This window comes from Prionailurus bengalensis, chromosome E4, assembly GCF_016509475.1.
Source record: "Prionailurus bengalensis isolate Pbe53 chromosome E4, Fcat_Pben_1.1_paternal_pri, whole genome shotgun sequence".
NCBI classification, from domain to species: Eukaryota; Metazoa; Chordata; class Mammalia; order Carnivora; family Felidae; genus Prionailurus; species Prionailurus bengalensis.
In genome coordinates, this window is record NC_057360.1 from 41,554,399 (window position 1) to 41,624,511 (window position 70,113).

Genomic DNA, 70,113 nt, shown 5'->3' on the forward strand with positions numbered 1-70,113 from the left:
TGCTCTGGGAAGGCCCTTTGACCCTGTTGAAAAGTCTAAGTTTTGTAAACAGAGTCACCTGTGTTTTCCCTGGATCCCGAGGCTGTGAACGGCTGTTTGGGGTGTCTGGTTAGTAAGCAAGTGGTGAGTGAGCTTGCTTGAGATGACCCTTCCGGTTAAACCGGGGAGGGAAACCAGCATTGCCAAAAGCCAGCAGGCCAGCCGTCCTCGTGTGAATGCCTCGCACGGTACTGGATGGGCCTGTCTGACCTCCAAATACAGCTCAGGTGCAGGATTCCCAGGCTCAACATGCTGTTTCCTGCTGGACACCGGCCGACTGCTAGCAACTCCGCTCCAGCCCCTTCCGTTAATTTCAGACTGTGTTTGCGCAATGCTCATCGGCCCACATTTCTCTGTCCACTGGCTGCTTGGCATACGGTGCCTTCCGTGGGCACGCTTCCTCCTCCTTGGCAACTTGAAGTTCCCTGAGGGCAGGGGCCATTTCTCCCCAAGCCAGACCGAAGAGCCCCCACTCTCCAGCCCTGAGAATGGGCACCAAGTCTCCTTCCTTTGATCGCTGGCTCTAAGACAAAAAGGACAAAAGGTGTTCAGATCCGGGGGTCAAGTGGTTGATTTATGAGCCATATGTAAATGGCAGTGAGTCATGGTGAGAACCAGACAGGGCGAATGAATCTCTATAGGGCTTACTCTCCCTCTCTTCCTCCCCAGCCCCTGACTTCAGTGATCCCCATGGAACAGCCTCACTGCCAAGTAGATTGCATGGCGTGCAGGGAGGAACCCTCCTTTGGAGGTGGTTGTCCTCATTAAGGTCAAGGCACTGGGGGGCAACACCCACAGCCATGCTCCCGATGGGTGAACTGCGTTAGCCGAGGTCAGCTGCACTTTAGGTGCTGGCTAAGAGTTGTTCAAAGACGCATTCCAAGATGTATGGGAGATCCAATGCTCTTCCTCACACTTTTCCAGATTCCTCCAGGAGTGGGGCTGGAGAGCGGGGAAGATTTACCTTCTCATCACTGTCTCTGGCTTTGAGCTCCTGTTTTTCTCCAGGCGGACCAGATTGGGAATCGTCTTGCCGATCCCTGGGTGTTCTCGCTATTGTGAGCTGTGGATTTCAGTCCTTTTCCTTGGCGATTCCTCCTGTTTCTTTCGCAGAGTAAGTCAGCGTTTTCTACCCCCCACCCACACTTCTGAGCCTCCTTACGAATTCGGTGAAATAGTGAAAAGCCTTTGTGTATTTCAGCTCTTAAGCAGAGTCCTTCCTCCTAAGCCGGGCCAGGCTGGACAGGCGTGGTGGCCTTCCTGGACTTCTACGTATTTTTACATAAGGATGCTTACTTACTATAGATTCTTCTTTGAATTCAGAACGTGGGGGGCAGGGAGTTGTTACCTGGCTAGGAGCTTACCCATTCCCACTGAGATCATCATCCTGCTCAAATCTGGGGGCTCCCCCTTCTCAAAACCCTCTTAGTCCTATCTCCTAGCATTCCTCTCTCCACTCACCTCAGGAGCTTCTGCCAGGGGACCCGCCTCCCTGCCTACAACTCCAGCGCTGGAGGGAGGCAGCAAAAACCACCTGCAGCCATTTGTATGACTCAGAGGACTCAACCCCTGACCCCAAGGGAGTTGTTTGAGCCAAGAGGGAGGGAGGGTAGGAAACTGTCAGCTGAGCACAGAAGGAAAGATGGGAAGGCTGTTGCTTGCTATTTTCCCAGCCATTTATCCCTGACTCTGATTACTCCCACTGTCATCGTGGGCTCTCATTAAAGCCCAGTTGGGGATGGTACCAACTGGCAACTGAGAATAACTTCAGATCCCTTGGCTCCAATATTCCAGCATAGGGATTCACACCGTAAATTTCTTCTTGAGTTCAGTGTGCGCACGTGTGTGTGTGTGTGTGTGTGTGTGTGTGTGTGTTGGGGGGCGTTAATTTAACAGGCTAACCTGAATGCTTTCTTACGTTTCACAATGGAAACTATATAATGCATGTATTCCTTTTTTGCCTTGGTTTCCTGGAATCTCAAAGATAATTAAGGGGTCACTAAAGGAACTAATTCAAACACATGAGCGAATACCTAACGTTATCTCTCTCCCTCATACTAGCAATTGGTTTCTGATCTTTAACATAATATAAATATATACGTATAATTGTCTTCTTTTATATGTGGTTCCATATTTTAAGCTGTCTCAAATTCTTCTTGGAAGGAAGCAAAATATAAATTATAAGTGATAATAGTTAATATGTACTGGCCACTATTATGTGCCAGGCACTAATCTAAGTACTGTAAACTCATTTAATGCAACAGCTCTATGAAGTAAGAGCCACTGTTAGCCTCATATTATAGATAAAGAAATTAAATAAGAAAAAGGAGAAGGAGAAGGAGGAGGAGGAGGAGGAGGAGAAGAAGAAGAAGAAAAAGAAAAAGAAACAACTAAGCACAGAGAGGTTTAATAACTTGCTTAAGATTGCACAGCTAGAATTTGAGTCCGGGAAGCGTGGATCCAAGGTACGTGCTCTAACCACCACACTTGAATACATAAATTACAAGCTAGTTCGGAAGTTTAATTATGAACATCGGGGTCAGTCATCGGAACAAGGCTGATCTACTAAGCAGCTAAGACCACCCGTTCTTAATCTGCAGAGAGACTCCTCCCCACCAATTTATTCTTAGTGCTGAGGGTGGATACAGTAAGATTTAGAATCCTTTCCCATCCTTCCCCAGGCCCACCTCCGCCTTTTAGTGCCTTTTCTGACATGTCCATCACTCTATCTGTGCTTACGTTTTCCTTCACTAATATGGGAAGAATAACGTTTTCTCTCTTTGTACATCACTTGCATGGAGATATGAATTCAACCAGATTCACTGAGTCCCTACTATGTGCTGAGGACCAAGGTGTGTGCAGGCGCTGAAGTACAAAGGTAGAAGCCAGACCCCGCCTTCAAGGGGCCCCAGTGGCACAGGGCTACGCAATGAACCTCAACACCAGCATATGAGCTATGGAGTCATAGACAGAGAAGGAAGTGACTAATTGCAATGGAGAGTTGGAGGTTGTGGTGAATCCAGGAAAGCTTCACAAAGGAGGTAACGTAGAAACCAGGCCTTGAAGGAGTGAGTGGCCTTTTTGATGGGCAAAGAAGTGGACAAAGAGAATTCTAGGCTGAGCGCATAATATGAACAAAGACACGGTGGTTTCCAAGGACAAGTGTATGTTTAAGAAACAGAGAATCAGGTTAGTTGAGCTTAGAGACTGGCCCAGATTATAAAGGCCTTGAAGGCCCAACAATGAATTTGAACTTCCTGTAAAGAGCCTTCAAAGGTTTCCAAGCAGGAGAGAGAGAAGATAAACCTGTGGTTAGAAGGAGCTCTTACAACAGAGGATAGACTGAGGAAAGGGCGTGAAGGGGCGTACTCCAGGCAAGAGAGACCGCGTAGGAAATCGTGATTGTTTAGGTGAGATCCGATAGCAGGGAGTGTTAGTGGTGCTGAGTACAAGATATTTCAAAAGGATGATTGGCAGGGCTTGGCCCCTAACTGGATGTAGGGCATCAGCTCAGGAAGGAGGCCTCCTGGATATCTGTCATCGAATCAGGAGATCTGCAATGTGGCTGGTGATCACATAATCTCCCGGGCCCCCAGGAGTCATCAATGCCGAGCATAGATCACAGATTAGGGAAGACAGAGGGTGGATCTCCGGGCCACACTCTCTTGTTACAGATATGCAAACTAAGGCTCAGGGCCCGGACTCCCAGTCTGGCCATCAGCCCTCTTCCCCTGAACCATATGGATCAAACGCTCAGCCTCCCCTGGGTCTGAGCCACAGTGCGCTTCACAAACACCTTGGGCCTGGAGCCAGGGGGCTGGAGGAGGGAAGCTCTCCTTCAGATTCTTCTGTGTGTCCCTCTTTCCCGAGTCTGTCTTTCTCCACATTTGAGGCCCCACCCCAGGGAGGGTGGGGGGCTGTCTCTGGCTGTCCCAGCTGTGATGCCAGCTTCCTGCCTGCCCCAGACACTCCCGGGCAGCCCCGGGAGGCCCAGCCCCATTATGGTTCTGCCCAAACACCATCTGCGAAAGCTCTAGCAGTCTCGGGGCCTCTCCTCTTGTTTGCTGTCTGGAGATGAAGGAGGTTGATCCTGGGCCCCCAGGAGTGAGGATGAGGAGGGTTTACAACGTGTCTGCCCTCTAAGTTTGGGAAAGAGGCAATAAATTCAGCTTCAGATCTGCGGCTGCCTCCAAGTCCGTGTGTTCCCCTGATGAGTTTCCGGCACTTTCAGTCACACCTTCTAGTACCATCGGAGAAGACCCAGAGGGTGGAGGTGTGGGAGGTCACATTCTTGGGCGGGGGGGGAGGCTCCAGGATAATAGACTTTTAACAGATAGTTCCCATCCTTTTGCTCTGGTGATACGCTTAGGGAGTCACAGAAGCAAACACACACCACTGGGGACCTTTCCAGGCAAATACTGGTCTGGCCATCTGTCCGCAGCTCCCCTTCACCCCCCCCCCCTCCCCAGCTCCCGCCTCACCTCTTCTTTGCCCCCTCGATCTCATACACCCTCAGCCATCCGGCCTTGCCTTGCCTTTCCCCTACCACAGGCCAGGCTGGCAAAGGAGGGAAGGAAACCAGAGCATCCCTTTGCCCGTGGATGTTAGTGGGTCAGTAGGGCGCAGCAGCTGGGAAGCAACCCTCAAGGGGATAGCTGTCTTTGGGGGAGCAGATTCCCTCCCTCCACGGGGCCTGGCATACCATCAGCATCAGTTGCGAGTCTGATGAATTAATCACGCTTTCCAGCTCTCTCCCGGAGGGAGAGTGAGAGCGAGTCTGCAAGAGCCAGCATGATGCAGAATGATGGAGGGGTGGGGAAGAGGTGAGTTTGGGGAGCGCAAAGCGGGCCCTAGGGGCCCGGGCCCAAGGACCTGAGGCTTCACCCAGAGGTCACCCTGCAGTCTCCCAGTTGACCCCACCCCCACCCCACGCCCAGAGCAGAAGTGGCAGTTCCCTGCCCTGCCCAGCACTCTGGGTCTCCGGCCTCCTGGCTGAGCCTGGCTCTCCTGGGGCCCTCGGTTCGCTTTTCTCCCAAGGCCCTGTCAGGATTACATTTTCACTCCTCTCCTTGCACCGGTCGCTGTCCGGAAGGCAGACACTGTCATCCACACCCCGCTACGCACGTGCTCTCCCTCTCCGACAATCTGCCTCCCGCAGCCTCCCCTCCAGACCCCTTCATCAGGCCCTCTTCCGTCCAGCAGGTTCCCCCATCGCCTCAACCCCTCCGAGCACTTTCCCTACCTCCTGACCTTAACCGAAGCCGGCTATACCTCGAAGGCCCCCTCGGGGGAGTTTATCTCTGCGTCACACCCCACACCCCTCAGGCTCATGCAATGGGGCAGAGTCCTCCCCACTCGGGGCCACTGCTCCCCATGCCCTTCTCTGAGGTCTGCTCTGTCCCCCTGGAACATCAACTTTGCCTTCCTGCTCACGCCTCATTGACCTAAGATCTTGCCCCTGCAAGCCTCCCAGCTTTTCTCTTTACCCCAAACCCCTGCTATGCACCCCCCCCCCCCTCCCAGGAAGCTTCAGCATCTGCTTGAGCAGCTGAACTCACTCTGGGCCTGGGCTCTCACTCTCCAAACTCCGTGTTGCCTAGTGACCATGTCCTGCTGTCAGCCTCCAACACTCCCCTGAATCTCCAGAGCCTAGCGCCCAGGGGGTACCTGGCGAATACTCCCTGAGTGAGTGAATAAATGAATGCCTGAATGAAGGAAGCGTGTGTCACAAGACGGGAGTCTGGACAGTGGAAAGAGCACAGACTGCGTGGGACATTCAGGGTCTGGTCCATGAAGTTACTTCGAGACTTTGGGCATCTTTCCCCATCTTGTGGCCTCCTTTTCTCCATCTGAAGGATGAAATATTTTGTGTAGATGATTTTTTGGAAACCCTGCTTCTGACCATAACAGGAACTACAGTTTCCTGAGTATCTGGGATACGTAGGCACGGGGCGAAGCGCCCAGTAACTCCGTGAAGAACTATGTCCCCATTTTAAAGATGAGAAAGTTGGGGATAAGAGAGATCAAATATTTGCCTTGTCATAAGCTAGTGGGTGGCAGATACGGGATTAGAGTGCAGGCTGGCCAACAAAAGCGAGTATGTCTAAGGGCGCCTGGCTGGCTCACTTGGTGTATGCCACTCTTGATCTCAGGGTCGTGAGTTCAAGCCCCATGTGGAGCATAGAGCTTACTTAAAAACAAAAGCAGAAACAAAACAAAACGAAAAAACCAAGTACGTCCCAATGAGTTTCATATCTTGAGATCAAAGAAGTCTCATGTTCAGAAGGGACCACTGTTTGCGCCTCTAAGCAAGGCCTCTGGTTATTGAAGTCTCTCTGAGGTGGCAGGGGGCGGCCTTCAGAAATCTGGCTGGGGATAAAGGCCTGGCTTTCAGCCTTTGCAAGGGGCCTGCTCCCCACCCATTCAGCTCAGCCAACAATTGTGAAGCAGGTGCTGGGGAGGCTGGTTGGGGAGGGGGTCATTGCCGGGGATACACAGGGATAAAGCAGCTCCTTGGTGTCTGGGCAGATACATCGGAGAAGTGTGGGCTTGTGCTCTGCGACAGGGCCACAAGCCACTGCATCATTGCCACTGAGTTCTCGTGACCGGATGCCCGGACCCCTCATCGAACCACTGAATCGGAATCTGAGGGAGAGGCTGCTTCATCTGAATTTTTACCAAGTTCCCCGGGTGATTTGAATGACGGTCCTAGGAAGTCTCATGGTCTAGGGACTTGAATGCCTGATGAGAGGTTTCTAATTAATTCTGTAGGGATTGGGAAACCATCGAAGGTTTTTAAAGCCCCCAAATGACATGATATTATTCAAGGAAAATTAGTTTGGCAAGCAGTCTTCAGCAAGGGTTGAAGTGAGTGGAGACTGGAAGGCAGGCAAAATACCAGCACTAAGCTATGGCAATGGTCTGGGCGGGGGGGGGGGGGGGGGGACAGAAGGACTGGGGGAGGGAGGGCAATGACCACAGCAAGGGGTGAAAACAGGAAAGACATTGCTGATGGAGACTTTCTAAGCCTTGGCAACTGATTCTCAGGGGTAGGGGTAAAGAGGTCTGCTGACTAGGGAGAAATAGTAATGCCATTGAGAGAAAAAAAGAAGGGGGGGGAGAAAAGAGAGAAGTTTCTTGATTTGTTACATGCTGAGATTAAAATACCAGAGGGGCGCCTGGGTGGCGCAGTCGGTTAAGCGTCCGACTTCAGCCAGGTCACGATCTCGCGGTCCGGGAGTTCGAGCCCCGCGTCGGGCTCTGGGCTGATGGCTCAGAGCCTGGAGCCTGTTTCCGATTCTGTGTCTCCCTCTCTCTCTCTGCCCCTCCCCCGTTCATGCTCTGTCTCTCTGTGTCCCAAAAATAAATAAACGTTGAAAAAAAAAAATTAAAAAAAAAAATCACCTAAAGTAGATTAGATTAGGTGATTTCTTAAAAAAAAAAAGAAAAAGAAAAAAATAAAATAAAATAAAATACCAGAAAAATATTTCAAAGATGCCGGGTTCTCAACCGGAAAAAAACAGTTGTTGGGAGTTCCGTTGTAAAGTTGGGGTTAGAGATGACGGTTTGGGGTTTCTTCTGTATCAGGAGGCGGTATCATTTTTAAAATTGTATCTCCTCGATAAACGGTCACCACCGTGCGGCCTCTGCAGGGACGCGGCACAGAGCGGTAGGGGCCCTGGGAACCCAGGGGACACGCTCCCTAGCTTAGATGCCAAGTCGGCGCTGAGCAGGAACGTGGGACTAGTGTTCACATATTCAGGTTTTTAAAATTTTTTTTTTCAACGTTTATCTATTTTTGGGACAGAGAGAGACAGAGCATGGACGGGGTAGGGGCAGAGAGAGAGGGAGACACAGAATCGGAAACAGGCTCCAAGCCATCAGCCCAGAGCCTGACGCGGGGCTCGAACTCAACAGGCCACGAGATCGTGACCTGGCTGAAGTCGGACGCTTAACCGACTGCGCCACCCAGGCGCCCCCACATATTCAGGTTTTTAAAGAGAAATCATAATTCGAGGGTTTTAAAAAATAGGACGCTTCCAACCAGTTAAATGTTGGCAATTAATTTTTTTAACTTTTTAAAACATTTTTACTTATTTCTGAGAGATGGAGCACGAGGGAGGGAGCGGCAGAGAGAGAGAGAGAGGGAGACACAGAATCCGAAGCAGGCTCCAGGCTCCGAGCTGTCAGCACAGAGCCCGACGCAGGGCTTGAACCCGCGGACCGCGAGATCACGACCTGAGCTGAAGTCGGACGCTTAACCGCCTGAGCCCCCCAGGCGCCCCAACACCTAATTTTTAAAATACTTAAACGCTATGCAGGCCAGACAATATATCTGTGGTCAGCTCCACCTCAGGGGCTTCCAGGTTGTGGCTTTTAAGCTATATAGGTGGCATTTTGGAGAGAGAGTTGAGCAAATGGGGAAGAAACCCGGGACTGTGCTGTGGGGAACATGAGCCTCCCCAGCTCCCCAGCTCACCTGTGGGTGTGCTCAGGGCTTAGAGAGGCCCTGGGTGTTTTTGCCACTGCAAGTCTAGTGGGCTCCCAGCTTCGTGGCAGCAAATGGAACCCGCACCTGCCATGGCTATTTCTGTTCATCACCTGGAAGTCATGAAGCAGCCGCTGAGGTTCTGATACTTTCCAGATGCCACTTGGGGAAGGAGCCTGCGGCCTTCACCCCACCACCTCCGGTGGCCAGCCCCGCCCTCCCTGTAAAGATGTCCCGCACCTCAGAATGTCTGAGTCCTGACCGGAGCAGGCATCTTGTTGGCATGTCCTAGATGCTTACCTTCCTATCAGGAAGTTACTCGGTTGCCTAATTTAGGTGGGTGCCTTTTGTACAATCAAATCTTTTTGCTCGGAGCTTCAGAGCAAGTGGAGGAAGGGTTACTTTTTTAGCTTTCCGACTCTTCTCCATCCCTCCAGGGGTTCTCAGAAACTGTCCTCAGGGACTTGGAAATTGTCCAGGCCCGGAGATTAGGAAGCCCTTCGCATACTTATATCTTACCAAGACTTCCTTCAGTCCAGGTGGGTAGTTTTCCACTTAACCCTCAACCCTGATCACCTTTGCATTATCTATTTCCATTCCTGTTCTCGGTTCACGTTGGGCTGGGGGAATGGGTTTCAAGGCAGACCATTTGAAAAGGGCTGACACCCTCGCTTTCACGCAGGCTTTGTTAACAGGTTTGAAGGACAATGTCATTTTCTTCTGTCTTTGTCGCCCGCTTCTCATTGTAAAGAATAACCCCCAGACTGGCCGGCCTTGAGCTGCTCTTGAGAGATAACTTCGTGAGAAGCTGGCAGGGGACCCTAAAAGACGTCTGGACATTACCCAGCGACATTGCAGACGGTTGTGAATATGTTTGGCAGTATTTGCGCCCTGATTAGGAAGTGAGGAAGAGGTGTCTCGTCCTCCCTGGGTGGTGTTTCTTATCGGCTCTGGGCAGCAGAGCGGGGCTGTCACCAATGAAGCCTGAAAAGAGGAAAGATCAAATTAGCATCTGTACCAGCCACGCTCAGACCTACCCCGCCAAATACACTCTCCCCGCCAAAACACACACTCCACCAAAACATCCACACTTCACGAAGGGACGTTCCTCAATATATATATTATCATAAGTGCATTTGAACATCTACGAACACGTATCTGTATTCCCTCCTACCCTCAAGCATCAGAGCACACGACACACTGAAGTATATACTCATTCAAATAGTTATGCTGCCCTCCCTATCCACACTGACACGCACACACACACACACACACACACACACACACACACACACACCTATAAGAACTACACGCTGCACGGGGTGGGAGTGAGCTGATGTCATCCCCCTAGAATACCTCAGCCCAGCCTCTGCCAGCAGATCGGCTTTGCTCAACCTCAGAATTCCACGTGGGGTCAGGAAACTGAGAGGTAACCTTGGCAATCAAGCCAAGGCCTTGAAGGCCTAACAGGACACTGGGAAAGACAAGAGTCCTCAACAACGATCTGGCTGTTCCTGACTGGGGAATTAGCGGAGAGCAAGGCCTGTGTCAGGACCCCCCCCAGACAAGCTGAGGCCTGAGGAGAGGGACCCCGTCCTGGGTGGGGGGTGGGGGGAGGGTGGGATTTGATCTGAGCAGGGTGGGGTGGGATGCTGTGTGTCACTCTACAGTAAGTCACATAGGTGCCCCCTGCAAGTGGGCATCCAGGACCAGGGGAGTCAGTGGGTCGGGATCACATGGCACCGAAGCTTCTGGTTCAGATGAGGCATAGACTGAGGTCTGCCCCCACCCCCACCACTACCTGCCCACTTGGCAATGGGTGGCGTCACAGGTTAGCACAGTGTATCAGGACATTTCATGTTCAAAATTCAACCCGAGGCCCTTGGGCGGAGAGGAAAGAAATGAATGAAGACGAAGAGGAGGAAGAAGAGGAGAGGGGGGAGGGAGGGACCCGCTGCCTTTATCCTGATGCTCAAATTACACCTGGACCATGCCAAGGAAAGAGAGGCAGCAGGCAACATGCAAAGGGAAGAAGTGAAATCTGGACTCTTGAGCTCGTAAGGATCCTGATCCTAGCAACTGAAGGGAAGCTTTGGAAATTTCAAAAAAAAAAATTGGACTACTGTAATGTATTTGCCCTGATAAGAAGCTGATCGAGGGGGTGCCTGGGTGGCTGAGTGGCTCAGTTGTTAAGCATCCAACTCTTGGTTTCGGCTCAGGTCATGATCCCGTGGTTTATGGGAGCAAACCCCTCCTCGGGTTCCTCGCTGAGCGTGAAGCCTTCTTGGGATTCTCTCTCTCTCTCTCTCTCTCTCTCTCTCTCTCTCTCTGCCCCTCTCTCCCTCTTACCCCCTCTCTCTCAAAATAAATAAATACACTGGGAAAAAAAAAAGGAAACTGAGTGAGAATCCAAATCCTCAGTTGGTCACAAGTACACTGCACAGTGACTCGGAAACTTTGAATGTGGGATACCTCAGCCTCCTCTCCCTAGGCTTGTGAGTAGAAAGAAAAGAGACTAGAAAAGTCAGGGGAGTGTCTTCTGGTTCTTACCGATGCCCTACACGAGCTACGTCATCACCAACGAGGAGGCGAAGACCCATCCTGAGCAACGCAGAACAGTTCGCCTCATGTTGTCGCACCGTCCTCTGGAATGACAGCACTAGAGAGATCAGGTGTCGCCCAGGCCAGAACTGTCCAAGGTCCACCACCAAGGCAGTCAGGGGAACGGGGCAGGGAAGTCAGGGGAACTGACCACGGAACTGGGGACCATTCCCCTGTAACAACCGCCCAGGGACTCCATGGGCCAATGAAAAGGGCACCATATTTGAAGTCAACAGATCTGGTCCTGGCTCTGTTGCGAACTAACTGTGTGACTTGGTGAGTGATACAAAGATCTACATAAGGACAGAGTTCTACTTCCTAAGGCAAAAACAAAAAAACAAAAAAAAAAAAGCCAAAAAAAACCCCAAAACAACAAAACAAAACAAAACAAAACAAAAACAGGCGGTCTGTCAAAATACTTTTTTTTTTTTGCACCAGTTCTAGATAAAAGCAAGGCCCAGAACACCCAGCCCCTGTCGAAGACACACCCAGGAAGATGTTAAGTATTTTCAGATTCAGGTGCCGAACCAGCCTGTCTATACTTTGACCCGTTCCCCTGCCTTCCTTGGCGGTGGACCTTGGACAGTTCTGGCCTGGGCGACACCTGGTCTGTCTAGATGTTGCAGCAGAGGTGATCCTGTTTCCATTCCCAGCCCTGTTTTCTGTAACACAGCGTTTTCCTCTCAGCGAGCAGAGGTGAGGGTTTCATTGGGCCCCATCCAGCTTCGGGGAGGAGCTGGCGAGGGGGCCATCTAAAGAGATGTGTTCCAGTGCGTCTTCACGGGCCATATGAAGCATTGGAGTAGACTATTTGACATCTAAACTGCCCTGGACAAATGTAGGACAAATGAGTATAGTAACCTGTTTTCAAGCGGCCTGCAGACGGTTGTTGAGATAAGATGTCAACCTCTAAAAATACCCCTAATAACACCAAACCACAGATTATGAGTGCCACATAAATGGTATGGATAACATTAATTCTGTAGTGGGAGAATGGTCGGTGCAGGTTTTGAGAGTGGAAGACCAAGCTTCAACTGGGCCTTCGGGAGTGTGGGGGTTTGGGAGAGGTGAGAAGGAGGCAGCGAGGTGTCCAGGGCAGAATGGCATGAGCCACAGTGCAGCACAGCCCGGCACAGCCCGGCACATTCAGGCACACCTGGAAGGGGGGCTATGTTACAGGGCAGGGCTGGGGATCACGGGCAAAATGCTGGGGGCTCTGGGCTGCAGAGCCTGATGCTTAGAGAACAGCAAGGAGGATGAGCCTAGAGCACAAAGTGGCAGAAACCTAAAAAGGTAGATGGGGCCAAATTCCGAAAGATCTTAATATTAGGCAAAGGAGTCCAGATGAATGGGGGTGGAGGGTGCCTCAGAGCGATCTGAGCTAAAGAGCAAGTGAATGCAGACCTGTTGGAATGCAGCCCTACTAACAGCAGGAAGGGTCATTTGGGGATGGCGTTGGACAAGTCTACTGCAGTCATCTAGATATGAAGAAGCAACGGGTCTTGGGGCCAGATCTGAGGAGCCAAGGACAAGAAGTCAGAAGTGAGTGTGAGTTTTCAGGGCAGAGTGCCTGGGGAAGGGAAGGCATCTCTGACAGCCATGGACATCAGGAAGGGAGCTGGAAAAGACCAGGGGCTTAGACTGACACTGAGCTGGTGGCTGGACACCCACGGGGCAGGAGAGAGCAGGTGGGGGGAGCAGCAGGATGAAAGGACACCAGGACAGACTATGCAGATTCGAAAGTCGGTTGCGAAAAAGTAAGCAGAGTGGACGACATGAATAGGGTTTCTGTGAGGAAGGCAAGTGGAGAGAACAGGGAGAGGAGGGAAGGGCCACAGAGAGGGAACAGGGGCAAGAAGGGGTCCAGGCGGACACAGCAGGGGAAGGAGGCTGAGAAGCCTGGTGCCAGGTGCCCCTGAAAAGGAGGAGAAACTGCTTCCTGAGGTGGTCAGCAGGGCCCAGAGTCCAAGGAAAGTGAGAATTTAGAGAGGCCACTGGGTTTGACTCATTTAACAAATATATATGGGGCACCCACGTATGCCAGACTCCGGGATGTGGGTTCGAAGTTCTCTGCCCATCCAGTGGACATCTGCCCAGCGCCTGTGACCAGGCCAGGTCCTGACGGTCCTGCATGTGGATCTCGGACACTGAGGCTGGGTTCTTTCCCGCAAGAGCCCATGTTTACAAAAGCTTCAATCCACAAGGAGGAAGGACATGAGGGAGGGCTGGGGGAAGAGGGGAGGAGGAGGAAAAGGGAGTGGCCAGGAAAATGTGTGCAGTTGAGAGCAGGCCACTTATTCAAAAATTTTGGCATTCAAAGGAAGGCGAGACTAGAAAAATAACTTGCGGGGACAGAAAAGTCTTGCAACACTGCTCCCACCCTTCCCCCTCAAACAGGTAAGACTTGGATGCTAGCAGGCAAGAGAAAAGGCATCGGTGCAGAGGAAGGGCAGAACATGTTTGGGGGAGACGGGATTATTGCCTAAGTAAATACAAGACTTGGTCCACATTTCCGAAGAGCCGAGAGAAACCTCTTTAACAAACAGGGCAAAGCGGTTAAAAGGTGACAAAGCGTCCGAGTGATTGGTTCTGACCGTGGGCGTTGGAAAATGTGGGAGCCAGAAAAGGGGCCGCGTGGGAGAGAGAGGTGTTCTCAGCGGAGGCTTCTTGGAGGAGGTGGCCGGTGACCTAAATCTGGAAGGACCGGCGGAGAGGAGAGGAGGTCCAGGCATTCTGGCCGCGAACTGGACGCAGCACTCCTCCGCCCAGAGGCTTCGGCCCCTCCCCGGCTCCCCTTTTCTCCCGGCGCCTCCCTCGGCCCGCAAGCCCGGCTCAGGTTCCCAGCACTGACGTCAGCGGGCGATGACCTCAGCGCAGGGGAGGCGGCGGGGGCGGAGGCGGGGGCGGGGGCAGGGGCTAGCGGCCTCGCGGCCCCGGGAGCGCGCGGGGCGGGGCCAGGCGGGCGTCAGACCACGCCCCCATCCGCTGGCAGTAGCCAATGGGCGCCGGCGCAGGCTTCCCCGCCTCTCGGAATAGTATGAAAGGCGCGTCCCGGGGTAAAGTCCCCGCAGAGCCCGAGCAGCGGCCGAGCGCACAGAGGAAGCTTGAGAAGCGGCACGTCCCACCGGACACTTCCCTCTCGCTGCTCCCCGTCGCTGCCACCGCCTCCTGAGCCGAGCAAGACATGAGCCAGGCCCGCTGGACCGGGAAGAGAACAGACATGCTTCCGGAGATCGCCGCCGCCGTGGGCTTCCTCTCCAGCCTCCTGAGGACCCGGGGCTGCGTGAGCGAGCAGAGACTAAAGGTTTTCAGCGGCGCTCTCCAGGAGGCACTAACAGGTGAGCACACGCCGAGGATCCTGGCGTCCGTCGACCCCTGCCGCTGGGGCTCGGCTCCCCTTCCTGCCTTGGTCGTTTTCCTCTGCTCCCAGAGCAGGGCTCCGCTCACGAGCAGCTCCGGGACTCGGTTTCCTCCAGCCCCCGGGGCAACCCGCAGTCCCCGCAGTCCCCTGGGTCTGCGCTCGGGTCTCGGTCCGTGTCCGCTCCGGTCGGGCGCGTTCGAAGGCGCGGACCCTGGCCCTGGAGTGTGAGCCGAGTCGCGGCTTTTGCCCCGGGAGAGGAGGCACCTGCGGGCCTGAGCGCGAGCTCGTTGCCCTTACTGAGACTCTCCAGGGCGCCACGGACGACCCAGCCTGGCCAGCCAAGGGGTCATTATGGGAGAAGAAGGCGCAATTGAGCCTTCTTAACAACTTGGGAGTCTCGGCCGTGGTTCTTCCGGCAGTGCGGCGCTGCGCTGTGCCCGGGCCGATCGTTGATTCGTTCGAAGTTGGAATCCCGGCCCCCTTTGTATGCTTGGCCCCCCTTAGCCATCTGCCACCCATTATGGTCCCGAGAAAGCCTTGTAGGTCGTAACTGCGCTCTGCTGGCTTGTGTGTTGGGGGCGGGGGCGGTGTGAAACGGGAGGTGGACAAGAGATAAGCAGCCGCTGCCAGACTTATCTCCCAGCTGTTTTCCAGCCGGTTGGCCGACCGTGTTGGGCAGCGATAGCCATCTCCAAACGTGCCCACACAGATCCTGCCTTCTGTGGAGCAACATATGTTTCATCAAAACCAACCCGATTTCGACTCCCTTAGCCGCTGCTCAGGGGCTCTGGCTTTTGAAGGAGGCAGAGGGAGCCTCTAGGGCCCAGAGTGGGGGACACAATGAGTCGCTATGGATCTGACAATGGTGGCAGCCTTCCTGGCCTCCAACTTCAGCCAGGAGGTCTCCAGAGGCCCTGTCTGGACATGCCCTCCCCAGTCTCACCCCTCCTCCTTAAACTGGGGTGTGCCAAAAGTACTGGCTACTTGGGACTGCCTCAGAGCTATGGGCCTCCCTCCCAACACACAGACACATCCTCCTCCTAGTGGGGGGGGGGGGGTTCCAGATTCCATACAATTATCTCTGCTACAGCGACAGGAGGGTCTCAGGAAGGTCCCGGAACTCATGAGAAACTACATTGCTTACTTAAAATCTCTGGGTTCCTGCCTCTCCTCCTGTCCCTTCATCCCCTTCCCCCACAGCCCAGCTGCTCTAACCAGGGCATCTCCCTCTTGTTCCGTCTCCACAGAGCACTACAAACACCACTGGTTTCCTGAGAAGCCGTCCAAGGGCTCCGGCTACCGCTGCATCCGAATCAACCACAAGATGGACCCCATCATCAGCAAGGTGGCCAGCCAGATCGGACTCAGCCAGCCCCAGCTGCACCAGCTGCTGCCCAGTGAGCTGACCCTGTGGGTGGACCCCTACGAGGTGTCCTACCGCATTGGGGAGGATGGCTCCATCTGCGTCCTGTACGAGGAGGCCCCGGTGGCAGCCTCCTATGGGCTCCTCACCTGCAAGAACCAAATGATGCTGGGCCGGAGCAGCCCCTCGAAGAACTACGTGATGACGGTCTCCAGTTAGATCCCCCGCCAGCCCCACCAGGCACTCTACTGTACCCATTCTGTCGTGACAACAGGCCGCTGCATACCTCAACCTGGGGAACTGTATTTTAAATGAAGAGCTATTTATATATATATATATATATTATTTTTTTTAAGAAAAGGGGAGAAAAAAAAAACCAAAAGATTTTTTTTAAAGAAAAATCCTTAAAGGGAGCTGCTTGGAAGTGGCCTCCCCAGGTGCCTTCGGAGAGAACTGTTGTGCGCTTGAGTCTGGGAACCAGCGTGTCTGCCTACGGGAGGGGGGAGTACGGAAGCGGGGGGGGGGGCGCTGGCTTGAGGTGAGGTGAGAAGCTTGGCTGGCACCCCAAGAAGATGGGGGAGGGAGCAAGCAAGGTTAGCAACTGTGAAAGAGAGGTCAGGATCTGCCTTGCGGGGAGAAGAGGGGCTGAGCTCAAACCTCTCCCTCTCCCGAACGGGACACCTGTATCCCCTGGCCCCTCTCTTACTCAGGGGCATTCAAGCCTGGACTTAAGTTATACTATGTTGCCTAATCGTCTTTCATGTTTCTGATGAGATCCAGGGCAGAGAGTGAAAAGTCCTCTCCTGATTGCTTCTGCCCTAAGCAGCTTTTCTTGAAATCATGACTTGTTTCTGATTCTATGCTCAGGGGCCTGGTAGATGTTGCTTCCCAGCCAGGAAACAAAAGCTTTTTGTTTTGTGGGGGTCGGGGGAGTAAGGCAGGAGTTAGAGGTGATCGGGGTTGGGGCTGAAGGGAACCCTGCACGAAACCTTTGCTTTGCTGTGTGCTGCTCTGTGTGTGAGTATACGTGGTGATTAAGTTGGGGGTGACTTGCAATGGAATTTTGGGACCCAAAGAGTATCCACTGGGGATGTGTTTTTTTGTTTTGTTTTTGTTTGTTTGTTTTTTGGGGTTTTTTGGCCAAAACCCTTCTTTCTGGAATCACAGGAACGTCCTGATGCTGCTGCTGCTGCCACTATCCCTTCAAGAGTTGGCTCAAAAGCTACAGGGAACTCTAGGTTCTTTACTACTGCCTTCTTTTTAAAAGCACAACACTCCTCCCTGACTCTCCCGTTCTTCTCCCCTTCTGGTTGGGTCACGGAGCTACCCAGTTTTCCAGAACAAGAGCTCTCGACTCATTGTGCAATATGGCCTCCTGGGTCCCAGGAGAGTCTGAAGGAGACCCAGCTCTCAGAACCTCCTGGTGCCCTGGAGGGCTTCGGGAACTATCCCTCCGTCCTCGGAACTCTGGCTGGCTGGTCGGCCTCGCAGGTATTCCTTGGCTGAATGGGAGAACTCCCCGAGTTCTGCAGGACTACTTGGTATTCTTGTAGGGCTGACACTAAAAGCCAAAATCCTGGGCATTATTTTCTCCCTGGTGCTCAGAGCACCTGTGGGGAAGTTGCTGTCTCTCAGTACAACCCAGATTTGTCTGTAGACTTGTGCAATATTTACCGTGCTGGGTCGGAGCCAGTGGAAATCTATACTGGGAAGAAATCGCCTTCCTCCGGTTTTTCAGTGACATTAGTGAGGGGGTCCTCCGAAGGCCCTGAGTTTCCCAAACTCAAAATCACTTTAGAAGGACGTAGCTAGAGCGTCCAGTCTACCTGGCTACCCTCCTGTCCAGCCCACCAGGCTGTCGCCCCTTAGTGAGGAAACTTTCTTCCCTGCCCGAGGGTCCCCCACTCCACAGCCAGTCCCCTTCCCTGAATTTCTTAACCACTCACTTCTGATTCAAAGGTGCTATTTACCAAACACTGTCCCTACCCAGTCCTGCCAGTCCTGCCTCCTTTTCAACTCTAGACTCCAAGCTGCCTTCCCAGACCCTGCTTCCAGCCTTTATTGCTTTAAAGCTAACTTCAGACCCACAGACCCAAGAGCTCATTTTCTGGCCTGTGGGTTGAGACAAAGCTGTGAATCACTGGACGTGGCATTGTTGCATCCTGTCTGCAAACAGATCCCTGCCTTTTTAAAAAAGAAGCAGCCTCATGGTCTCCTGCTTAATCTTTTCTCTCCTCTCTCTCTCTCTCTCTTTCTTATTTTTTTTTTTTTTAATGTTCACTTTAAAAAACAGCAAAACACCCAGAGCTGGACTGTTGAGCAGGCCTGTCTCTCCTATTAAGTAAAAAGAAATAATAGTAGCACGTTGGTAAGCTATTCGGACAGAAAAGACAAAGGTTACTAATTGTATAATAGTGTTTTTATATGGAAGGATGTACAGCTTTATGGACAAATGTGCGCGCTTCTTTTTTCCTTTTTTTTTTTTTTTTTGGTTACTTTAATAAAAATGTAGCAGGTGAAGCCGTGTGGTGTACAGAAGCCAACATCCTCAACTCACTAAGCGTTTTCTTCAGACGCAAATCCTTTTCTTGGTGTCTCATGGTATTTCTCTTCAGTTACACTCAGAAGACCTATAGCAGGTGGCTGGCGTAAAAGAAAAATCTCGTTATGTGACAGAGAGCCAAGAAGTATTCCTTACCTCATTCCTTAGTGCACGTTCTCACTTCCCCGTGAAAATGCTGGACGGGACGGGGTTCTAGACTGAGCACTCTTTAGCCAGGTCTCACGCATCCTGCCCTCCCTAGGCCTCAGCTGTGTTCCCTTGTTTGTTTGTTCAGCAAGCATGTACCGTCAGTCAGTGCGAGGCATTGAACACATGACCAATGATTAAGGCTCACAGCCTGAGTCTCAGACTGAGATGGTGAGAAGGGGGCATGGAACCCCTTGCCAGGCCGGGGCAGAATTGTTGGAAAGTTCCCGGCACAGACTCTCTTGTCATCTCTGGGACTGCCATTTGGTACCCACCATTTTTTTTTTTTTTTTAAGTTTATTTTTGAGAGAGAGACAGAGTGCGAGCAGGGGAGGGGTAGAGAGAGGGAGACACAGAATCCGAAGCAGGCTCCAGACTCTGAGCTGTCAGCCCAGAGCCCGACGCGGGGCTCCACCTCACCAGCTGCGAGATCATGACTTGAGCCCAAATCAAGAAATCGGACATTTGACGAAGCCACCCAGGTGCCCCAGGACCCACCGTTCTTATTAGACAAGAGCAGTTGGGCCTCAGGATCTGGGCCCTGGAACTGAATGTATAATGGACAGCCAAGGCTACCAGTCAGCTAAAGAGCAGCTACTCCCAACGGCAAAGATTTGAGAGCCAAAGGTTACCAATTTATTACTCCCTTTGTATGGATAGGATATATGTGAGGAAATGAGAACAGTCTTTATCATCCCCGACTCTTGGGTTCGGTCCATGAGGTTCTGACACAGGCTTCCGCACCCCACCCCCCACCTGCTGTCTCAGCAATCTCCGCTGAGGTCACAAGTACATCACTGACCTGGGCTAGTTTTCTTCTTGGCCAGAGGTGGGCTGCACTTAAACCACATTCTAAACACACTGATTCGTGAACAGAACCACCCCTCACCAACGTACACGCTTCATTTCATGCCTCCATGACCCTCGTGAACAAACATGCGATTTGACCTGGGCGTCCTAGGTGGTCGGTAGGCCAGAGAGGCTGTGTGTGGTGCGTTTGGGAGGGTAGCGGAGGCCGGAAATGGGGCTGCGGGAAGCCGGCTCATCTGTATCACAAACAGAATTAGTTACAGGGACACTTGTGTCAAGAGGTCATTTGAAGGAATGGCCCCGTTTTCACTTGTAGCTTCTAGCACAAATGTCCTAGGCACTCATTTGTAAGGACCCGCCTTTTGGGATGTAAGGATGGAGTTAGGGTTGAATTTTTGCCCTTCCTGGTGTGCTATTCTTACCAGCACCTACCTTCTTATTTCCTAAGAGGCTCCACTCATTGGTTTTCATATTGTTTAGTAAAAAGCCTGAAAAGGGAGGGTTATCGGAGGCCAAGGGGCCATCATCACCCACCTCTGTCCCCGAGCGGGGGGAGACGGCCGCATAGCAGATTGATTTGGGGATTGTTCTCGGCTCCTGGTAGAAAAACAGTCCCTCAATTTACACGGGAGTGTTCTGTGTTGCTTACTTTAGATCTGGCCAATTTCAGTAGTGGTGGGGACTACCCCTTGGCCAGCTGGGGGTACAGGGGCTGTAGGCAGGAACAGTTTGAGTAGCAGCTGGTGGTTTTCACGTGTCCCAGGACCGGGCATTGGGTGGTTGGTCCATTCTGCTCCCAGCTTCCCCACTTGGTACACTGCGCCAGCCGGGGAGACCTGGGCTCCGTCAGCTATTTCTGGATGATAACACGCTGTCCAGAGAGTGTAGACGTGGCCTGGGAGCTACAGATTAAGAGCCCATCCCAGTTCCTGATAAGGAGGTTTGGGTGGGGGAGACCTTGATGTTTCAACCAGCAAGCCCAGGGGGAAGAAACGCTCCTCTGTGAGTCTGACATCGGCCCCATAGTGGCCTTCCGGGAGCACAGATAGCGAGGACTCCTGGCTTCCAGGCCAGTACTGGCACTGAGGCCCAGCAGAGCAGGATGCAGTAGAAGAAGTTCTGGGCTGGGAGGGAGAATATATGGGTTGTAGCCCAGGTCCTTCCTAACCAGCTGTGGGAATTTGGCCAAGCCCCTCAATTTTCCTGTCTCAGAAATGAGAGAGTTGGATGAAATGACCTTTGTTCCTTTCTTCAGCTTTTGATTCTAAATCATCTCCATTATCCTGGCAGTCACTGGAGGGCAAATTAGGACAATTATTATCATTATCTTCAATTAGTTGAACTGGAAGGTCATTTGGGTTGGGAAGTGAAGTAAATAGTCTTCCCTTGCTTGAGTCCAACTCCTGCCATTTCCCAGCCCAGTGGGGCAGGGCTGCAAACAGGTTAGCAGCTCAGGCAGGCCCCGGAGTTAGGCTGCCCGGGGGTCTGATCTCCTCTCTCCCACCTACTTCCTGTGTGCACTCTGGAACAAGTTACTTCAACCAGGCCTCATTTCCCCATTTGTAAAATGGGACTAAGAATACAACCCATCTTGGAGCACCTGCGTGGCTCACTCAGTTAAGCTCTGACTCTTGATTTCAGCTCAGGTCAGGATCTCATGGTTTGTGAGATCACGCCCCGAACTGGGCTCTGCAGCTGACAGCATGGAGCCTGCTCGGGATTCATTGTCTCTCTCTCTCTCTCTCTCTCTCTCGCGCGCGCGCACAATAAATAAATTAATTAAAAAAAAAAGAATAGAACCCATCTGAAAATGTTAAGGAGGTTGAAATGAGATCTAAACCACTTGGCATAGCGCTTTGCATATTTAAGTATGCAACAGATGAAAATTGTAGTTTTAAGTAGAAGTTCATCTGAATTGGTCCTGAGCTGAATAAGGACACTGACATTCTGGTAACTGGGAGGAAACCATTATTTAAGTATTAGTCCCACTAGTGCCTCCGAGAATGGCCGCAGCGAAGAACATCCAAGCAGCCTTCGGCCTCCCCATTGAAAGATGATTTTCAATCCTTTGCTTGAAAGTCTTTACAGTCCAGGGGCACCTGGCTGGCTCAGTCAGTAGAGCATGTGACTCTTGATCTCAGAGTCATGAGTTCAAGCCCCGTGTTGGGTGTGGAGCCTACTCAAAATCAAATCAAAACAAAACCAAGAAAAATTCTTCACAGTCCAAAGAGCCCTTCCCGGCATCACCTAGCCTGTAGTAGGTACTCTGTAGGTACCTGCAGAATGAATGAATGCACTCATGTCTGATCTTGGCCGTTCTGGCTGAAATGTACCATGTGCCCGCCAGACATCCGATCTCATTGGCTGGAGGGGAGCTTTGACCTCTTGGCTCCATGGTCTGCTTGTAAATTAATACCAAACTGGGCTATGTGCCCATTCACAGGCAGAGTGGGTGGGGAACGGATTTTCCAATAACAACCTTGCTTACCTCCTTCCTGCCCACCTGTGGAATCATGCGGAATCACGTTCTCCCTTCCAGGAAGAGAGAGAAACGGGGAAGCTGGGAAGGGCAAGCCTGGTGAGTTCTGGAGAGTTCTGGCTTTTTCTCTGCACCACTTCTTTGCAGAGCTGGTATGAAAAACATTTGAACTCAGTTTAAGAGGCTACCAGGGCCCTGGATAATGATCTTGTACAAACAAGCCTTGCCCAGATGTGTTGCCTCTCCTTTCCCCGGCTTCGAGGGGGGCCCCGTTCCCTGGGCGCCCACCGGCTCCAAGTCATTTTGCTCCCAGCTGAAGTGGGTCTACTAGTCCCCACCCCTGTTCCCATAAGCAAGGGCAAGCCTTATTCACTCCTTGTCCAGCAGACCCGACAGGCTTCCCGGGGCACATCAGATAAGAGGAGGTTATAGCCAGGCAGGTTGGGGCTCCTTTATTTACCAGCACCAGCAGGTAAGGGGCCGTTTAGAGTTCGGTGAGCACCAGAGGAGCCAAGGCAGGGCCAGGCTGTCAGTGAAGAAGGACAGCCACACAGAGGCTGTAGTGAACTTGGGGAGTGAGCTCAGGCTTTGTCTGAAAAAGACCCTGTTCCTTAGCGCCAGTCCACTGTCCTCCAGGGAGACCAGTGATATCAGATACTATGATTTTTTCCAAGAGAAACCTGAAATATAGACTTTTATTTCACATCTCCCTAAATTCTAACGACGGCCACTAATTTTTTTTAAGGGGTAAACTGCTTTTAAGTACGTATTTGCATAGGCTTCCAGTTTGTGACTTATGATGCGCCTTGGACCACCTGGAAACAGGGGTGTAAGGTTTTCTGACCCCACCCCCATACTCGGAGTGAGGCTCTGCATTGAGGACATCAATGGCACACTGTCACCACGGCTGGAATCTCTCGAAGGCACATCACAGTATGTTCCCGACAGGACAGCGAGCACGCTTGGGGCCTGTGCTTCCCCTCCAAGGATTATACTAGAGGCAACTTGCCCACCCTCAACTGGTGCCCATTAACTCATGCCTGGGACTGCAGCCTCTGGGCCTTTGCTCAATGCTCTGCCCCCACCTGCCTACCCACTTTTGTCTGGTTAACTCTGGTCTCTCAAGATTCAGACCTTCTCTTCCAGCTTTGCAGTGACACTGTTCCTTCCCATGTTACTCAGTCTTTTCTTCTGTCCTAGTCCTTATAACCCCGATTTTTTTTTTTTTACACAAGGATTTTGTTTTTAAGTTTATTTTGAGAGTGAGGGCAGGGAGAGAATCCCAATCAGGCTCTGCACTGTCAGCACAGAGCCCGACGCAGGGCTCAAACCCACAAACCATGAGATCATGATGGGAGCTGAAATCAAGAGTCAGATGCTCAACTAACTGAGCCGCCCAGGCACCCCCTTATAACGCTGAATTTACAGTAGAATGTAAGCCAGGGACTTTACCTGAGCAGTGTTTGGTGTTGAATAGGTGTTAGTGAATATTGTCCGAACAGATGGGTCTCAAAGTTGCCAAGAGTAGAGGCTAATAGATGAAAGGAGTTTAGGTAAGGAGTAGAAGAAAAAAAAATCAAGTTCATTCAGGGTTTGCCAGTGAGGGGTCCCAGCTCAGAAGAGCTAACCTGTGACTGCACCTTTTTTTTTTTTCTTTTTAAAGCTACTAATTTATTTTGAGAGAGAGAGAGAGAGAGAGAGAGAGAGAACAAGCAGGGGAAGGGCAGAGAGAAAGGGAGCTGTCGGTGCGGAGCCTGACGGAGCCCGACACGGACTCGAACCCACAACCCGTGAGATCATGACCCATGAGATCATGACCTCAGCCAAAATCAAGAGTCTGACGTTTAACTGACTGAGCCACCCAGGTGCCTCTGTGATTGCACCTTCTTAAGAAAACAGTCCTTTGAATCTTACAGGCTCTTAGGTCTTTAAGCACCTGCTATTGAAACGTAAATGTTACTTAGAGAGGGGTGGACACATTTTAAATCATAATGTGGGGGAACTTTAGTTATCAATTAACTCCCTAAATGGGTTTACCCAGACGGTAATCACACCTGGAGAGAAGGCTGGGCTACGTGTGCGGAAGGAATTCTGACCAAGGTAGCTGGAGAGAGAAAATAGACTCTCTGTGATCCTGTCCACAGAAATCCTTCCCAATGTCTACTCTGGAGGTCAGCGGCCTGGTGGTAGAAACACCCATGGGCTTAGGAGTTGTAGGAGCCCTAGCTTCGGGTCTGACAATAACTAGTACCAGAGTCGTCTCTGACATCTTAGACTAGTCCCTCCTCCCTCCTGAACCTCAGTTTTCTCATCCATAAAATGAGTCACTTATGCTAAATCACCTCTCACCATTCTATTTCCATTTCCATACAGGACAGGGGAAATCCCTGATTCTTCTTTTCCATTTAGGCCAGTGCATAGCCCCGGTCCTGCTCCATCGTATGGAAATAGCACACAACAGCCTTCTATCTGCCTCCCTACCCAGGCTGGCCAGCAGCCTGGGCAACCACAAACTTCGTTTTCATCAGGCCATTCCTTTCCTGCTGCCTCTCCTGGCCATTCTGAACGTCTAAGATGGGAATATAAGGCGCTCCCGAACTTTCCAACCCCAGACTCCCTGGGCAATGGCCTCACCGCGCCAGGATACCCCACCTTCACAACTCTCTCCTGTTCACTTTTCCTTGCCGCCATGACCACATCTGCAAAACTCCCTACTCTGCCAATTATCATGGCCCCAAACCCCTTGTCAAAGTATTTTGACATGCTTTCTTCTAGGACACGAGCACCTACTGGGTGCCGAACACCAATGTGGCCAGGCACTCTGCCTGCTGCCTTACACACAGCCTCTCTCGCACAATCTCCATGAGCACACTCTGAGAGATGGTCGCCTCAAGCTCGTAGATGAAGGAAGCAAAGCACCAGTGACTGGAGGGGGAGGTGGTGGAAACAGATTTAAAATCTGGACGTGTCTGTCTCCAGAGTCCACGCTTTTTCCTTCCCCTGTTGCCTCCTCAGGATGCCTTCCCTGAATAATTCCACTTGTGTTCTTTAAAAACATTCTGACCTCAAGGCTTTTCAATGTTTGTACATATGGTTTAAAACTGCTTACCCCCTCATACGACATGCCTTATTCCAGCGCCTCTTAAATGATGTATACACATCATTTATCACTGTTTACATGTTCATAACAAACACAGTCAGCACATCTTCACGTGTCACTTTTGGTCGATGTCTGGAGGCTCTGCAAGCTCGCGTCCCCTCTCCCACGATTACCACACACGCCTCCATGGAAGGATCCCTTGCCTTCTGTTTTTTACACCCTCGTGTGCTGCCCACGACTTGGCGTGCGACAGTCTGATGCGAGTACGCTGGCTGTTGAATGAAAAGCTATGGTTGAGTAAACTGTGGTGTACCCGCAAGAGGCTGTGGGGCAAGTGCCCTCCTCTCATGGCCCCCTTCCAATCTTCCCCCTCCAGACCCAGAAAGGAAAGTGCCCTATCGGGGGGTTTCCTAAGAGGGGGTGAGGGAGCCCTGTGGGCTGCTGCTGCTACATACATACAAAGTTTCCAGCACATGGTTTATGCACCCCCAGACACGCTCTTGGGCAGATGCTGATGGTAGGGTGTCATTGACTCTCCTCAGTCAAGTCTGTTCCACCCAGAACCACAACCACTTGAAGTACTAAACGACAAGTAAGCAGATGTGGATGTAGATCTAGATAAATAAGTTTGGAAATAAATGGAGACTTCTCTTCGGAATAGACTTTGACATAACACGGGCGGCTACCTTGGTTAAGGATTCTGTCTTCACTCCTGGACATTGGGTTTAAATTTACAACGTCTAGGGGCGCCTGGGCGGCTCAGTCAGTTAAGCATCGGGTTCTTGATCTTGGCTCAGGTCATGATCTCCTGGTTTGTGAGATCGCCGTGAGATCTGACAGCGCAGAGCCTGCTTGGGATTCTGTCTCTCCCTCTCTCTGTCTGCCCCCGCCCCGCTCACAGGTGCAAGCTCTCTCTCTTGCTCTCTCTCAAAATAAATAAATAAACTTAAGTAAGTAAATAAATTAGTAAGTTTACTTGCTCCAAAGAGGATCAGACTCTCTGGCTGAGAATGAGGAGGGCCACAGAAGGGAGGAGAGGGGCAGAGGGAAAGCCCTCTGAGCAGTCTTTTCTTTACGGGTATTTGTGCCCTTGTGCTAGGAAAGCTGGCACAGGAAGGGATGATCCCTTTACTGGAGGCCCGGAGGGAGGGTGCAAGGGATGGTGCATTTGAGCAACTCAGCGACTAGGTCTCAGCAGCTGGCGGGGGGCCAAGAGAAATGCGATTAAGCCCCGGGCGCCCACCCACAGCTCCTCACCAGCCTAATTCCTCCTGCAAACCCTTTCTTCTTTCCTGCGGAGGTCCCCTTGCCAGCTGCCCTCTCCTCCAGGTGTTTCCTGTGCGTTCTTTGTTTGCTGGCTGGGTGGCTGCAGGCGGGAGAGGAGTCTGTTTTGGCCTCCTGTTAGCCAATGGCAGCCGGCCTAGGGGGGCCGGGCGCTCCTGTATCTGGGGAGAACCCAACCGCAAGCGGCAGCTTCCTCCCAACACCTGCCTTTCTGAGAGTCTGTAAACAGTGACAGGCCCAGGAAGGCTTCCTCGGCAGAGCAGGGCAGGGACTTCTGTTGGGTCAGAACAAAGGGGGTCATTGCACAAATGAAATGTCCAGAAGCTCTCCAGCCCAGAGGACGGGTCAAGGCCTACAATGTGGGTCACCCCAGGAACCTCAGGGCAAAGGCCCCGTTGCCCTGGACTCTAATTCCTACAGGTGAGAGGCAGAGTTGAGCTCAAACCCAGGACTGGCTGAATAAACAGAGGAGAAACAACAAGAAAAATGAAGGCAAAACTGGACCCAGGACTTCTAATTCTTCCTGTCACCCAGTGACACCCAGGTCACCAGTGTCCTGGTCTTCTGGATTCGAGGGACTTCTACACCAAGCCCCAGTTCACAGTGCAGATAGTCAAAAAATGTTCTTATACTTTTTGGAGTGGAATCTCACTCCTACACATTTTTTTTTTAATGTTTATTCATTTTTGAGAGAGAGACAGAGCATGAGCAGGGGAGGGGCAGAGAGAGAGGAAGACACAGAATCCAAAGGAGGCTGCAGGCTCCGAGCCATCAGCACAGAGCCCGACGTGGGGCTCGAACCCATGAGATCATGACCTGAGCAGAAGGGGGATGCTTAACCGGCAGAGCTCCCAGGCGCCCCATGTTTACGTATCACATTTCAAATGGAACATAAGGCCCTAGAGATCATCTGTGATATTGCTCACCATCTCCCAGAGCATCTGGAGGTGCCTGGGTATGAATTTGACAGCAAGAGAGCTGGGGGACCAGGTAGTGTAGGCTAGACGTGCCAGCGACCAACCCCTCCTCTGCCTTTTGTGTCTTTCCCGTTGGAGAGCTCTCGATCCAGTAGAGACAGACCAGCTAAATGCATTGCTTCACCCCTGCTGCAAAACACAGGAACTCCTTGTATCCATTGTGACCCACTTCCTCTCTCACCCGGCCCTGTCAGGGCGGAGGCCCAGGCCCCAGTGGCTTCTCTTGTTTGCACAAAAGGAAAATCATCTACCTGTCATCGTCACTGCTTGACCAACAGACTTCTCCCATGTCACCTCCCGGGGGTGGAGGGGAACGGAACACTGACGGTGTTGTGGGGTGAGATTCAAAGACACAAGGGCGGAACAGGATGTAGGAGCGCTTGTTAGAATTGTAGTGCTATCTGAATGTGGGGGATTAAAGTGGATCAATCGTGGCCTTGGAGTCCAGGGTCTGAAGTCTAGCACAGGGCCAGCTGCACACGACACCTTGCAAGACCTTTTTCTGGTCCAGTTTTCTGTCTGCCCTTTTATGCCTGGAGATGGGTCCTTGTGAGGAGCACAGGGTTGGGGGAAGGCAGAGATGAGGATATAGGGTTTTTGGCCTCAGGGCGTTGCCAGTCCAAAGGAGGTGATGGGATAATTGCACCTGAGAGAACAGAAAATACTGACGGCATGGATTAAATGCAAACAAATGGAAATTACACAGAAGGATACATTACACATAAGTTAGTGCCCAGCTGGTTGTTAGACAAATGGAAGTGATCAAAGATGGGTGAGGTTAGTTTGAGCAAGGGTTGGGAAAGAGAGATGTTTTGAGAAATGCCTTTACTATCTTATGCCAGAAAGAAAAAACCCAGACCAGCTGAGCAGAGTCACCTTGGCCAACACAAACAACAGGAGGTCAGGTGGGTGGATGGAAGAGAGGGCATGAAGCCAGGTAGGAGGGGAGTCCAGAGCTCTGCTCTCTACCTCCTGCCCCCCAACCCAGCCCCCTAGCACCACCAGCTCAGCCTTTCTGCAGAAAATGCAACTGGGGGGTGGAGGGCGTCAGGTTAGCCCAGAGGCAAGCCTATGGCCTTGGAATCATAACTTTGCATATGCTACACCTTTTTTATTGTTTTAAGACACAGGGGAGGGGCACCTGGGTGGCTCAGTCGGTTAAGTGTCCAACTTCAGCTCAGGTAATGATCTCGAGGTCCGTGAGTTCGAGCTCTGCATCGGGCTCTGTGCTGACTGCGCAGAGCCTGGAGCCCGCTTCGGATTCTGTGTCTCCCTCTCTCTCTGGCCCTCCCCCACTCATGCTCTCTCTCTCTCTCTCTCTCTCTGTCAAAAATAAATAAACATTAAAAAAATTAAAAAAAAAAAGACACAGGGGATCTTCCCTTTTATTCTGTGTTTATTGAGATCTCTTAGCCCCTTAACCTAGAGTTCCCAATCAGGCTGGGCTGAAATTGGAAGGCAGAGAGAGAAGGGAGACAATAATCGGAGATTCAGGAGACTGGTGGGGGGAGAGGGGAGGGGAAGCAGGGGGAACCTCCAACCTTATTGCATAAAAAAAGATCTTTCCCTGCCTTAGACCTCTCTGCTTTCAGTTGCCTCACAGAATAGATATGAAGTACTTTGAAAACGTTCAAAGTGCCAAGCCCACTCTACCTCTTGGGGGGCATGGGTGTGGGGAAATGCAGAGTAAAACCTCATATATGCCCAGCCTCTTCTGTTTGTAGAACGTGCGTGGGCTTGCATATCTGCTTATTCTCCACAGTGCTGGAGGCAGGGGCAGCCGGGCCAGTCCCTTTACCCCCAGTTGACAGAGAGGAAACTGGGATTCCGTCAGCCCAGAATTACCCACCAACCAGAGGGTGAGCTGAGACCAGAGCCGGGTCCCCTGATTCCTGGTCCACTCCTCTCCACTAGCCTCTGACGTTTGAAGGCACGTGTGGATTATTTTGATGGGATCCCATTCTAGAACAACTCAAACTTGATCATCAATGGCAGAGGACCCAGATCCCGCTGTTCTCCACCTCTCTCCAAAGCCTTGGATTTTCCTTTCAACTCTGTTTCTGAAGAGTCGAAACAATGCCCAGGCGGGGGATTTGGCCTAATGAAAGCCTCAAAGTGCAGAGCCCCAAACTACCATGGCATAGCATTGCTGCCCCAAAGTGACGTCTCCCTTCCCAGGGCCCCTGGTTCTGCACAGAATGGGCCAGAAGCTGAGGAGGAGCATGGGGGCAGAGCCTCCCCGAAGGAGGACAGATGGGCAGGCTGGCCCCAGCGCCAGGGCTTTGAACAACCTTTTTGTTTTCCAGCCAAACATCCAGTCTCAGTCCCCCCCACCTCCCGCTCCCCTGGCAGCCCCCGCCCCATCCCCCCCCCCAACTTGTGTATTTGGGCTGGAGCTGATGTGCTCTGGAGGGAGGAGGGCTGTTCTTTATGACTGGGAGCCGATGAAAGAAGGCTGGCAACTGTTGCCATCTGTCTCGTGGGGGACGTCACCAGGGAGGTTCTCGCCCATTCACTCCTTCACGCACCACTGGGCTTGGGCCTTTTGTTTGGTTGGCTGGCGGTGGGGGGGCTTCTGCTGGGCAGTGAAGGGAGGCAGCGGGGGAGAGAAGCAGCTTCTTTGTGTCTGGACCAAACTTTCAGTGACTCACTAAGATAATTTGCATGAGGACTATGCCCAAGCCCCAAACCACTCAAGTGATCGACAGCCTCCAGCCTGCTCCCCCTGCCACACCCCTCCCCCCCCCCATTTTCTGCCTACAGTTCCCCAGGGTGGGAGGGAGTGGCCCCAGCTCCTCTGCAGGGATGAGGAGCTTGAAAAGCCATTGGGGTCCTCTCTCTCCACTCTCTGTCCCCAACCCTTTCCCAGTTCAATGTGGGTCTGGTGTCTTCCTCCTTCCCCACCCCCAACGGATCCCTTAGAGCTCCGCGCTTTTTGTTTGGTTCCTGTGGCCTGGGCCTGGCAGGCGGAGGGGCCAAAGCAGGAGAAAAGGCCCATTAGCTGCCCGGCAGCTGAGAGCAGGACAAGAAAGGAGCTGAATAGAGGCGGTGGGGTTGGCAGCCCTCCAGCCCAGCTCCTGGTCTTTGAATAACACCCCAGGCCAGGGGCTGGGATCTGAGTGGGGGAGGCTTTGGGGCATTTAATTATTTAAAGGTCTCAATAAAAGGAGTTAAGTCCCTGGGGAAGGGGGAGGCTAGGCAGATGGTGTGCCCAAGGAGCTGGGAAGCGGGTGCGGGGTGGGTGAAGGTGGGGGTGGGGGAGGTGCGGAGTGCTGAGCAAGAGGTCAGGGCTAAGGGAGTAAAGAGAAGGAGGGACAGAAGGGGGTCAGGGATCGCTCTCCAGACACAAGTAGTGCCCAGCAAGTAGCCTTTCCCTACACCAGGTGGGAGCAGGGGCTCAGCCTCTCCTCCCTGAACTCTTGCCCGCCACTCCCCAGCCTCAGAGTTCATGTCTGCCCTAAGCGGGGTCCCTTCTGGAGACATACAACAAAACTGTGAAGTGTGGGGGATCACCCCTTCACCTCTCTTCTGGCACTCAGGGATGCTTCAGATTGACCCAACGGTGGTGATCAGGACTGGGCAGGTGGGTGGGAGGATTTCTCTCTGTCTCTCTTTCTTTGTTTTGTTCTGGCCTTTTTCTCTGACCACATTGCAGCAAGGGCAGCGTGGTGAAGGAGCAAGTTCAGATGGGGTCCCTCGGTGGAAACATACCAGCTAGGTTCAAATCTGGCTCTGCCATTTATTAGCTCTGTGACCACAGGCAAGGTACGCAACGTCTCAATGCCTCAGTTTTCTCACCTTTGAGATGAACATAAGATACAGTTCGCATTGAGTGTTGTTGAGGGAATTCACAGGCGTGAAGGGCTTAGACGAGGGTCTGGCTTAGTAAGTACACAGTGTTATTAAGTATTATTAACCACCCTCACCAGCCCAGGACGCATTTACACAGGCTGCACGTTGGGAACCGAGACGAATGGGGAGTCTGGGAATTGGGTACGAGGCCAAAGGAGAATTTGGCGTGGGCATCAATTTGCTTCCACCTTTTCTCCCATTAGTAATGAGCTATGGTTGGAAATGTGGTCTTCACTGTCCCTAAGATCACAGAGCTGCTCAGGTAACCCCCTTTCCCACCTGCACCCCGCTTCCACCTTCACCAGGCTGGGCCAACAGTTCGGGTCCTCAGGCTCTGAGACCCTGGGGTCCAGACCCTCGCTGTGTGCCAGTTTAGGCATTATTGGTAGCCTCATTTCACCCGTGGAATAACCAATCCAAAAGGTTAGGGCACTTCTGCCTCCTGGGTTCCCCCCCGCCCCGTGTCTCTCCTTAGCCCCTTACAGGCCGCAAGGTCACCAAGCATGAGGTGGTCACTTGGTCACTGTGGGGCACAGATTGCAAGACAATATCTTTGTTAGCCCGTCTTCAGGTCTCAGTCTGGCCCTAACCGTGTCAGGTGGGGTTTGTTTTCCGCATCTTCCAGCGGAGGCAGTTCTCTCGTCCTCAACTCCTTTGGGGGACAGTGGAGATGCCCTTGAAGCCGGGGACAGCGGAGGATTCCACCCCGGGCGGCCTGGAATCGGACCTGCCCAGCGAGGGTGGAGACGCCAGGAGGAGGGAGAGAGGGCAGGCCTCGGGTGTGAGGGCAGGCAGGTGTCTGGCTCCCTCCCTTCTCGATGTGGGTCGAGGGAGGAGCCCTGGGCCACCCACCCACGTCCCTCAATCCCCACGGAGCAGCTGGCTGAGACCTTGAAGCTCGACCAAACGCGCTCACTTCTGCTCTCTCCTCTCGGTTGGGGCGCCGCAGCCTCCTCCCGCTCGGGGAAGCCCCACCTTGGCAACAAGCTGCTGATTGGCTGGCCTGGGAGCAGAGCGGGCCAATCAAAGTCCTCCCTGACGCTAGAGGTGCGGCGAGAATTTTTTTTTTTTAAGTGGGGGTAGGGGCGGGGGCGCTAGGTAGTTGCGGAGCGCAGTTGCTCAGCAGGTTGGCTGCGGAGAATGAGGCCGTTCAGAAAGCGGGGGGTGGGGGGGGTGGGGGGGGGTGGGGGGGGGTGGGGGGGCGGGTGGAGGAGGCAGAGGGCGGGGCCCTGGCGTGGCGGCTGCTGTGCCGGGAGCCCCTCCCGCCCGCCACCTGCTGACCGAGTGCCTCGGGTCCCTAAAGGTTGGGTGATGTCCCCATTTCGCAGCCTGTCTGCGGGGCCGGCCCAGCCATTCTTGAGCAAGTCTAGAGATTCTGGGTTTGGGAACCTCTAGTCCTTCCCGGTTCTCTTTCCAAAGGCCCTGTGGATTTGGGCATTTATTTCCCCAACTTTGTTACTCGGGTCTTCTTCGTTTTCTTCCTGTATGTCTGTGCACGCTCACGCCTTCTTCCGCATTACTAATCGCCTACCCTCTAAAACTAAGTTGACCATCACTTTATTATACTGTACCTATTGGCACCAGCCTCAGATTCTCTGATCCAATATATATTTTCTGAGGACACATTGTAAGTTTTGTAAGAGAAAAGTATCTTGAATAACGGTTCCCACACCCCAACACACGCCAACATACACAAATATATAGACGCAAGGGACCTAGCGTGGTAGGTAGCATAGAGATTAAGGCTAAAGACTGGTGGACCAGGGTTCGACTTCAGCCTCTTCCACTTACTGGCTGGGTGATCTTGAGCAGTTACTCAACCTCTCTGAATCTCAGTTCCTTCTATGAAAAATACTACTAATAAAAGCACCTGCCTCCTAGCATTATTGTGACACAATACCTGGGACACAAATGCTTACTAAATGATGCTATATCAGGTATTGATAACAAAGGAATGAGTTTTCCTTTCCCACATTGAATCTCAGCCCTCCATTATTTGTTTGGCTGCTATGGAGAACTCCAGATTCTAGAGAAATTTAAGATTCCTATCCATCAAGCAATATAAGACACAGACTAAAACTTAGTATAGGCTCAAAGCCCCCAACCTAGCATGGGTCCTGCTTTTAGCTCGTGGATTTTTACCAAGGGAGAGATGTTTTGGGACGATGGGATTCCTCTTTTCCTCAAGGATTTTTCTTCCAAGTCCCCTCTCCCAAAAAATGTTTACAAAAGCAGCATCTTAGGATTTACAATGTCATTTTAATACATTTTTTTTCAACGTTTATTTATTTTTGGGACAGAGAGAGACAGAGCATGAACGGGCGAGGGGCAGAGAGAGAGGGAGACACAGAATCGGAAACAGGCTCCAGGCTCCGAGCCATCAGCCCAGAGCCCGACGTGGGGCTCGAACTCACGGACCGCGAGATGGTGACCTGGCTGAAGTCGGACGCTCAACCGACTGCGCCACCCAGGCACCCCTGCAATGTCATTTTAATAGGATTTGACATTGTCTTTTTTTTTTTTTTTTTTTTTTTTGCATGGACTCATGGAGTGACCTACCTCATCTCTCCATATACCTACCTTAGCACCAAATCGTGATTGTTTTTCTCACACCTCTCTCCTGGAGCCACCCAGAGACCCAGGTCTTCCTCAGACTTGGCCTCCCCCCACAATATTACACACTGGCACATGGATTTTCTTCGGTGAACACAGAGACTAGGATTCGGTGCTCACAGACCCCTGGCAACCATCTAGTTCTATCACCTGCTGGGCCCTGTTGATATCTGAAGTGGGCCTTTGTTGATGCTTTGTATTGTTAAAAAGAAAAACAATGGTGTGTGGGAGGCACCTCAGTGGCCCAGGGTGATGGGGACAGGAGGAGGGCAAGGGGCACACAGCACCTGACAGACAGTTCAATGGAAGGTAATAGACCTGGGTTTCAGTGTTGGGTCTATGCCACCAGGGGCAAAGCAATCAAAGGGGGTAGGTCTCAATTACCCTGTCTGTAAAATGGAGTGAATCATACGTGTCTCCTTACCGGGGAGATATTTTAGGAAAAGAACTGAAGTCATACAATTGAAAGCACTTTATATTTTTAGCAAAGAAAAACAGGTGTGTGTGTATGTAGGTGGGTGGGTGGGTAATGGGCAATTAAATCCATTTCATGCCACTGTTTTCACCCCCAAAAGAATATAATCCAACAGGTGTTATTTAAAAAGTTTGAGGGGCGCCTCAAAGTCGGTTAGGTGTCCGACTTCAGCTCAGGTCATGATCTCGCGGTTCACGAGTTCGAGCCCCGCGTCGGGCTCTGTGCTGCCAGCTCAGAGCCTGGAGCCTGCTTCCGATTCTGTGTCTCCCTCTCTCTCTGACCCTCCCCCCCGTTCATGCTCTGTCTCTCTCGGTCTCAAAAATAAATAAAAACCGTTAAAAAAAATTAAAAAAAAAATTGAAACCAGCTCTGTGCTAACTCTTGTGAGCTATGTGGAGGAATCATATGACATGGTCTCTACCTTTAAAGAATTTACAATCTAACCAGGTTGCTCAGCTAACACACACGAAACATTGACGAGGCGCGGTGCACTGACTGTGGGTTTGTAACGATGTTTCACAACCATCCTATTCAAGGCGATGAGCAAAGGATTATCTGGTGATGTGACAATGGAGCCAATAGACGGGTGTGCCCCTCTTGGACCAGCACAACCGCCGGCCTCCTACTGTTGCCTTTCTGTCCTTGCTGGGGCACGGGGGTCTTCCAAACCATCCTCACCGCTGTCTTCACCGGGGCTCATGAGTCATGGCCTGATGCCTTGTGACTTGGGCTTGAGGAGATGCCAGTGCCTTCCCCGGGGGTCTCCTCTCCTCATCCCTTTCCATGGTGCCCTTCACCTACAGTCACTGACACCTCCACCCCATACCCTTTCCCCCGCCGCTGGCTACAAATGCCATCACGACTACAGTAACTGCAGCAGATGCTTTAGGGTGGCCCTGGGTGGGTCACTGCGGTGCTGTCGTCCCCATCCCGTCTGTGCTGGCCGAGAGAGGCCACCTCCCTTGCCCCTTCCACAGGAGGAAGAAGGGCGCTAGCGTATCCCTTCTAATTTCTGCATTTGCCCCAGGTGGATTAGAAAAGACGCGAGGGGCTCCCCTTCCCCCCAGCACGGAGCGCTGTGTCCCCTTCGGGGACTGCCCCCGGCCTTGGGTGGGGGAGCCAATTTGCAATGGGGGTGAAGGACCAGTTTCATTGGTCATGCTTAGCCTGCAGAGCCCGGCTCCAGATTCTCCACTGCTGGGCCAGCAGATTTAGCTCCTTTTCTTTTTTGGGGATTGCCAAAAAAGGCTCAGCATAACTTCTGAGAAGGAATAGGTTGGTGTGATTGCTATCAGCTTTGAAAATAAAATTAAAAAAAAAAAAGGGAAATGCTAATTAAAATAAAAATCACTACCAAGTCTCACCCATCAGACTGTCAAAATTACTCAAGTCTGAAGCAATATTTGGCAGTGTGGGCTGTGGGGACCGGGGGCTGTCAGGCCCCCTCGGTGCCACTGGGGAGAGCAGGTTGACGACATCTAGCAGAGGTAAACTGCTCATGTGTCACAGCTCAGCAGTTCCCTCCTGGGCATATGTACCAGTGGTTCTTCGTTGGTGGTGCTTTTTGCCCCCCCCCCCCCCGAGAATATCTGGAGACATTTTAAATTGCTTTGTTTTCTATTTATACCAACTCAGAAATATGTTCCCCCTTCTTTTCCTCTGTTGTTCGGTGCATCTGCGATGCTCACCTGGGACTATTTTTGCTGTGGTCAGGATGTCATCCACAGGACGTGGTCTGTGGGCAGGCCTTGGGTCTGTGGTGCCTGGGTCTCAGTGCCTGTCTGGTATTCCATCCCCAAGCCCCTGGAAACATCTGTCTGACATCCTCTGGGAAGCTTTTAAGGAAGTCCCCTGTAGATGAAATTATGGATTGAATAGCGTACCTCCAAACTCATATCTGTTCAGACCTTTAGAAAATGACCTTATTTGGAAACATGAAATTAGTTAAGGATCGGGATGAGATCATTATGAATGAAATCCGGTGACCTCTATCCTTATAAGGAGAGGAGAAGACACAGAGATACAGAGAGGGACATGTGAGGACAGAAGGAGGCAGAGACTGGAGTGACGTGGCCACAAGCCAAGAACACAGGAGCCGCCAGAAGCTGGAAGAGGCCAGGAAGGATGCTCCCCTAAAGCCTTCAGAGGAAGCATGGCCCTCGTGGCACCTTGATTTTGGACTTCTGGCCTCCAGAAATGCAAAAGGATGAATAATTTTTTTAAAAAATTTGTTTCACACCACCTAGTTTGTAGAACTTGTTACGGCAGCCCTGGGAGACTAATTCGATGGGTTCTGCAGATTGGGAAACAGACTCAAAGCAGTGCTGGCCAGAAGGAGATATTTCCAGAGTAAGAGGAAGGAGGTGTTGGCATGCGGGGGTCCCACGGTGTATGAGAACACCCTACTTGCGTGTTGGTGTCTGTTCCCCAGCTCCACGGAGGCGTGGAGGCAGGTGTGGGGACCGGGGCACCTCACAAAGCTCCTCCCCCAGATTTCCCAAAAGGTGACTCTGCCATTTGGCCCCTCAGCATGTGAGCCCGTCATTTCTTATGGGTCACTCTCCCCCACGTGAGACAGCCTGCCTCCCACTGTTGAACATGAGGTGCCCATGTTGCCCGGTCTCTTGCCCGGTCTCGTGTACTGGTAGGGCACCAGCACATAATGGTTCTGCCAGTTTAGCCTTGAGTTGAGAGTTAGTGGCACGCAAAAGCCGGGGCCTCGTGGAGAGTGACAGAGTGGTGGCAGCCCCTGCCATTTTCCACACGCAGGAGCGACAGTGGCTCCCCTGAAGCATCTGTCATCCACTTTGGATGGCCTTGGTGGAGCAAGCTCCAGGGTCTGTACCCTGGGGGGGGGGGGGGGGGGGGAGGTGGCTGTGGCGCCTTCATGGGCCTGACCTTGGGCCTTGTTTCTGGCTGCATGCCCTTCAAGCCTGCTTCTAGAATCGTCTATCAGCTACCTGATGTGCCACCCTCTTTAAACAGACAAGCAAGCAAGCGAACGCGTGAATAAATGAGTTCCTTTCCTGCTTAACTCAGCTCAATTCAATTGCTCTCGGGCGCAAGCTAAGAATTGGGACTGAGACACCCAGGCCGTCAGGCAGTCTGTCTTAGGATCTGACCCTTACGTGGTTCTTGTTGATTGCATGCCTTAAACTTCCCTGGACACAAATGTTCTAAAATATCCTGTTTTATGGTCCCACAAGGACATACATATTTAGTGGAATGTGTTAGTTTTGGGTTCAGAAAATGTGACCCTTGAAGCCAGTGAGGATTGCTTTCTCATAGGTGTCTATAGGCCGAGAGCCTCCGCGTGTGAGGCTGGGCCAGGAAACACCCCCTGACACCCTGAAACCAGGCTGAAGCCACCAGGGCTGTGCTGAGCCCTCTCCCATTTGCCACCATGTCGCCTTCCTGTCTTTCTGAGTCACTTTTACTCCTGGGCTGCTGGTGTCCCTGTCACCCTGACCGCATAAAGCTCGTTCTGTTTTGGGACTTGGGTTTTGTGGCTCCTTCCTTGGGATCGCTTTCCCCACACCTTCCTATACAAACTGCCCTTGTTGGCCCTCGTATCTGACTCGGGTCTGCCCCAGAACTGCCTGACAAAGCCTGGCGGGCATCTGTTACTGTCCCAGCCCGACGGCCCCGTAGGACACAAGTGGAGGAGGTGTGGGGACTATTGGACTAGAGTGTTTCCTGCTGGTGGGCTTTCTAAGAGCGATCGACACTAACCCCGCCTGCTTTCTGATGCTTTTGCTCATGTAGGTAGGTCCTCTTACCTCCTCCTGGGAGTCTGGCCCGTTTCCTGTTATTATTTCCACAACCGGGTCAAGTGTAATTCTGTTCTTTCTCCTTGGAGCATAGCTGGTGACCGAACACACAGGTAGGCCTGCTCATTAACATTAGCATCCACAGTTCCTGCCGGACCCCAGCATGACTGGGGTCCTTTTGTCCATTTCGGCCTTTCTGGGCCACGTGGGGCCACAGGCAACCAAGGAACGACCCGCCTTCAGTCTCCCATGTCAGTCCTTCTCAAACCACCCGTGGCCTGTCCCCCAGGGGGTTGTCTAGTTTCCAGGAAGGATGGCTTCCCTGGAAACTCAGGCTGCCACGGGATCGATCAATGCGTTTGCTTTTTTTGGGTGCCGCATGGTGGCCTGGGGCACCCCGAGTCTCAGCCAGTGGTGGGAGCCGTGTCTGCCGGCTTCCATTTGTCTGTTTGAGGCAGAGGACTTTCTGGGAGAGTCTGAGAAGCTCTACCCAAGACGCCGAATCCCCTGATGACACACGTTCAGCTGTGGACCCTCCAGCAGACTGCTCGCGCAGGGGATGGCGGGGCTGGTGAAGAAAGGAGAGCTTCCAGGCCTCCCTGGGGGGAGAGGGTGTTTGGGGCTCCTCCCCCGGCTTTCCTGGCCACTCAGCCCTCATCATTTCCTCCTCTTTTTTTTAAAAAAAAGAAGAGATATTTTGTCCATATACCTCATTCGACACTTACAGCCAACTGCTTCAAGCGTTGTCAAATTAGCTGTCTTTTAAATGGCCGAGGCAGGGGCACCTGGGTGGCTCAGCCAGTTGAGTGTCCGACTTCAGCTCAGGTCATGATCTCACCACTCATGAGTTTGAGCCCCACATCCGGCTCTGTGCTGACAGCTCGGAGCCTGGAGCCTGCTTCGGATTCTGTGCCTCCCTCTCTCTCTGCCCCTCCCCAGCTCATGTTCTGTCTCCCTCTCTCCCTCTCAAAAATAAACAAAAATGTTAAGCAAAATTATTAAAAAATGGCTAAGGTGAAACACAGGTCAGTTATTACTATCGTCACCAAACTCCTCAGCAAGTATCAGGAGAGTTTCATATGCGAAATACACTACTCACTTTTGCTGTATGTTTTGCATACAATAAACATTTGTCGAGTGATGGAGCCGTCCTCCTAGAGAGAAAAGACCACGATTTGCCTTCTTTTCTTGTGTTTCTTCTATCATCCACCTTTTTGCCTCTTTCCATGGCTTAACTTAGTCTGGGATCTTGGATGAGAAAATACTGTATCTTGATTTTTTTTTTTCGTGGTGAATGATTTTTTTTTATTTTTTATTTTTATTTATTTATTTTTTCAATATATGAAGTTTATTGTGAAATTGCTTTCCATACAACACCCAGTGCTCATCCCAAAAGGTGCCCTCCTCAATACCCATCACCCACCCTCCCCTCCCTCCCAGCCCCCATCAACCCTCAGTTTGTTCTCAGTTTTTGAGTCTCTTATGCTTTGGCTCTCTCGCACTCTAACCTCTTTTTTTTCCTTCCCCTCCCCCATGGGTTTCTGTTAAGTTTCTCAGGATCCACATAAGAATGAAACCATATGATATCTGTCTTTCTCTGTATGGCTTATTTCACTTAGCATCACACTCTCCAGTTCCATCTATGTTGCTACAAAGGGCCATATTTCATTCTTTCTCATTGCCACGTAGTACTCCATTGTGTATATAAACCACAATTTCTTTATCCATTCATCAGTTGATGGACATTTAGGCTCTTTCCATAATTTGGCTATTGTTGAGAGTGCTGCTATAAACATCGGGGTTGTATCTTGATTTTTCACACAGGTAACTGAAATTTAGCATTCTCTCCAATTACAAAGGTAACAAACCACTGCAGTATTTATGGTACCTGAGGTTCCGTCGCCAACTGAAATCACAGAAATTTTTATATCATATTATAATTATTGAAAATACTTCACAATGCTATTTGTGCCCATTAGTCCTTCCCTAGGACCGTGATTAGACTTATTGCTGGATCCTGTCATTTGCCACATTGAAAACAAACATACATACTATGTAAAGACGTACGTATTTTACCCTTTGATAACTATTTAAAAATGCAACTGGTTTCCTTTGGAATCCTGCCTATTTTAAGTCTTTAAGGAAGAGGTCCATAGTTTCACCAGCCTGCCAAAGGGGTCCACAGTACACGAAGGTCGAGACTTGTTGGTTACACAGTGCCTTCTGTGCCTTGATTTTTCGTCAGTGTCCAGAGGGCTGGTGGATCAGAGCGGGTGGCCAGAAAGTGGAGCGGACTAAACCTTTAAAGGTTTTAGAAAATGCTCTGACGGTGCAAAGTGAGATGCTGCCCACTAGTGGCTGGAAGTCGGAACTGCGAGACGGAATATAACGCAGGACCTTAGGGGGTTTGGGGTTGTGGATAAGCTTCCTGGTACAGTACTTGGGGGTGAAATAAGAATAGAGGCAACGGATGATTTTGCTCCCGCCCTTATATCCCTGTCGCTTGAAACCCTCGCCCTCGTTCTCTGCTCCAGCCACCTTCGCCGTCTTTCAGTGACTCAGAAGCTTCCTCCCGCTTAGGAAGTTGGCACCTGCTGTTACCTCCGCTGCACGGCCCCTCCCACCTCGTCATCTAGATAACGGCGCTCTCCCTCCGTGTCTACGATCTGGCCCTGAACTGCCAGTCTGGGTCAGCCTCCTTGATAATCTCCATTTAAACCTGTGCTCATGCCCTTCACAGCCCTTTCTCAGTTTGTAACTACATAGTCCCCCTGCAATTTTTGTGTGTGCCATGTTGATCATTGAATTAGAGGGTAAAGACCCCGAGGCAGGGGCTGCCCGCTTTTGTACCCTCGGCGCCTGCCCAGGGATACTCATTTATTGATGAAGAGTACATTTTAATTGGAAAAGTCATAAAGGGACGGTGAAAGCTAGCAGAATGGACTTAGGTAAGTAAAAAACTCTAGTCAGATGGCTTTCCTCCGTCTATGGCACCCTGTCGACCACCAAGGGCCCTCTGCATTCCTAACAGACCTGCTTACACCAGCGACATGGAGACGTCAGGTCCACCACAGTAGAAACAGTATAGCAAAACTGACGGGCCAAAGATCAGATCCTGGCCTCCATACTTCCTTCTGGGGTTGAGCTCAGCTTCTGGGTGCCTCAGTTTCCCCAACTGTAAAATAGCAAAAATAATAGCACCTATGGCACAGAATGGTTAGGAATGCTAATGAGGTAACGTAAGTAAAGAACTGAGCACATAATAAGTACCCACCAAATGGTACCAACCCAAAGGAAAGCCACATGAGCCTGCTGGATTGCCCCCTCTTGCTACCCTCTTGAGAAGCGCTGGATTAAAAAAATTTTTTTTTCAACATTTATTTATTTTTGGGACAGAGACAGAGCATGAACGGGGGAGGGGCAGAGAGAGAGGGAGACACAGAATCGGAAACAGGCTCCGAGCCATCAGCCCAGAGCCTGACGCGGGGCTCGAACTCACGGACCGCGAGATCGTGACCTGGCTGAAGTCGGACGCTTAACCGACTGCGCCACCCAGGCGCCCCAAGAAGCGCTGGATTTAGAACCAGGGGCAACTTGCAGCAGGGCAGGGCCTGGCTCCTGATTCTTCCCCCTGCTCTGTCTTGGGTGGGATGTTCACGGAGCCTGCTTAGGAAGCAAAACAGAGAGGCAGAAGATTCTTCCTTGTAGCTTGGCTGGATCTCTGGCCATGTGTCTGTTTCACACGGCATATCTGTCCGGCACTAAGGCAGGTGCGCCCAACTTGCTGCTCCTGGAGAGAGGCCTGTGGTTGACGTTAGGATTTGCTCCCGATCTTTCCCACCCTCCCATTCCTGCCTAACTCTTCAGAGACGACTAATCAAGTTCGTTTACTCTGGCGAAAGTGGAGGTGTGACATTTGAAACAGTCTTGGCATAGAATTTCACAGAATAGATTAATGAGCATGTTCGGTGAGTAACATATTCAGCTCAAGAGATATCAGTTGCGGTTATTTCCCTATTATAAAACAGTGGGTTGTCCCCAAAGCGCCAGGCTAGTTGGCCGTCCTTGCTTATGTAACATCTGCTAAGCATCTGGCGGCCGAAAGTTTATTTTCCTCTTCCAGGACCAACTGGGCTGTGCGGGTTTGAGTACCCTCAGTTCTGGAAGTTGCCACTAGAGGGCGGCAGCAGCCAAGACAACTACACTCAGGATCGGCCAGACCCAGAATTAATCCCCCAGCAAGGAGGGAAGATGGTGAAAGCAAGAAAAAATGTTAACAAGGATGATTGAAAACAAACCCAGGTGTTCTTTCTCTCTTGGGGACCAAATGGAAGGAAACGGGTACCTAGCGGGGTTGAAGTTCGACTCAAAGAAGAACTTCCAGAACACCAAGTTTGCTAACGAGAAATTTTTTACAGGTGACTTTTTTTTTTTTTTTTAACCCCTTCGCTACATCTGTGGAAGCAGAATAGAGGGGATAGTGGGCTCTTCCAGTCCAAGGCCTATGTGACCCCCGCAGGTTCCCTTAAAGTAACCCTTCTGTGTGTGTGCCTTAAATGACTCCATTCCGGCAGATGCAATCATAAAATAACTTTATTGGTCAGGTTAACCACCACTCATGCGTTTCCTGTAATAAGGATCCTTTATAGAGGCATGATGGTGTTCACATGCAGACGCTTTCTGAAGGGCCTGGGGGCAGGGGCAGCCTTGCCCCCTCACATCAGAGCTCCTTTGTTGAAATGAGCTGGTTTGGCTTTTGTGGATTTTGGAGTCTGGAGCCAAGAACAGAATCCAGGGCTCCTCCCCTTCATTTCTCAGGGAAGCTGCTTCAAAGCGCACACAGTATCAGGGATGTAATGGCATCTGGACAGGGGCCAGGCGAGGACTAGCTCTTCTCAGGCCAGCCCCTGCCCCCGGCCACTCCATCCCAATGGCGCCCAAAAGAATAGGCCGGTTCGGCCCCAGGCAACATCACCTTTCAGACATGGGGAGAATGAATTCTTCTCCAGCCAAGCTATAAAGCAACAGCCATCTTCAGGAATGAGGGTGTAGCTCAGAGATGTGACAGCAGAGGGTTTCATCCTCAGCACAAGCCAGATTTGGCTGCCTGGCCCGGGCTTCACAGACCCAATGAGCATCTCCAGCCGGAGCTTCCACTACGAGCTGTGGTCTCAGGACAAATCAATGCGTACAGCTGAACCACAGCCTCCACCTGTGGGCTAGCCAGGCAAGTTCAGGGCTGCCTGGACTCTGTTTCTCCCATCAGCGTGTAGACCTTTCTGCCTGGACAAGAGAGGGAGAAACTACCTTTCTCGTGCTTTGAGAACCATATGCCTTTGAGGACGAAGACCCAAGTTGGGAGCTGCTGGGAATATAGAGGGTTCTGGGCAAGGGCGAAACCCCAGGGGGCTGCTTCCTTAGTTCGGCCGATTCGGGACGTTTGCCCCCATTATGGATGCTGATGTAAGCAAAGGCTGTCCTTTCCTGTTTGGAAGTCTGATCCACCTTCAAAGAACTGCCCAGCTGCTAAAATATAGCCCCACCCATTTATCAAAGCCTAAGGTTGCTTGTCTCCCCCCGCATCAGTCCCTGAATATTGTCATCATGCTGGTGACCTCCAATCTGGTGGCTTTCAAGGAGCGGAGTTAGGGACGGTGTAGAGGTGACTCCCAGTTTCCTTCCACCTCCAGACACTAGTGTGAGTTCTCTGCATAGGCCACCAGGCAGATGCCCGCACACCTTGGGCTCGCATGCCTCTGCCTAAGGCACAGAACAGGTGTCTGTGGAGCAAGGCTGAGTGGATGAGGAGGACGAGGGAGGAGGCAGTTGGGCAAAGAGGTATATTCCGAGGAGCACTGAGTGGGAGCCCGGAGTAACCACACCGTCAGCCTGGCATGCAGGAGAGTGGTCAAGCGTTGCTCACAGAGAGAGCCAGGGATTGTGGGGAAAGCACGCTATGTGCCATTGCCCGAGTGACTTTTAGAGTTCATGACACCAGATCATTGGGAAGAACTTAGAATAGTGAGGTTTCTGGGGTTGGGACTTCCACGGATTACTTCCTCTGCCACCACATCTGTCCTGGAAAAGAGAGCTGCGGCCGTGTCCCTCAGTAAAAGGCTGCCTGTCCCCTGATCCCACCTGACCCTGCCTACAGGGAAGAAGACTACAGAGGGAGCCCATGGAGTTCTGTCACATGGTCTGTCCCAGACCTTCCAGCAAAAGCCAAACCAAACCATCAAGCCAAATGCAGTGGGGCGCGGGAGGCTTCGGCCCCGTGCCCCGTGCAAGGGCCACTCAGATCTCGATGAGGCTGGCAAGGCGCAGGCAGAGGGGCGCGTCCACCGGCATTGCGCTGCGCTTGATCTCGTTTCCGTCCAGGCGAAGCACCTGCAGCTTGGAGAAGTTCATGACGTCCACCACGGTGCAGAAGCTGCTGATGGAGAACTCTGCGGGGACAAGAGGGGCGGGGGGGGGCGGGAGAAGCCGGGATCAGGGACCCGGATCCACAGGGAAGCGGGGCGGCCCCGGTGAAGCTGCTGCAATACTTCTGAGGGGAGGATGGCACTTGGCTGGGTGGGGCAGCGTCTTCCGCGATCGAAGTCATACCGACTGGGGCCGCTAGGGGGCAGCGCCGGGGCCAGAGTGGGGGGTCTCCGCCTGTGTCTGTCACTCCGCTTCCCAACCACCCCTGATCCTCGCATCACCTTGCAGACCCCGGAACGTCCTGGAGTGTCCTTCCAGCGAGGACGCGATCTTTTCCCGCCTGTAAGCGGCAGGGGGAACCAGAAGGTAGTCAAAGATCAGCTTTAGCAGTTTTGAAGGACTTGATTGCCTTTGGAGAGGGAGGGCTTTGCTGAATTGCTGAGAAGGAAGACTGGGGAAATGGAGGGACCTAAATCTGGAACATCTCCTGACACTTTGCAGAGAGAGTGGCAGGAAATTAAAGAGAGAAAGCCCGGGCAGGGAGACAACTGTCTTCGCGTGCCGGAGTTTTGAGGGGGTGCACCTCTTCCTTCCCGGGACTGCCAAAGGAATGATGAGCAAGGCCCTGAGGTCTAGGAAGGCGGAAATCCATAGACGAATACGGCTGCCATGGACCTCAAAAGTCAAATAAACAATTCCCTTGCCTCCTGCAGTTAATATATGGCTCACCCCCACCCCTTCGTTTAATCTCAAAAGAAGTCCCCCTGTTTTGAAGATATCCTCCCCTCCCCCCCCAAAAATCCCCACACAATCTTAACAGATGCAATAGTTCTCTTTGGTTTTAACATAAATCCGTCTGTTTTGCCTCTGGTTGTCCTTTTGGACAAATCAGCCACCTCTGTCTCAAGTCTACCGAGTTAGCATCTTGAAGGGAGAAAGCCAGGAACTCGACTGAATCTCCAGCAGGGGTGGCAAAGTCACCACAAAGAGCTGCTGGAGCCTCCACTGGTGGCAGCGTGTTGTCTGAGGGCCTCTGGAGGCGGCTCCTGTCGCAGGGGGTCCTGGTGAAGTCGCCTGTCGGAGCCCAGTAGGATCTATCTCGAGGGCTGTGACATTGGGACCCAGGGCTTGCTTTTGCTTCTGCCGGAGGCATTCCTCAGCTCGTGGGGCGGCTGGAGGAGCTGGGAGGAGGCTTTTCTGACTCTCTTCCTGGGGGCGGCCATGGAGGGCCTCAGGGAGGGTGTGATCACGGGTAGGAAAGGGAAGGTTGCAGGGAAGACAGCGTGGGGAGCTTAAATAGGCTGGTGAGCAAAGTGTTTTTCAATGAGCGCGAACAGTTGTTTCCAGTCTCTCTTAAGAACTGACCAAGAGGAGATGGGGCGAGGCTGCAGCCCATTAACTTGTTCAGCAAATATAAGACAGGAAATCCAGCCCCAAAGAATAATGGAGCTCTGGACTAGAAGGAGGGGGGAGGATAGGAAGCGTCCGTCTATGGACAGCATTCCGTGGGGTGGGGTGGGGTGGGGAGGGAGCGTGGGGATGATGGAGATCTTTTGGATGCTTTTGGATGTCTCCATTCTGGTCCCGGGAAGTAGATTACATGGCCTCTGAGGGGGCAGGTTGGGGGCAGAGCCTCGGCCAGGGGCTGCATCTGTGGTGGCCACAGAGGAGAGTAGAGTGGGGTGGGCTGCGGGGAAGTCAGGTGGGTCGGCTTATAGATCACTTTCAACTCCACTGCACTAGATGGGGTCTCTACCCCAGCCTCGGGCCCTCCGACCATCTGCTAAAACCCTGGCTCCCTGAGCATGTGTATACATAGGGGGGATACTGGGGCGCCTGGGTGGCTCAGTCGGTTGAGCGTCCGACTTCCGCTCAGGTCATGATCTCACAGCTCGTGAGTTCGAGCCCCGTGTCAGGCTCTGTGCTGACAGCTCAGAGCCTGGAGCCTGCGTCAACTTCTGTGTCTCCCTCTCTCTCTGCCCCTAACCCACTCGCATCCTGTCTCTGTCTCTCTCAAAAATAAATAAACACTAAAAAAATTTTTAAAAAATAAAAAAAAAATAGGGGGGTACTTAGGGGCTTCCGGGCACACCATGCGCATCGATTCTGTCCACGCAGTGGACGCCCTGTGCCCCCCCGTTTGTCTTCCCCAAGCTCAGGAATAGGACAGGGCTTCTGCCTGGAGACTCTGGACGACATTTTCCAGGCCAGATTAAATACTGACATAAGTCTTTCCAAATTCCTCCTGGGGTACCCGCCCAGCTCCACAGATCCCACAGCTCCCGAATAACATTCCGAGCTGTGTTCCCTGGCGGTTGCCAGGCTGGAAAAACTGAGGGGGTTGCTAATGGAGGAGGGAAGGGGAGGGAGGGGACTGGCCTGATTCCCCTGCACACCCTTTAGTTCCTGCCTTTCTTTTAGCTCCTCCCCCAGAGGGTGGCTTCCACCCCACCTTCACCCCCCCCCCCCCACCAGGTGGCGCGTTGGCCCTGGGAGAGGGGCCCCAGCTGGGGGACTGGGCCTTCCTGCTGGTGGTCTGAATCTGAGAGACACTGCTCACATTCTCAGCCAGAGACACCTGACTCTAGGTCCTTGGATGCTGAAGGCCGGCGCTCAGGGTGACCACTACGTCATCTGGGTGACCCCAAGAGATGGCTACTCCTTCTCTGAAAAGACCTCCGTGTCCCCATCTTCGCAATGCAAAAAGTGAAACAAACAGAGTCGCCGGGGGGGGGGGGGGTGGGGGGGTGGGAGGTTCAGTCGGTTAAGCCTCTGACCCTTGATTTCAGCTCAGGTCACCATCTCACGGTTTGTGGGTTCGAGGGCCACCTCGGGCTCTCCACGCTGACAGTGCGGAGCCTGCTTGGGGTTCTCACCTCTCTCCCTCTGTCTCTGCCCCTCTGTGGCTTGTGTGTGCTCTCTCTCTCAAAATAAATAAATACGTGTGTTTTTTTTTTTTCAAGTAAAACGAAACAAAAACTCTGCCTGTCACCTTCAAAGTGGCAACGAGAGGAAAAAGGTAGGAATAGTTCCCGTGTGTTGCCTCTCGGTTACGTGCCAGGCCCCGGACAAGCACTTCACATGTATTAATTCACTGAGAAAAATTAAATGCAGGAGTTGGTGTTATTTTGCCTTAGAAGGAGACTGGAAGAGAGACCAAAATGATAACTAGATAAGGGAATTTGGCTTAAATTACATGAGAAGGGGGGTGGGGCGCCTGGGTGGCCGAGTCGGTTGAACATCCGACATTGGGTCAGGTCACGATCTCACGGTTCGTGCGGTCTAGCCCCGCATCGGGATCTGTGCTGGCAGCTCAGAGCTTGGAGCCTGCTTTGAATTCTGTCTCCCTCTCTCTCTCTGCCCCTCCCCCACTTACCCTCTGTCTCTGTCTCTCTCTCCCTCCCTCCCTCAAAAATAAACATTGAAAAAATGGCATGAGAAGGGATTTGGGAGAGACACTGAACATTTTTAGGTTGTTTGGCTTAATGGAGAACTTTCTGGCAAAGCCTCGGGACGCTTAACGGAAATGATTCTATCTGCTGCAGAGCTTCTGGAAGGGGCGGGCCACCCTGTATTTGAGTGGCAGATGTGCTCCCCACGAAGGCGGAGGGCGACAGGATGTTGTGATAGAGCCCTGCCCTCCCCAGCTTTTTCCGACCGTATATAGTCAGGCAATAGCTAATGGGTTCCCTCCCGTGACAGCTGCTCTTTGCTGTCACAATTTCAGGGTCAAACACAGCACGTAATGTGACAGTTCTGGTGTGACAATCCTCCTGGATGTGGAGTGGGGTGGCAGGTGACTTCTGGGTGGGATGACGGACAGCCACGAGTAAATGGCAGACCCTTTGCGGCACGCGACATCTCAGAGATGTCTCCGAGGACTGCCGCACTTGGGAAGGAGAAGACGTCCCCCCCCAAAAGAAAGACTTTACATAATAAAACAGTTTGGGAGCCCGTGATGGTGTCTTGCCCTTCAGACCAGAGGATCAGACACCTCTCACCTTGCCCGCCCCACTGTCGGCCTCTGGGGCCAGGTGCCTGTCTCGCTCAGAGGGCTGTGCAGCGCGCGAACGTCTTGCCAAATGACTGATCTGTTCCCTGAGCACAGCGAGAGAAAGGACGGGAGGGAGGATTTGAAGTCTCCGTCCTCATCCGTGTTTTGATGGTGCCATGTGCTCACAGCAGGCTCCGCTTCAGAGCCCTTTGCCAGTGGTCCTTAATGAGTCCTTTCCCAGAGACGGGGGGACCTTGCTGCCTGAGGAAGGGAGGTTAAATGCTGGCTCAGTACCTTCCAGCTGGGATTAAAACATCAGCGGCCCCCGGGTAACGTAAGCACATTCGGAACACAAGATCCTGAGACGGAGCTGAAAAGCAGCTAGATGATTCTCTCCGAAATGAATATTTTAGTCCTGAGAGGCAAAGAGGCGGGCTTTTCGATTCCTTGAGGCATCCGCTGGGAAGTGCTTGGAAAACAAGAGGCCCGTGTCCTTGCCCACCACCCCGGGGCCTTGTGGTGATAGGGCTCCCATTACCCCGGGGACCTCTGCCCTACCACCAGGGGCTCCTTGTACTCCAGGGAGAAGGGACCAGAACAAGCCCCGCATTCAGCTCTGAGAGGCTGCGCCTTCTTGTCCAACAGCTGTTAGGTTTAAAAAATAAATAAACAGCCAAAACACAAGAGTGACTATAGAGGCAGGAGTAGAGCATGTGGAAACAGAGAGCTCATCCTCTTCTGGCTCGGGAAATAAGTGCGAACTCCATGGTTTCTTAACAGCCCACCTTCCTCCCGAGACGGACCCTAGAAACCCCACTTAGATCCGCCTGTCTATGAACTGCTTTCATCCCGACCTCTGCAAGCTCACCCCTCACTGCCCCTCAACACGCCAGCCCTTCCTCTCAGACACCCAGATTTCCTGGCTGTCCCCTGCAGGTGGCCTGTTAAGTGGCTGGACCCTTTGGGGCACTCCACTTCCCAGAATGGCTTGGTCCCGTTCCTCCAGCCCATGCTCACCTCTCTCTCCAGTCTTAGATGGAAGCTTACCCCTACTGGGAAGTCTTCCTCCAAGCCAGCCCACGCCCCCAAGGAATTTTCCAGCACTGCTGTGTAGTCTAGGGGCCATTTTGTCCCCCTTGTACGGGGGTATAGCTTGGACTGCAGGCTGCTTCGTTCGTGACCTTTGTCTCCCCTACTTCTGTGTCTTTTGCGTTGCTACTGGCACCCAGGACAGGGGTTTTCTAACGGAACAGACAGCCGCTCCCCACCCCCCCTTTGTCAGCGTCTCACCATTGATCCTATTGCCTTGGAGGTAGAGATTCTCCAGGTTGGTGTTGACCGGGGGGATCTTCTGCAGCTGGTTGTAGGAGAGGTCAAGCTCAAGGAGGCTGCTGGAATTGAAGGTGTTCGAGGCCAGGCCATTGTTGGTGAGACTGTTATGGGACAGCCGCACATAGAGCAGCTTGGGTGACCCCCGGAAGTAGCTGTCAGGGACGGAATAGACGTTGTTGTGCTCCAGGTACAGTTGCTCGAGGGCTGAGGGCAGTCCATCGGGCACCTTCCGCAGGTGGTTGTAACTCAGGTCCAGCAAGATCAGTGACCGGAGGCCCCTCATCGCACTGCCCACTTCCTGGATCTCGTTGTGTTGGAGGTACAAGGCGGTGAGGTTCTCCAGCCCCTCCAGAGCGTTGTTGGGGACCCTGGAGATCTGGTTGTGGTCGAGATGGAGCTCCCTCAGGGATCGTGGCAGCGGGCCGGGCATCCGGGTCAGATTGTTGTGGTCCAGGTACAGCCTCTCCAGGTGCCTCAGCTTGGAGAAGATCTTCCTGCCCACCTTATCGCTGGTGATCTGGTTGCCATGGAGAGCAATCCAGAGCAGCCCCGTGGCGTTGTCGAAGACACCTTCCTGGATGGACGAGATCTGGTTGTTCTGGAAGTAGACGTACTTCATGCGGGACGGGACGAACGGCAGGTACTTGAGGTTGCGGTTGTCACAGTACATGGCTGTGGGGAAGTTGGGGGGGCAGTCGCACTCCTGGGGGCAGTCGCGGGGCTCTGGAGGGGGTGGAGAGCCGTAGGCATAGGCTGGACCTTCCTCCACCCCATAGGGGTAGGGCTCATAGGGCTCGTAAGGGTAAGGGTCATAGGGATCGTAGTAGGTGGACTGCTGGCTGCGGAGGTAGTGGAACCACCAGTGGGGGTCTTCGTCATACTGGGCCCGGGAGAGGGAGCAGAGCCCTGCCAGCAGCAGGAGGGAGGCCCACTGCATTTTGTCTCTCTGGAAGAGGGGAGAGAGAACACAGCGAGCAGGCATGAGTGAGACAGTAGGGAGGCAGGACGACGGATCCGGGTGGGGGCTGGGGGGCGGGGAGCCTTGGGCTGGGAGCTGTGCAGATTTCACGGGGAGCCCCGTTCTCACTTCCTGCGTGCCTCCCCTCCCCCAGTGCCGACTCCGCACACGCGGTCCGGCTCGACCGTGGCCACCTGGGGGAGCTGGGTCCATTTTACGGAGTCACAGAAACAGAGCCTTCAAGATTAGAAGGAACTTGAATGGGGGGGGGGGGCACTGCATTTTTTTCTAGGGGCAGGTCCTTAGGAGCCTCTAGCGACCTGAAGGTTCTGGTGGCAGAGCTGGAGAGCCCACCGCAATCATCCCTGTGGGGGTGGGAGTGGGGGTGGGGGTGGTGGGTGCTCTTCAGGCGCGAATTCGTATTCAGTCTGCATTTCTCGGGGATATGATATTTTCCAAGAGTCCAAGGAAAAAACCCTCTGGTTCCTTCCATGTCTCTGGGAAACCTCCAGAAGCAGCTTGAGACCTCCAAGGGGAAGGTCTGAATTACTTCTGGAAGATCTTTTGGTCTCTTGGGCAGGCTGGGGGTTTCGGGTTTCCAGTCTTGGGGGAGGGGTGTGGCCCCCTGCAGTCACCGCAAGGTTTGGGCTACCCTCCAAAGCGCCAGTGTCTGGAACAGTCTGCTGGGTGAGAAAACTCTCTGGTGGGCAGTTTGTGGCTACACACGCAGCCCGGCTGGCACAGGTCTTCATGTAACACAACAGCCACAGTCCCCTCCAGACGGGGAACCCTGACGCCAGGTATGGCACTTGTCTTCCGGTGTGTGGGGTCTGGGTCTGTCTACCCGATGTGGTCTGTGCTGTCTGGTAAAGTGTTAGCCCCCCTCACGCTCCACCATGGACATTATGCTAAAGCCACGTGAGGCCCAGAGAAATGAATGAGGAACACTGAAAAATGGAATCGTAATTGAAGACACTTGAGTGTACCCGAGAGAACGTGACTTTGGAATGGGATTCTGGCCTCCCCTCTCCCACCCTAAGCTACCTGTGATGCCATCTGGATCACCAGCCTCCTCCTAGGCCCCCACTGTGCCAGGCAGCCTGTTGCCTTGAGCCTGTGAGCCAGTGAGATGAGAACAGGGCAGGCTTGGAGAGAAAGGTGGGTTTGGTGCATGCTGGGAGGGAAGCTGAAGGTATGGGGGGATCAGGGGCTGGCATATCAGGCCTGGGCACCCTGCTCTGAATACCTATAGCCAAGGCACCAGCTAGCCCTTGCAAGCAGTGGGAACCTTCCGGAGCTGTGAGTGTCACCCTTGTTCCGAGGAACCTTAGAATCTTTCTTGGTCCCGGAAGGGTCACATATGTCCCTCACATTGCTGTTGGGCCTCCTGGGACGGGCAACTGCAGACAGGAGAAAGAAAGGAATCTAAAAGTCAGCATCAAATCCAACGAACTGATGGGAAAAAACCCTGACTGCGGCACTCAGTCTAGTCACCTTCTGCCACCGTTCCTCCCGGGCCCCCGAGCTCTCTGTTTTCTGAAAGTGATTCCCTTAGGCCCTCTTCATTCCATTAGCCTCTGGGCTGCAGAGGAGAGGCACCTGGCTCATCCTCAAGCGGCCTCAGGCCTCAGACAAAGAGCCCACAGTGTTTCTGAGAAGCCAACCCAACTGCCCACTGCCTGGGCACGCTGGCTGGGCCTTGGATCTGGCCAGGAGGGAAGACGGATGGAGTGGCCCACTGCCAACGGCGCATTTTTCCATGCACGGCCCTGGGCTGCTGCAGGACCAAGGTGGCACAGTGAGCCTCTGTCTCCATGTCTCCTTCCAGACCGGGCATCTTGGCAGACAAGAGCCACCTTCCTCCTCAAGACCCAGCTTTCCAGCGGCTGTGCATCCTACCCACGTTGGCCTCTCCTTAGGAGCCATGAGTGCTAAGAGGGCTGGATGGGAAACTTCTGCCTCTCCTCTCTTCCGAATCTTAGCAGGGTTGCTCCAGGGTCGTATGCTTTTCAATCCCCCTGCCCACCCTAATGGTAGAGACCCTCCTGTGCTCAGAGATTTGTGAGGTGGAAAGTTTCTGGGATTGGGGCTCCATGAGCTGTGGGAGGCTGACTCAGGAGTTCGTGCTGTTCTTTTATGCCTCTACAGCCTTTCCCTCCCATCAGGAACCAGGAAGTCAGACCAGAAGTCATCCCCTCAGCTGGGTTGGACCCTCCCTCACAGTTCCCTGAACATGGTCAATTCTCAACTCTTCTCTTTATTCCCTCCCTTTCCCCCCAGCAACACACACACACACACACACACACACACTCACACTCCCTCCATCCTTCCCCTATAACAGCACTTAGGTACCACAACTTGCCTACAGGACAGACTGGAGGGCTGAGTGGTGGATGATGAGTGCTGGCTTCCCTAGACACCTAGGTCCTCTACTTTTTCATGCCTGAGAAATGGAGTCCCCCTCTCCCCCCAACAACCAGAAAGAAACCGTAGGACAGAGTAACATGTTCCCTCTCCTCCTCCTTTGCCCCTCTCGGCATCCTGGGGTCATGGCCCAGATGGGAGAATGAGGAATGGTTCCTCGCTGCCAGCCCCTCTCCCCACACGCCAGCCCCTTTCCTTGATTCCCGTTATGGAACCACAAGGGACCAAAAAAACTGAATTAAAATGACTAAACTTACCTCCAGTTGAACCTTGCAGAGAGTGACCACGTCCCTCTGTCTGGCCTGCTTGGGTTGGAGAACGTGTGAGAGAGAGCGAGAGAGAAGACAGAATGTCTACTGAGAGTGTGCGGGTCTGTGCCAGGCCAGGGTCCCGCCCCCAAATTCCTAATCAAATATTGTGAAGAGAGGGACTGAGGAGGCCGGATCCTGGCTTTTTCGGCTCTGCTGCAGGGGCGGAGCTCACACTCAACCAGGCAAAATTCTTCTGTCCGCCTGACGTTATAAAAACCACCTCTTTCCACTCACTTATCTTCCCTAAAGCATTGGCAGCTCTGAGTCTCTTTCTGCTGAATGAGTTAGTGGCGCCTTAGAAGGTATTTGTACAGTCTCTTACCAAGTGCCTGGATTTCTCATTAAACCCACAGGCCAGATGCAGGGCTGGGGAGGGCAGGGATTTGGGAAGAGGCATCTTCACGCTTTTAGCAACCCATGTGTCCCCCCAGAGAGCCAGGACTACTTAGCCTTCTTGGCTCCCCCTCCATGCAGGTGGTCAGACGAGGGCGTAACGGTGCATGACACAGGACGGCTGGCTCTGGCTCTAGTTCCATCCCTTACCAGTGTAGACTCGTCTGGGCGGCAAGTTTTCCCTCCTCCATCAGAATTAACGGAAAGGAAGGGGATCTCACGTTGGTTGATCACTTATTGTGCACTAGCATCGCGCACTGTCCTTTAATTGCCTGGCAACCGTTCTGCTTGCCGTCTCTGTGAGTTTGACTAGTCTAGAACCTCGCATCGGTGCAGTCGTACGGTGTTCGTCTTTTTGTGGCTGGCTTGTTTCGCTTAGCACGGTGTTCTTAAAATTCCTCTGTTGTGGGGTGTGCCAGAGTCTCCTTCCTACCGCATTCGACTGTGCGTATTTGCCGCATTTTGGTTATCCAGCGATGGACACTTGGGTTGCTTCTGCCTCTTGGCTCTCGTAAATAACCCTGCAATGAACATGAAGGGACAAATATCTTTTTGAGACCCTGCTTTTGATTATTTTGGACAGATGCTCAGAAATGGAATTGCTGGGTCACATGGTAATTCTGCTTTTGATTTTTTTAAGCCACCCTACTATTTCCCATAGTAGACGAGAACACCAACAGTGTACAAGGGTTCGAGTTTGAGACGCTCCTGATGTAAAAAAAAAAAAAAAAAATACATACCGATTGAGAAAGCCTCAGATTTGAATTAGAAGACTTTAGAGGGGTCAAGGCAGATGCGACTTCTGGTTGCTGCCATCGGTCTGAACTGTGGAGGCCATCGGGAAGGTCTTTGTCAGGAACCCACTCTTCTCAAGACTTAGGAAGAGTCTTTTAAAAGATTAAACATAACGAATGGTTGCTGACCACCTGCTTTAAGCTAGGTGGTTTACTTATGTTATTGCATTTAATGATCACAGGAGGTATTTTGTTTTGGAAAAGAAGGTGCAGCGATGTGGTGTGCCTAGCTAGAGAGTGGTAAAACAAAGATTTGAACCTTGATCTGCATGATTCTAAAGCCCACAGACTTTCCCACATCACAAGGCCAGAGGACTGATGGCATGGAGGGTGTGATCACTGCCCTACTGTCCCAGTCGGACTCAGTGACTCTGAAGCCCAGCTAATTATAGTGGCCCAATCTGCTGGAATCTGGAGACAGGGGAGGATAACAACGAGAGGGGGCTGGGATACAGAGCATCTCTTCTGGAGCCCACACATATTTCATTTCAGTTTAACAAATAGGAGCATGTACTCCACGGCCGGCGTGGTCTTAACCGTTGGGCACACATAGAAGGTTCCCATATAATGCCTACTCACAAGAAAGCAGGAGCCTGTGTGGCAAACTCTGATCTCGTGAGTGAGGCAGAGTGGCCTTAATATGAAGATGGTTTTCAATAATGCATGGATAAGCCTCTCATCATTTTTGAGTCCAGAAAGCAGACCCTGGTTTTGACAACAGGGCCCAAGAGACACTTCTTAGAGGGGCCTGGACAGCCGGGCACATTCGCCCACTGGGTACGGATGGTTATTGTTTTAAACTGCAGCCTGGTGAACAATACTGCATTTGCTAACAGTGAAAGTCAGGGGAGCCTGGGGACCAACCATTGACTGGGATCCTTCCCAACAAATCTCCACCCAAAAAAGGCAGTATCTCCATGTGTTGTGCTGACCATTTCTAAAGCTGTGAGATTCGCACCAAGTCTTTAGTTATCTGTCCTTCCTTAGGAGGAAGAAAGAAGAGAGGATGACTGGGACCAGGTCAGGAGGCAGGTTCCAGGGGACCAGCCACTGTTCAAAAGTTCCTTTGTCAATGGGCTCTAATCTCCATTTGGACTACTTCTGCTCTGTTTGCCTGGGTCCTGGATCTAGGCCCTCGGAGCTTGGCTTCAATATGGGAAACCAAGCAGGGGATACTGATGTCCTCCAGATTGCCGAGGGAGTCCACATGTGAAAAGGGTTCATTTGGGACACTGGTGCTCTCTGGGAGGCGTCGAGCCAGCCCTACCCAGTCACCAAACTGCAAGCAAACTAAAAAGAGAGGCTCTGTTATTCAGTTATGTAACCCCTAGCTCCAGCTGGGCACACATCGTCTGGTGCTTAGTAGGTAATCAGCAAAGGGTTATGGAATGAATTGTATTTTTGGCTCCCTACAGTCTGCCTGTCTTCAGTACCCAGCGCAGGGTGGAATAAACAGCACCAACAAGGCCAGGAAAACCGTTTGGCCTTCGGACCTATTTGACTTTCCAGGGGTTCAAGCCACTGCTATTTCCTCTCTACCCAGAAAAGTACAGGTTAAGCCACAACCGCTAGGCAAAGCTGATTGTCTCTGATGTTGGACCCACCCTGTCTGGAAGGGATGAAATGTGTTCTGATTCAAATCCCTGTCCGCAAAGACACCGTGATGCTTCAGTGGCCACCACCCCCTTCCTCTTCCTCCATAAGACCCAGTACCCCCTGTTTTTATAACATAGCCTCTGGTCCCCAACAATCAGGGGATGGAGGGATACGGCTGGAAATCCACCCAAACAGAATTAGTGAGTTGAATATAAAGAGGTCAGTAGAAAGATGATCATGGTGGTACAATCCAGACTCCACTGCTGCCCCATCCTGAAAGCTCTTGACGCCAGAGAGGGATTGTTTACTAGTCTGATGTTTTGATGGAAAGTCTAGGCTACACTGGCACCCAATAGGAGTGTCCCGAAGTTTCCAGTGCAGATGTTTCTCTTTATTCCCTTAGTATTGAGGGGTCATTAGAAGTCCTCGCCATGGATAGTCTCCTCTTTCCAGAAGGATGAGACAAAGATATTGGAGCCGGAAAGACTCGTTTTCTTTCAAATGGAGTTGAGGGCTTCAGAATTTTCTTCTAATAAGCTCCTTAAAATAAGAGAGAACAACGTTTCTCTTTTAATGGATAGCATCCCTTATTTTTACCGTGTATTTATTACACGCTTGGTGTTGTTAATCTGATGATGATATGACGGATTTCAGGAGATCGCCTTCTAGAAAGTATGAATGCATTTGAATTGGGAAATCAGGGTTGGCTCAGGGAGAAAAACCTAAATGAGGAGGGAGGCAGACGAGATAACCTAAAATCTGAAGTCTGAAGGTGACTCAGTGTATGACATACTTCTTGTTTTGCAAATGAGCTAAGAATTAATGATGTTCCTCGGGCTGTACTGGGGAAGAGAACCAATATACGACAGACCAGTTCCAAGGATGCTGGCACTTGCTACAATTACCTGACTTTGGTAAGACCAGGACTCGATATTAGCTCTAAAATACCAGCTACCATTTCTGAGATCCTCACCACAACCCCATCCAGTAGGTATTATCATACTTTATGTTTACAGATAAGGAAATGGAAGTTCAGAATGTCTCACAGTTCGTGAGATCAAACCTCACGTCAGGCTCTGCACTGACAGCACAGAACCTGCTTGGGATTCTCTCTCTCCCTCTCTGCCCCTCCTCTGCTTGTGCTCTCTCTCTCTCTCTCTCTCTCAAAATAAATAAATAAACATAAAAAAATAAATAGCAATCACCTTTGGTTATTTTAGTAGATTGCAAGTTCCCTGGGGAGGGAGGCAATGTCATTAGTTAGCATAATGTTTGGCCAAGTACCTGGCACTTATTAGGCCCTTTCTAAACATTGGTTGAATAAATGGAAGGTGTGAAAGCTGGATTTTGCCAAAAGGTAGTAAATCTACTTTCATAACTTAAGCCAATCAGAGAGAAGCTAGCCAAGGATAGAGGTGGGACTTTTGGTGGCTGGCATTTTCACCCCTCCTCCCCCACCCTGCCAAGGAAGAACAAGAAGGTCGCCTGCAAGGTCAGTGTAAAACTGCAGATCTGGAGAAATATCTTTGGTGGGAGTGGGGAGGGTGGGGGCGGAAGGTCAGGATTTAAGAGGCAAGTACAGAGCAGCCCAGAAGAGGAGATGTCTGGCTCCTTCTCAGAGTTTAAGAGTCAAATTTAGGGTGGAGAAGGGGTAGAACAAGAATACTACCTAAGGAGTAGCATCATTCTGAATCCCTTTGGGCTGAGGAAAGAGATCGGTTCCTACCTGAGGATGGACACGTCTAATTCCTCAAAGCAAGAACCAGTGACATAGGCCCATGCAAAGGTTTAAGGACTCAGATCTATTTCTACTGGAGTTCAGAGAATAATGGAGAATAATGATCCTTAGTAATGTGTGCGATGTCTTGAACTCTGGTCCATTCTATTGTCTGCTTACCTCCGTATGGTCCCTGTAGCAAAGTAATAGTTTAACAATGAAATAAAAAAATAAATAAGGAAAACTCCTTAAAAACAAAAAGAAGTTGAGGAAAGGTAATGTCTTGTCATTGTCTTGGAAAAGGCATGGATTTTGAGTCAGACGGAATGGCTTTGAATCTCAGAAATTTAGAGTGTGTTCCTTAATTTCCTTGGTCTTCGGGTTCCTTATCTATAGAATGGGAATGATTAACACCTAGCTCATTAGGGTGTTAAAGCAATTGTAAGGGTCTAGGAAAGCACCTGACACGTGGGAGACACTTAGAAAAATGGCACTTCCTTTCCTCACCTTGGGCATTTGTCCAGGAACTGGTTGGGGTCGGGTTATAGAAAGGAAGACTTATGTCCTAATCTATGGCAAAGTTGGAGAGAAGATGATTTTAGTAGGACTTGGGTGATGGCAGCTTGGAAAGAAAACAGACGAAATATCTGACACTTGTAAGGAAAATAGAGAACTGGAGGTTAGCAGCCCCGCAGAGTCTGGGATTCTGGCAGTACAGCTCTCCATTTGAGGGGACTGGTGCTTAACCCTGGCTGCACAGGGGGAGCCAGTGGGGCCGCTCTGGAGAGCACCCAGGCCGAGGCCCCACTCCAGATGACTGAAATAGGATCTGTGCAGATGGGGCCCAGCATCGTTTCATTGATTAATTGATGGTTTTCTCGTGTAGCCAGGTTTGAGAGTGCTATCTGGAGGCAGGGAGATCGACATGATGACCTCTAAAATAGAGGCCGCCGCTGAAGCATCTGTCTCTGAAAAGAGGGGCTTTCCAAACTTTTCTTTATGAGGTATCCAGAAAAGGAGAGAAGAATGAAAGCATGCCCTCCGGTGATCATCCTCCAAGGGCATCATCCAAAGTTGCCCCTCAAGCTGAAATCTCACATTTGATGTTAGAAAGTCATGCAAATTTTGCATTTTGTTCCATGAGACATTCATGTTTATTTCAACAGCAATCCCCCTCCTCCCCGTGAAAACTCCTTGGGTGAAGACGGTGTTGTAGATACATCATGCATCTCCAGGGGCTCTGTGGACCCCGGAAATGGCAAATTGAACAGCCATTCACCTTGGCTGGCGAGCTCCCTGGTCACTGGAGGGACAGCTGGGTGAGCTGCCCCTATGCATCCTGGAGATGCCCCCTGGCTGTGGAATTCACCAGGGGCAGGAAGAGATAGCCCCGCTCCCTCTGTCTGTGGCTGGATCATGAGGAGGGGACACTATTGCTTCTTCGCCACTTTTGCTGTTGGAGAACTGCCAAATGGGTCCCGGCCAGGCGTCTTGGTAAGCTTTGCAAAGAAATAAATTCCCTTTCCGATCCCCAGGAGGCTATATTTCTAAGGGAGTTTGCAAGAATAGAAATTGTTTTGATCTTCAATCAAGATACAGAAAGATTCACTCCCTCCCCCTACCTCCCACTTCTTTGATCCCCTACCATGTTAAGTAACACACCCCTTGTGGGAGAATTTGCTCCTCCCCCACCTCCCTGCCAATAGCCATCCTCACAAGGCAGCAGGTTCTCTGGTTCTCTGACTTCACCCCCTGACGCATTTCGGTCAGGTTTCCTTCCCACCAGCCCCTCTCTCCTGATCCATTGCCCTCTCTTCCTCCAGCTCTCCATTTCAACAAAGGAGCATCTTCCGCGAGCCAACGTGTTTTACTTTGAGGGGATAACTGGGGTATGGGGCACCGGATTAGAAGACAGTGCCTTCTTTCCGGAGCACCAGAGAAAAGAAGAAGGGACTGATATTTTTTAGGGTTCTAGGCTAGGCTCTTCTACATACATCATTTAAGCTTCGTAAAACCCTGAAGCACAGTTATGATTACTTCCATTGAACACAGAAGGCAGACTGAGGCTCAAAGAGGTAAGCTAAGACTTGAACACAAGCCCAGCCTGTGGCGTACTGTGTGAATGAGAGGTCGACTGGGTGAGCGGATGAGTGAGGAGATCAAGGCAACTGGGAAGCAAAATCTGACTTCTTCTGGCTGCCATCTGCCCAAGGGTCACCAGGAATTGCTGTTGTCAGAGACACCCCGCCCCTTGGAGAAACATACTGATGGAGATTCTCTGGGCTTCTCGAAGGCAATGCCAACTCCTCACCGTCCTCGTTTCTCTTGCTGTGGAGGGTCTCCCACCGAAGGCAGACAAGGGCAACAGTGAAGGAGCTCAGCATTTGCCCCCCAAACCTGTATTACAACCCACGTTTGTCCAAAGCGGTCTTCTGGACCCACCTGGGAGTATTAGAAAAAAAGCTCTCAGAAGGCCCCAACTCTGGAAGATCAACTTCTGGGGTCTCCGCCCCGGAGTTGGGGATGGAACGTCACCTGACCTTCCGCAGCAGGCCCAACTCACTCACCCCGTCTGCCCTTCTCCCGAGCCAGGCTTCCACGAGAACCAAGCCTGAAGGGTACAGAGGTGACTGGGCCTTCTTTTATTCTTTCCTTCTTTCTCCGTACTCTTGCCTAGTTTTCTCCGGCTTTGGCCCTGGTTTGCACTGACGTTGCTGAAGGAACAGCTCCCCCACAATCCCGCACCCATGCTTGAGGCATTGTGGGTATTCCGTAAGGTTTGCTGAATTGCATTGAGTTGACAGCTGCCAGACGGGGCAGCTTTGCCTCCACAGGAGGAAGGGGAGGGAAGCGGGGCGGGGAGGAGGGAAGCCGGAGGAGGCTGCCGAGGTAGGAGGCTTGGTCTTTAGGTGGCTGCTGTGGGTTGGTGGCTGGAGAGGCGCTGGCATCATCAATTACTGGGATTTGACGTGAGCAGGTGCCTTTCTTTGGCAGGGAATGAAGACTGGAAAGTTTAGGAGCTGGGAGATGGTCTCGCCTGGTCATACTGCTGTTCCTAGAGCCCCGTGTCAGCGACCCCCGGCCCGGGAGCCCGTCGGAGGCTCAGAGCCGTGCAGAGGCGTCATCAGGTGGCATTTTTAGGGAGTGGAAAAGGCGACTGGGGCTCAGACACAAAGTTGATGCTTTTTTTTTTTTTAATTTTTTTTCAACTTTTTAAATTTATTTTTGGGACAGAGAGAGACAGAGCATGAACGAGGGAGGGGCAGAGAGAGAGGGAGACACAGAATCGGAAACAGGCTCCAGGCTCCGAGCCATCAGCCCAGAGCCTGACGCGGGGCTCAAACTCACAGACCGCGAGATCGTGACCTGGCTGAAGTCGGACGCTTAACCAACTGCGCCACCCAGGCGCCCCACAAAGTTGATGCTTTAATTAACGTCCTCTCCTCTGCTGTGGGGCGGTCTTTTCTGATTTACCGCAGCAGGAGGTGGGGGGGGGGGAGCGGTGTGTGTGTGTGGGGGGAGCGGTGTGTGTTTGTAGAGGGCCGGCTGGTTGCAGGTAAAGGGAATTCAGATTCTGTTGTTTTTTGTCCGAAAAGCGCTGGCCCCCTTCTGCGTTATTCTCCCACCTTTGTTGAGCGTCGGTTCTCGCCGGTCATGGGTGTGGGTGTGTGTGCATGCACTGGGGAGGGTGATGGGTGCAAACGGTTTGATGGGCGTGTGCCGGCCCCCTCTCCCTTCCCACAAAACCTTACTCAGGCTGCTGTCTGCACCCCGATGGAGGGCCAAACATGTGGAAGCTCTCAGGCTGGGCACAGTCCTCGGGGCTGCCATTGGCTTCCCCTGAAGTGCCAGTACCTCCCAGGCCCAGGGGAAATGCAAGGAAACACTAAGGAGCCATTACCCAAGGCCTCCAGCATCCGGGATTTCAGTGGGCTTGGCTACCATGAACAGGGAGCTTTGAGTGGCGCCGGCTGGGCCCCTGGAAGCGCCCATGCTAACTGCAGCACCGACTGGGGGCCAAGGAGCCCAGTGGCACGAACTCACTTCCACTCTACACTCTACATTCAGAGAGGTCACCTGGCTCCAGTCCTGTAGGGTCATTAGGGACGTGGCCTCGGGGCAGCAGGCAGCAGCTCATCCAGAGGTTGGTGACCCGGGGCCTGCTGGGCCTCCGCATCCTCTGGGGGTCAGAGCGGGGGATGGATGGAGGAGAGCTGGGGGCCCCGCCTGCTTGACAGTCTAAGAAAGGAGCCTTTTCCCGGTGAGCTCACAGCACCCGAGACCGTTCTCTCCCCACCACACACGATACTGCTCTGTCCACCCAGCCCTTCTGGGATCTTCATGCAAAATAATAAACCCAGGACGATCGGCAGAGGAGGCCTGGGTGCCGACGCGGAGGGCAGTCCCTCCTTCCCTATGGTGCACATCTAGCCCCACCACGCCCTCTGGCCTCTGCCTCTCTGGAGATGATCCCCAAGGAGAGCAGAGCCCTTTTAGTGCTTGGAGATCAGCCCGGAAAGAGGCACTAGGTGGGTGTGGGGCGTTGTTCATCAGCTAAAAGCAAGTCCTGCCTGCGCATTGCATTGTGGCTGCTACCCCCGCAGCCTCCCACGACCCACCGGCCTGCCGCCACTGGCTATTGTCTCTGTCTCAGCTTTTGGTCACCGCTCTGTATGGGGAGGGCTCGGTGCTAATAGGAACCCATTGTATTTGCTGATAATTCCCCGCCACCCGAGATGGGTGCGTGGGGAGCTGTGGGCACACTCCTCCCTACAGAGGAAGGAATGCCGTCTCCACGCGGGAACGGTGTACCCCATGGAGCACCGCAGCCCACAGCCGATCGGGGCATGCATGGATCACGTACGCCTGTGCAGTTTGGCGACCAAACTGACCCAGGAGGTTGAATCCAACCACATGCAGAGAAGCGTGGGTACATTGTGCTTTAGAGGAGAGCCAGGGCAAGCTGCCTTTATCCCTTCTCATTTTAGAGGAGTAAAGCTAGCCAGAGGTCACGTACACCAACGACTTCACACACGGCCGTGACTTCCATATTTATGTATGGATATGTCTTAGTAGATGAAAGTCACATGATACACAATTAGCCATTTTAATTTTTTTAATGTTTATTTATCTTTGAGAGAGAGAGAGAGAGAGAGAGAGAGAGAAAATGAGGGAGGGGCAGAGAGAGAGGGGCACACAGAATCAGAAGCAGGATCCAGGCTCTGAGCTGTCAGCACAGAGCCCGACACGGGGCTCAAACTCACCAACCGTGAGATTATGACCTGAGCCGAAGTCGGACTCTCAACCGACTGAGCCACCCGGGCGCCCCCACGATTAGCCATTTTTCAGCGTACAATTCAGCGTCATTCGGCGCATTCCCAGCTGTGCCGCCACCAGCCCTCTCTGGTCTCAAAAGATTTTTGTCACCGCAGAAGAACACCCTTTACCCATGAAGAAATCACTCCCCATTGTCCCCATCTCTCGTTCCCTGGCAACCATGCATCTGCTTCCTATCTCTAAGGATTTGCCTATTCTGAGTATTTCATACAGAAGAAATAATACAATATGTGATTCTGTGTCTGGCCTCTTTTGCTTAGCATGATGTCTTCCAGGTACATCCATGTTGTAGCATGCATCTGGTCTCCATTTCTTTTTATGGCTGAATAGTATTGCATTGTGTGAACGTACCACATTCTGTTTACCCATCCACCCAATGGTGGACGTTTGGGTTGTTTCCACCTTTTGGCTTGCTGTGAATAGCATGAAGTGCTGTGAACATTTGTGTGTAAGTATTTGGTTTCAATTCTTTGGAGGATATCCCTAGGAGTGGAATTGCTGGGTCATATGGTAATTCTATGTTTCAGTTTTTAAGGAAATACGTTTTTGGAATGCTTATTTATTTTTGAGGGGAGGGGGAGAGAGAGGGCAGAGAGAGAGAGAGAGAGAGAATCCCAAGCAGGTTCTGTGCTAATAGCACAGATGTCGGGCTTGAACCCGTGAACCGTGAGATCATGACCTGAGCCGAAATCAGGAGTCAGATGCTCAACTGACTGAGCCCCCCAGGCGCCCCAGGAAATACATTTTTATTTGATCCTTACAGCATCCCTGTGTGCTAGATAGGGTAGATATTAGAGAGAATGCATATTAAGCATCTAGCTCATTACCCTGCGCATACTATGGGCTCAGTAAATTGAAACATGTTATTATGATGACCAGATGTGGAAACTGAGGCTCAGAGAGTGGAAGTGACTTGCTCAAGCACGCTCTAAGTAGTAGGATCAGAATGAAACCGGGCGTTTCCAGTTTCTAGTCTATAGAGCCAATGTCTTGGAGCAGATTTCAGAATCCAGGCCACCGTTTTGCCCAGAAAACAACTCCAGTGGGTATAAATTTCCCCATGGGCACGGAGACCGCCCCCCCCCCAGCCCAACACCCCCCATCCCCAGCCCAAGCAGAGAGAGCCCTTCCAGTCGGCTCTCCCAACCCGCCGCACCGTCCTGCTTTCTTCTGGTGCCAGGCCTGACAGCAGATAGAGAGTGGCACTGATGGTAACCGACAGCTGGCTGAGCAGTCACTTCCCCTGAGCTCCTGTTGTCTCTAGGAGCCCCTCATGGCTGCCTGCGTTGAGCCACCCCCTCAGGCAGCCCGGCGGGGGGAATGTGTGACCCAGAGGCTTGTCCTCTGCAGAAAGATCCAACTGCTTGTCGCTTCTCATCTGGGAGCTCGACTGGACATCTCGTGTCTGCACTGCTGTTACCTCACTACCAACCCCGGAGGGCCTCAACCGGTGCCCTTGCTTCAGAGGGCTTGACCTGCAGCCCAGAAGACTTAAGTGACTTTCCAGAAGTCAGGCAAGGGAATAACAGCTCAGTTTCCTGGCTGACGCTTTCTGACTGGCCCCTAGTCTCTTGCTCTCCCCTGTTCCTGCCCTGCTCTGGGATACCGAGAGCCGGAGCCCAGGATCCCAGAAGAGAGAGAGAGGTCACAAACTCAGGCCAAGGAGCAGCGTGGTTTACCTCTGCCTCTGGGCAAGATTAGGCCCAAATCCTGAGGATCAGAGTGACTCCGGCCATTTTATAGCAGAGACATCTCTGACAGGAGGAGGGAGGGAGAAGTGGCTGCGGACAGCCAGTCCTGGGAGACTTGGTCATTGTTTTGTTTCTTTAACCCATCCACTCTCCCAGCCCCGGAGCCTATCCTTCTGCCCTCCCTCCTCCCTCCCCTCTTGTTAAAAGTCTGTGGTTTGACTCCTTCAAAGAAGTGGCTGCCACTCCCAGGTTTTATGGTTCTGAAAATGTCAAGACCAGTTAGGAGTTGTGTGTGTGTTTTTTTTTTCTTCTGAAGAGAAGGACAGAGAAGAACCCTAGAGAGGCATGGCTGCAGGGAAATGCTGAGCCTCAGGTCTGGAGGACTTTCCTAGGACAGAGGCTTCTGACCTTTTACTATAGCCTCCGTTGATTCTTAATGACACAAATGTCAGAATGGAATGTGTGGTCTCGTGAAGAGAGAGCGCCGGGCCTGGCAAAGGACAGCGGTTACCTGGGGGAGGAGGGAAGGAAGAGAGATTGGTGGGGGACGCCTGGGAGGTGGACAATGTTCTAGTCCTTGACCTAGATGCTGGTCACGTGGGTGTTGTTTTCCTTGAGCTTTACATTTGTGTTTTGTGCATTTTTATGTATGTGTCTTGTACAATAAAAAAGTTGCAGTAAAAAAGTTTAAGGATAAAGAATCCCGGCCTAAGAGGTGGGATATTGGGTTCAATCTTGTCTCTTCCCCTTGTTTGCCATGACATCATAGGATGATCTGTTCGATCTCTCTGGCCCTCGGTCTCCACGTCTATAAAATGGGGTCAACAGAACAAAACTCTCAGGCAGGCTGTGTGGACGGAGTGAAAACTTGGATATTGTTGGCTGATGAGAGAGCGTGGGGCAAGCTGAGGGCAAAATACAGGCTGGCAACCCCCGCCCCCACAACCAGATAGAACATGTGTGGTATTCCTCGGACACTCCGGGCTACCCAGGAACAAAGGAAAGGGGTTTAAGTGCTTGCCATGGTGACGTGGGAAACTAAGGCAAATGAAAAATTAAATTCCCTTACCGCCTGTAGCCCACTGACGAGTCCTTGACACAGGCAGAATGACCCCCCTCTGGGAGCTCAGCTGCCTCGATGATGACACTTTGCTGGGGGCAAAAGGGAACCTTAGCTTAGCGTCATCCCAACCTTGAGGATCCTGTAAGTCTACTTCCTTTATCTCAACTCCCCCAAGATCTATGTGGCAATCATACTCCAAGCTTATGGCCCCCGATATACAACTAAAGGGTCTCATGACTGAGGTTTTATTAAATGGCAATAAATGGCCATGGGAACAGCTAGTCCCTGAACGTCCTGGAAACCTTGCTTCCAAATACCTTAGAGACTGATGCTATCCCTGACCCCCTCCCAACCTGAAGGTATGGAATGAGTTACTCATCACCACCCCAGTGCAGCTCTTCCTGTCCACGAGTCCTGTCCCCATGCTTTAATAAAATCACCTTTTTGCACCAAAGATGTCTTCAAGAATTCTTTCTTGGCCGTCAGCTCCAGACCACCCACCATCGCCCCAAAACTTCGTCATTGCTGCCCTCTAAACTATAAAGCATGATTTCCATGTAAAATACTTCTTTGTTTCAGAGAGACCCAGATAGAGGTGGATATCCCTAGGAGAGCAGAGGCTGCTGATAAGAATGGGGCCAAGGAAAGTTCAGTGGCCATACTCTGGGGGGAGGATGGAGTACTAGTTTCCTAAGACTGCTGGAACAAATTACCAAAAACTGGGTGGCTTCAAACAACAGAGATTTATTCTTGCACAGTTCTAGAGACCAGAAGTCCAAAATCAAGGTATTGACAGAGGTATATGACACTTCCTCTGAAGGTTCCAGGGAAGGATCCTTCCTTGCCTCTCCCTACTTTCTGGTGGCCCTAGCTTGTAGGGCACCCTTGGCTTGTACTTTGTCACTCCCATCTCTGCCTCCATCTTTCCATGGCCTCCTTTGTGTATCTCTGTTTCCAAATCTCCTCCTTCCCTTATAAAGACACGAGTTGTTGGCTTTAGGACCCGCTCTGGTCCAAGGACTTCATTTTAACTTGGCTATATGTACAAAGATCTTATTTCCAAGTAAGGTCATGTTCATGGGTACTAGGGTTTAGGACTTCAACAAATGTTTTGGGGGAGCACAATTCAAATCACCACAGTGGTATCTGGGTGGAGAGTCAGAGAATCCAAACTTGGCCCCACTTCCACCATTTTGTGGCTTTGAGTGTTGGCTTCTCCAGTCTAAAGGAGAAAGTAAGTAGGAAATTGGAATTTGTTGAATGCCTGTAGTGTGATAAAAGGGCGTGGTGAGGTTGATGGTGTCATCCCTACTTTGCAGATAAGGAGATAGAGACTGGGAAAAAACATGAAGGTTACCCAATCCCACCATAATACAAATGGTTTCCAGGAATATACGAGGTGATGGAATGCATACTGACCCCTTCTGGGTTCAAGTTCAACGTAGTCAAAATTGTATTTATGATTTCATAAAATACCAGAGAGTTGATTCTTGTCCCCTGGTGAATTACAGGTTAGAAGATTTAAAACATCAACTGCAGATGAAACCAGAAACCAGGACTCCTATGGCTTTGTGGAAATGATTAAGTGTGCTGGAGCCCTGAGACAGGACTCACAGCGATGTGATTCCCTCTGTGCAGTGGCCGGTTCAGCACAGAGTCCTGCTTTGGTCAGGTGACATGGACCACCAAGAATAGGACAGATTCAAATCTCTGCTCTGTCTGCAACTATAGGGGTCCCCAGTGCCAACCCAAAGTGCTCTGACCCTTGAGGGCTATGATGCAGCTTCCCGTCTTGGTTTTAATGCTGCTGCTGCATTATCTGTGGGTGGTCAACCTGACTATGTGTCCCCCTCAAACTGAGAGACCCCCAGAGACCATCTGGTGAGCATTCAGCACAGTCCACTACTCAGGCACCTTCTAAATGTAAGCACTGTGCTAGGGATATGCGTGAGAGATTGGCTTTCCCACTCCAAGGAATTGGCCCTGTTTCCGGGAGACATTTCCTCTTCCAAACCGGCTGGCCAGCTCCTTCCCTGGGGTCCATCTCCTCAGCAGGTGAGAATTGATCTTCTCTTGCCCTGACCCTTTCCTGGGGCCACCGCTGCAGCTGCCAAAAGTTCTGGTCACAGCCCCAGGTGCAGGGGAAAGGAAAAAAGCGGTGGTGTTTACTCTTCTAACAACTCTGAATAGAACCTTTCAGAAGGGCCTTCGGCTGGCTGGCTGGCAGCCGAAACTGCTGCCAGGTATATCAACAGCCTTGGAGACGTTGTCCACTGCAACATTTCCCCTGCAACAGAGAGAAAACCAGAGATGTCCTGGTCTTTGCTCCCCACTTCGTGGGCTGCCCTGAGTGTGCCCAAGGGAGCCACAGCTGGAGTCGGAATTCCAGAGGGCCTCTTGGATCAATGGCTCCCCAACTTAAATGTGTCTCAGAGTCACCCAGGGCAGGGGAGCTCCGACTTCCGTGCGCAGCCGTATCACCAGGAGGATTGTTAAAACAGGACTGCGTGGCCCCATCTTGAGCGCCACTAATTTGGCGAGACTGGGGTAGAGGGAGAATTTGCATTAACAAGTTTCCAGGTGTTGATGACGTGGTCTGCAGACCACATGTTAAGGACACTGGTCGAGGGCCAGAGCCTCAAGCCCCAGTCCAGGGGATTCTGGTCACAATAGAGTGGGGCGCAGGAATCTGTATGTTTAACAAGTTTGCAGGTGACGCTGAAGCACGAGGTTTAGGAAACCAATGCCTTAGGGCGCCTGGGTTGGTGCAGTTGGTTAAGCGTCTGACCCTTGATCTCCGCTCAGGTGATGATCTCATGGCTCATGAGTTCGAGCTCCACATCGGGCTCTGAGCTGATGGTGCGGAGCCTGCTTGGGATTCTGTCTTCTCTCCACCCCTCCCCCGCTTGTGCTCGCTCACTCTCTCTCTCTCACAAGGTAAATAAATAATTTTTTTTTTAATTTTAAAAAAGGGAGCCAGTGCCTTAGATCTGCATTGTTAAGCCAGGGCCCTAGGGCCCCCAAAGTCATACTCAGGGGATGCTGAGGAGATGGGCTTTGAGCCCACTTAGGTCAAGGACAGTGTCCTAGAGACATCTCTGTACTTAGCAGCTAGAGCTGGAAAAAGTTGTGAGATGAGAGTTTATTGCGGAATGAAACCTGGGGCCCCCAGGTAAATGGCGATCAGATACCTTCCTTTTTTAACAGGGGTGACATCAGATAAAGCTGGCCGTCCTGCTTACATTCCAGGACTTTGCTCAGCCTGACTAAGGGGGGGGGGCGGTTTCCCCCTTTGAGTTCGGAACCAGGTAAGATGCTCGTATCTTCCTTCTCCCCCAATTCTCCTCTTCCTAAAATGGGTAATGTCAATTTCCCTCTGAGATTCGGAGGGAAAAGGAGCTGGAATCCTAATTAGCAGCTTTGAGCTTCTTATCCTATTTGGGGTCTGGCCTGGTGAACTGCCACCGGACAGAGGAGACAGAACTGAGCTGGGAATCTGCCCCTGGGCTGGGTCAGCCACTTGCTAGGGGAGCCAGCTGCAGGGGCCGGTGGGAATCTAGACTGGCAGGCAGAACATAGTGTGGGAGAGGGGACACAGCAGGTGGTGGTCCAGGGAGGACCACCTTAGAGCTGGAGGTCCCAAAGCAAAATGGCCGGGTTGTCCCCGCAGGTAGGACACAGCACAAGAGACGTGGGGTATACAGACGGATGTGGAAATTGTGGCAGCCCAGTCCACTGAGGGGCCTTAGCTGCTGTCAGAACTCTGGGTTCTGAGGGAGAAATGGAAGAAGCATTTACCCAGAGAGGGTAAATTGGTGTCCACTCCCATTCTAGGTCTCTTGGGTTGGTAGTGACCGTCTGGAGCTCTGGGTCAAGGGGGATTTTAAGTCTGGCTTCGGCAGAAAACGGAGGAAAGGGCAGTATGATTGACAGCGGCTACCATGGGCGTCTAGGGGGTATTTGCCATCCCTGGGCAAGAACAGACAACTCCCAGAGGCAGGGATTCACTAGAAGACTGGTGGGGAGGCCTCGGTCCTCCGGGTATTAGAAACAGGGTCTCAAGAGCAAGGCCGAAAGCTGGCTGTCACAATTACAGCCCGAGGTCAGAGGTGGATGAAC

General features: G+C 52.0%; 2 protein-coding genes across 2 annotated transcripts; one reads left to right on the forward strand and one right to left on the reverse strand.

Moving 5' to 3' along the window:
- The first annotated feature begins 14,174 nt into the window (after positions 1-14,174).
- On the forward strand, positions 14,175-18,372 carry BTG2 (BTG anti-proliferation factor 2). The gene is made up of 2 exons (XM_043567546.1): positions 14,175-14,466; positions 15,737-18,372. The coding sequence occupies exons 1-2, from the start codon at positions 14,313-14,315 to the stop codon at positions 16,069-16,071; spliced, it is 489 nt and encodes a 162-aa protein (XP_043423481.1). The 5' UTR covers positions 14,175-14,312; the 3' UTR covers positions 16,072-18,372.
- A 24,164-nt stretch (positions 18,373-42,536) lies between these two features.
- Positions 42,537-53,482, reverse strand: FMOD (fibromodulin). Its single transcript, XM_043567535.1, has 3 exons — positions 53,350-53,482; positions 49,669-50,656; positions 42,537-44,407 (listed from the first exon to the last, which is right to left on the reverse strand). The coding sequence occupies exons 2-3, from the start codon at positions 50,645-50,647 to the stop codon at positions 44,256-44,258; spliced, it is 1,131 nt and encodes a 376-aa protein (XP_043423470.1). The 5' UTR covers positions 50,648-50,656; positions 53,350-53,482; the 3' UTR covers positions 42,537-44,255.
- Between the last annotated feature and the right edge of the window lie 16,631 nt (positions 53,483-70,113).

Excerpts from the sequence above, each read along its gene's own strand:
- FMOD (XM_043567535.1), bottom strand. The coding sequence starts at position 50,647 with ATGCAGTGGGCCTCCCTCCTGCTGCTGGCAGGGCTCTGCTCCCTCTCC. Across the intron at positions 44,408-49,668 it reads CCAAGGCAATAGGATCAATG|AGTTCTCCATCAGCAGCTTC; the intron begins GTGAGACGCTGA and ends TTGTCCCCGCAG.
- BTG2 (XM_043567546.1), top strand. The coding sequence starts at position 14,313 with ATGAGCCAGGCCCGCTGGACCGGGAAGAGAACAGACATGCTTCCGGAG. Across the intron at positions 14,467-15,736 it reads TCTCCAGGAGGCACTAACAG|AGCACTACAAACACCACTGG; the intron begins GTGAGCACACGC and ends CCGTCTCCACAG.